The following is a 72,089-nucleotide window of genomic DNA, read 5'->3' as shown; positions in this document are numbered from 1 at the left end:
AAATAAATTCCAACAGAGGGGTTATCAATAAGTCTCCAAGCTTGTTTAGCAAGGAGAGCTTGATTGAATTGCTCAAAAGATTGGAAACCCATTCCACCCTCAGCTTTGGTTTTGCAAATCAACTTCCAGTTTTGCCAGTGAATGCGAGAACCATTTTCAGTTCTACCGCACCAAAAGTTTGACATCATCGATTCAAAATTTTGACAAACCGTGAGAAGTAAGCGGAAGCAGCTCATAGCATACATTGGGATCGATTGTACAATCGCTTTGAGGAGTATTTCTTTGCCCTCAGCCAAAAAAATCTTCTCATTCCAAGTGTTCATCAACCTCCAAACTTTCTCCTTTACATCGGTGAACATTTGTTGCTTGTCACGCCCCGAGTATGCTAGTAACCCAAGGTATTTTTCATGACACTCCATGATTGGCATCGAGAGCGTTTTGTGGAAGAAAACTTGGACAGCTGTAGTTGTGTTTGGAGAGAATGACATGATCAATTTGTCAGCGTTGAGAGCTTGGCCAGAAGCACGGTGATAAATGTCCAAAACACGCTTAATAGATAGGCATGAACTCTCATTGGCATAGCAGAAAAGCAAGCTGTCATCAGCAAAGAGTAAGTGTGATATTGGCCCAGCCCGTCGTGTGAGCTTATATCCATGGAGATTACCTAACATTTCCTCATGTTGCAAAAGCCGAGAGAAGCCTTCAAAACATAGCAAAAAAAGGTATGGAGATAACGGGCAGCCTTGTCTCAGACCTCGAGTAGGAGTGAGTGAACTAGTTGTTTCCCCATTTAGAAGGAATGTGAAATGGTTCGTTGTTAGGCAGGTCATAATAAGAGTAACCCATTGAGAGCAGAACCCCATTCTTTCCATAACTCCCTTAACAAAAACCCATTCAACGCGATCGAAACCTTTAGACATATCCAATTTCATAGCAGCAATACCTTTGCGACCAGTCATCCTGATTTTGATACCGTGGATTAGCTCAAATGCCACTAAGATATTATCCGTGATGAGACGATTAGGCAAAAAAGCACTTTGGTTCTCGGAGATGACAAGGGGTAGGACAGGTTTGAACTAAGCCACAAGAAATTTTTTGATTAGCTTGGAGATGACATTACAAAGTGCAATGGGACGATAATCTTTCACGAATATTGGTTTTTTCTTCTTTGGGATGAGTGTGATTATTGTTGAGTTTAGGGGTGAAGGATCGACTCCATGATTGAGAACGTTTAGTACAGCAGAACAAACAGAATCACCCACAATATCCCAATGTCTTTGGTAAAACATAGCTGACATACCGTCAATCCCGGGGCTTTTGTCAGATCCCATTGAAAACAAAGCATCATTAACTTCTGAAGGAGTGAAAGGCTTGATAAGATTAATATTCATGTCTGGAGTGATGGTGGCAGGTATACAACTTAAAGTGGCTTGTAGAGCATCCTCATCTACAATTTGGCTATGAAAAATATGTTCAAAATAGTCTTGTATAGCTTCAGCCATATCATGTTTTGATGTTACACGAGCCCCTGATTCAGTTTGGAGGAATTTAATCTTATTGTTGGCTTTCCTTGCAGAAGCTTTTGAGTGAAAACACTTTGTGTTTCAGTCTCCAAGTTGAAGCCAATCTACTCGGGATCTCTGTTGCCAATACATTTTGTTAATTCCATTTTTGGCATATTTAATTGACAAAAATATTTTATTATTTAATGTATATTTCGGCTGGAGTGTTTAATATGGTTTCCCTATTTCTGTATATCTAAACTTGGAAGGAAAGTTGTCTAGCTTTCCTATTTATGGAAATTGAGGTAAATATGGTAAGTTTTGATTACACATTTATTCTTTTCTAACTAGCTGTTAATCTGATCTTGTGTTGAGTTTCCCATTTTCTTAGATCAGGTTTCTTGAAGAGAAAATCGGAGCTAAACTTTCCTTTTCTATAAAAGGAAAGTTGTAGTTACTGCCCACGATTCTGTAGGTACAGAAACGGAAATTCTTGGACTGATTGAAGAATTATTTTAGGGAAGTTTCTAGTGGGTTGAGGTCTTGTTCAGACCGAATGTAAGCTGTCTATGAGATGTATATACATTATAAATACATCCTATAGCTGCTAGGTTTTGTAACTCTTTTATTCACTTTCATATCTTAAGAAAAGAGTGTCTTTGTTTTGTAGAGAATAGTTGTTCTACTCTTACTCTGTTTATTTGTTGTTTGTATTATCTTGAGTCTGTATTCAAGTCTACAACGAAGAAGAACATTAGTGCACCTTCGGGAGAAGGGTATTTACAAGCTTTCGGGAGATTGCTTTTGAAGTCTTGCATCAGGATGATAGAAGCACACAACCTTCGGGAGATGGTTGTATAGGCTTTTAAGAGATAGCCTTTAAGCCTTGAATCGGGAGGATTCAAGCACTCTTCAAGGTGATCGAAGGGAGTTCGAGCTCTTGGAGTTTTATCAAGATTCGGTTAGTAGGTGGAATACATCAAGCTTGCGGCATACAATAAGAGGGAGTCTATTTATGCATAAGTCAATTACTTTGTATTTTTGATACTGATCTAATGAATCTTATCTCTGGGCGTGGCCCCGTGGACTAGAAACAATCTAAAAGGATTGTTGAAACCACGTACAAAAATCTTGTGTGTTTTTACTTATATGCACTGTTTGTTTTTCTGGGTTTCTCTGGAGTTATAGAGTTGTATTCTGTAACTACAGAAAAACTGTTTTTCAGTACCAGTTACATTATTCCGCATTTAATTAATCACTTAATTAAATAATCAAACTGGGAATATTAAAATACGGAATTTCACATTTGTTCTTATTCTAAGAGATCATCAAGAACGGACTCCGATTGCTTTAGAGAGGCAGCAAATTCAGGTGAAGAAAAGTTGACATTATTGAGAGCAGTAACCGAAGCTTGGGCATCAGAAATCCTTTTTTTTTTCATATTCCCATACTTACGAATGTGCCGCTGTTGTAGTGATTTAGCACAACAATAAATTTTTTGGATGATATTTGTAATGGGATCATTGTTTGAGGCAATAGACCAGCAACTAGAGATGATATCCTTACTCTCTGGATCAGCCAACCACAATTTTTCAAAGCGAAACCGAGAACGCTTTTGTGTCGATGTAGCAGTAGAGTTTAAGAGTGTAACAGTAGCAGAGATGGCACGGTGATCTAATGAGAAAAAATCCAAGTGTGTTACAGCAGGACTTTTAGAAAAAGAATCCCATGAATGGTTAGTGAACACCCAATCTAATCTTTCCTTTATAGTTTTGATTGCATTTATGTTTTTGATCCATGTGAATCAATCCCCACTATATGGTAATTCTTTGAGCAAACAACGATCCAAGGTTGAACGGAAAGCAATCAATTGTGCCTCATTACGTAAAGGGCCACCCGACTTATCACTTTGAGATAAGACTTCATTGAAATCACCAACGAGAATCCATGGTAAAGAAGGTGCAATATCATGTAATCTGGTAAGAAGAGTCTAAGAAAGAGCTCTGCTAGAAGTTGCAGGAGCACCATAGAAGGCAGTTAGATGGAAAAGAGGGCCATCATCAACAGATAAACAACAATCAAAGTATGTAGACCCATAAATATTGAGTGAAACATTAATATTATCTTTCCAGAGCAACATTAATCCACCACTTAATCCCACCCGTGGAGATTCGAGACCATGGCTAAAATCTAAAGATTGTCTAAAACGAGCGATTGAATTACTACCAAGACGAGTTTCCATGAGAAAAAGAACCCGGGGTGACTGCTGACGAATAAGAAGCCTCAAGTGTTTGAACGCATTGGGATTCCCCAGCCCCCTAGCGTTCCAACTAATGATTTTCATGGCGAAGTGCAGGGTTGCAACACAACCTCCGCTGGATCATCAGAAGAATCATCACAATCCATCATAAGTGTGGAAACATTCTGATTAGAGCAATCTCCTTGAGACGAAGAAGGAGCAGCTAGGCCACCATTGTGGTTACAACTGTTGGTATTATATTTATCCAGGATCTTAGATCTACATACAAGTATGTTGATTTAACAACTTAATATTGAACTTCTAAAACGATGAACTAAACACATAAAAGTTAAGAATAACTTACAGTGATTGCAGCGGAATTAATTTCTCCTTCCACTCAGATCTCTAACCTTTGATTCCTGTCTGTAGCAGAGTATAATCAAGATCTGAGCCCGAAAGTTCTTCAGTTGGATGTGATCCTTCGCAGTCTTCCAAACTATAATGAGGTACTGAGTGATGTGTGTGGGCACTTCTCTCTCACTAGGAATTTCGAAATTTCTCTCTTGTTTTCTGTTCTTGATTTCGTGTGATACACAATGCAAAGCAAAGTTTTTCTCATCCTCATGAAGAGTAGAGAGGGGGCGGCTATAAATAGGAAAAGGGAAGAGCACAACTTTCCAAATAAACAGTTTCCTCTTTTACTGTGTAATTGAATAACTGCCTTATTTAGTGTGACTCACCACTTTCCTATTTAGGCTAGGCTTTGATTAGCAATTATATGGAAAATTAAATTGAAAATAATAATTGGGAAACATGCAATCATGTGGCCGGCCATGGTGTGTATGGGCCTCACATGGATTTTGCAGTTTCCTCAATTTTATTTCTATTTCTCCAAAAATGCCATTTTTCCAATTCTAATCATTTAAATGCCAAAACTAATTATTTAATAACTAAAATAGATTATTAAATAATATTGCCATTTAAAATAATTATTAATTTAGACATGCAAAGTCTCATAATTAATAATTAAACCTAGAAACCCTTTTATTTACAATTTCATCCCTAAACTGTGAGAATTCACAAATTAGACATAGTCTAACTTTTAGAATTATAATTGATTAATCATAAATCAATTATAGAGTCTTACAAACAGTATAGTCTCAACTAGAATGGGGACCATGGATCTATATTCTGAGCTTCCAATAAGTTGAACCAATTTACCAAGTAAATCCCTAACTTATTAATTCCTCGTTGAATCCACTCTTAGAACTCGGAACTGCACTCTCAGACTTATATAGAGCATATCATATGTTTCACGATATCAATATGCTATCTCATTTAACCATTGTTATAATCTTAATATGATTTAGAGATCCTCTATATAGATGATTTACATCGAGACGGGACCAATTTACCGTTTACACCCCTCAATGTATTTTGCCCATTTGAACACTCAGTTACCTGTAAATGATGTTTTAGTGATCTAATATATAGTCACTGAAACAAGAGCTCATCCATTTACTTCTATTTAACTAAGCTCAAAAGGAATCATCACTTTACTTCTATACACCAGTAGAAGCTATAGATTTCCATATTTATGTTTAGCACTCCCATTCAGTTATGCTATCATATTCCCAAAATATATGTATTATCCTGACTCAAAGGTAGGCTTTAAATAATAAATCAAAGAACAAGAATAGCACTCCTGAGATTGAGCCTAAGCATATCAGGATTTAGATTCTCTTAATCTAAGATCAACTTCTGACATTGACTTGGAAAGATACAACGGTAAGTTTACAATATCTTTAACCAAGTTCAATATCGGTCCAGTCCAATGCATACTCCATGCATTCGAAACCAGTATACTTTGCCAATGTTCTGGAAAGAACATAACACTTACTCCAAGTGCAAGTATACTTCATCGCTGATTATCACATCAGTGTAAATCCAAAACACTGATGAACAGAGACCAAATCTTTTGAATCATATAATCACAATCATTCCACTATATTGACGATACTGTAATTGTGAATAACTATATGTTCTGGATTTAACTGATTTTGTGCATATATCAAGTATATATACTAAACCATAAACATGTAACATACATGTAATCATAATTCACTTCTAAATTGATTACTAATTAGATTGTAATGAGTTTTATTTAGGGCATAAAACCCAACAAACTCCCACTTGCACTAACATAAAACAAGTTGTGCATTACAATCAATCTTTTGTCTTGATCCTCTGATCAAGTGTAGTATATTTGAATCCACCCATATATCTGGAACCCGGTTCATAAGACTCATGAAACCTCCCTAACTTATGCTTTACTCATCAAGGGATATTGAAATCCTTACTGCCCATTAAGTACATCTGAACAACCAGAAGACATATTTCTCAAATTTTAAAATTTGGAATTGAGATAATGCAGTGTAGAATTTTCTACAGTAAAATAACTTTCTGGTAATTTTGAATTTACAAAGTTATATCTTCTCTGATGAAGCTTGAATTATTATAGATGGGTTTTAACACTCTTCTATAATGATTCCTCCACCCCCAGAGTAACCACCATCTCACAATCTTTAAATGAGTCGGTGTGCATATCAGGATCACTAATGCATAGTTCCTTAATAACATATACGTCACTTTTGTAAATCTTTCTTGATTGTCCCTTAATGTTCCCCATTTGATTACATCTTAGATGGCTCCCACTCAATAGCAGATGTCTGGTTAGAAACTTTTAACCTTTTACTATTGTTTCTGAGAACATCTCATTGTGACTTATTATCTTAAGCTGAAACTGTAAGTTTCTTTAAGATTAGGTCAACAACATAGCAGTCTTGTTTTTGAAGTGTAAAATACTTGCTAGAGATTTAAGCAATCAAATCAAGATACCATAAAATGTTATGAGAAATAGACATCTTGAATCAAGTCTTTCGAATAGACTGTGCAAGAATTCTTCTATCTTACTCTCATAATTCTGATAAGTTATTTCTATCCATGTGAATGGTTAGACTTGTTTTTATCAGAGGTGTTCTTAAGTTCCTATCACAATTATCAACCAAACGAAGATGGGTAAAGAATTTTAATATTCTCCCACTCAACTAAGGTAATGTGAAACATTATCAAAGAACTTTAATGGTATCAATAACTATTACAACAGTAAATCTAAACTGGAACATATAATCAAGATCAAGGATTTATTCTGATAATAGCTAATTTATTATATTATTTCCATGTTTAAAATTATGTGTCACAAAGGGTACTTTTAGAATAAAGTCCACCCCTAAGTTTATAGAGATTATGGTCCACCCCTAAAGGTTGTAAATCCTTAAGTGTGATAGAGAGTCTGTGGAGTTGAATATAATCCAGAGTTCATTAGATATAAGAAATCGTTTGAACTGCATATTATTCTTAACTTTTCTCCACCCCTATCAGATCAAAAGATCTTTTTATTAAACAAATTCTCAAATAATTGTTTTTGGAACTAACAATTATTCATAAACATAGAAATAACTTCTAGTGTTTATGTAGTAATAACTCTGTAAGGAGTTTAAATACCTTTTGAATTTGTATCAATAATAAAAACACATACACATTCAAACATAATAAATATAACAATCGGTAATAGATAAGATAAAGTACTGAAGCTCAACTCATAAGTTGCAATATAATTGAAAAAGATATTTTATTATAAACCAAAAAAAATTGTTTGCAATATTTATGAGAACCAAAAAGGGAATTAAGATCCCAAAACTTGAAATCCAAATTGTTTGAAAAACTAAACAATTAATTCAAATGAAAGAGCTTCTTCTTTATTGTAGACAATCTCCATCCACCATCCAACTTTCTAATCAAAATCGCTAAGACAGCACCCGAGTTTAAGAAGCTTTAGCTATAAGAAGAATAATAAACAGGGTTAGTAGTCCAGAATTATTAATCCAAAAGGATAATAATTCACTAAAAACACATCAGTTTATAAAGAAAATACCTTGTTTCTTTGCGAGATACTTAGGACATTGGGATTTCCAATGGCCTTTCTCATTGCAGTAGAAACACTTTCCTTTTGGTGTATTGCCAGAAGCTCCAGCATTTTTGTTCCTAGCTGCATTCGCAGCTTGAGCTCGCTTCCTGGCATTTTTCCACTTCTTCTTATGATTGGATTTGGAAGTAGAAGCAACAAGTGCCTCAGGATTACTCGTCTTATTACCATTTCCAGAATACTGAGGTTTATTCCCTCTTTTCTTGGGACCTCCAATCAAATTTTCATATGTCTGAAGGTCATTGACTAAAGTATGAAAGTCTTGTTCCTTCTTATTCATGACATAATTTGATGTGTAGGGCAGAAAATTTGGAGTCAGGCTATTCAAGATGAGAATCACTTGAGTAGTCTGATCCATTTCAGCACCATGATTCTGGGCTTCCTGGAAATAACTAGCCATCTGGAGAAGGTGATCACGCACATTCTGATGGGGTTCCATCCGTGCGTTGATGAATTTCTTAGTCGCGTCAAAACGAGACTGGATAGATGCCATACCGAATAGCTCAGTTAACTGCGTCATGATTTCTGCAGCCGTGACAATGTTTGCAAACCTTGTTTTCAAGGTGTCAACCATGCTGGAAAGCATGAAGTAACGAGCTTTATTGTTAGCATTATGCCAACGCTCGAACTTCTCTTTCACAGTTTTGGTTGCATTGTCACTTGGCTGCTCAGGGGACGGCTCAGTCAACACAAACGAGGCACTTTCACCTATGAGAGCAATATGAATGTTCTCTCTCCACATTGGGAAGTTAGACCCATTTAGCTTATTTTCAGTTAAGAGTGACAACATGGGATTTGACATTGCAATTCAGGATACTACAAGATAACACATAGATATCAATTACGGTTTATCACAAAATCTTATTTAGAAATTATTAGCACATAGCAAGTAGGAATGACTACAGAAAATACAAAAAAAAAATTTCAATCCTAAATAATTTCCAAGGTTTTCAACAAACTGATATCAGTGTCCCATTTAGGCGAGAGTCAAAGCTATCATTCATCGAATAGAGTTGTCAGCTCATCTAAAATGGCAAACATTCTAGCAACCTTTTATTCGATCGAAAAGAGAATCCGACGTTGTCCCGTTTAGGCGAGAGTCAAGGTCATTCTTATTTCATGAGCTTCTACCATTGTTTCATATGTTTATAAGTCTTATACAGTACCCACCATTAGGGTGATCAATACCAATATAAAACATTTACAAACATACTTATCTTTCGAGATTAAACGGCGCTAACTTGCTAATGAACGTTCCTCCATTAGGGAGGATTACTCACTAAAACAATAGCTATGTAAAACCAACAATGGAGATCGAATATCTCAAAATAATAAAGCTCATTATTTAAATTGTATTTTCTTCTATTATTTATTTATTTTAAATCTATATATATTTATTAAATTTTAAATTTAGAATAGAATCTAAATAAAAAATTTAATTTAATATCTGTAAAAATTAAACTTAGATGGTTAAGAAAATAAAATGAATTATTTCCATCTTAGTGTTAATTTTCCAACAAATATTAAGAAAATTACTTAATTTAAGTTGTATTAATTTAAATTAATTTGCAACTCAAATTAAAATTTTCTAGAAATATATATCTTGTATTTCCAAAAATATTCAATTTTCGAAATACATTTAAAATAAATCAAACTTTACTTAGAAAAAATACTTCAAGCAAAAATATTATCTATCTAGATTTTCTTGACTAATTAATCCAATTTCTAATAATATATTTCAGTTCCTTTATTTTAGATCAATCATTAAATGAAAAGATCATTGATTTAAGTTGATTCAAAATGAATTAAAATAATTAATTTACAACTTCAATCTATCTTTCAAGATAAATTCAAAATCATCTTGCATAATTAAATGCAATTTTGAAAAAAATGATTAATAAAATAAATAGAATATATTTTGAAAATTATTCAAATTTAAGTTGTTATGGAAATACCCAACTTAAAATAATTTTCTAATTTAATTAAATATCATGAAAATAACAATATCTAAGTATCATTATGAAAATCAACTTAGATATTTAATTTTCAATTTAATTAAATGTATTAAATTCAGGAAATAAATAATTAAGTATAGAGAAGGCTTAATCATTAATTTCCAATTTAATACAAGGAAAAATATCCTTAATTGAATTGTACCAAAATTAATTATTAAACAATTAATTTCACAATCAATGATATTTTCCTATATTAGAAATAATAATTAGTATAGAAATTAATATCTAAAAAATATCTCAATTCTACTAAGTATCTTTTCAAGATTTGGAAAATATCTGATTTAAGTTATTATAGAAAGAATCTATAAATACAAACTTAAAATTTTCCAAACAAAATATAATTAAATATCAAAATTAGGTGTTAACTACCTATTTTAAAGATATTCCCTTTTTAAGTTTAAAACTAACTTAAAATAATATCTTTTAAGAATCTTCAATAACTAATTCCTAGAATTCTCACTTAATATTATTATCAAAATATATTCAAATTTAAGTTAAAAGGAAAAATTAGTAATTACTAATTCATAACTTAAATAAGAATATTTAATGAAATAATAAAAGTAAGTTTCAGAAAGAATCTAGTTAGTTAAAATTCTTTATTTAATTAAATACAAGAAAAATACAAATAGTTTATCTAGAAATGAAATTCATTAAACTATGTTTTTCTTAAATTAATATGTTGCTATTCAATTTTATTAGGTCAAACTAATATAATTAACCTAGCACAGTTATCCAAATCAAGCAAATGGGCCTTCACAATTGGGGTTGTTCATGTGAGGGGTGGGTCCAAGATGTCGCACCCACTTCTAAGGCTCCCAACTCTCACACAAGGCCCAAAAGAGAGGAATTTAACCTTAAAATGAATAACTGTTATTAATTGAATAGGCCCATTAACTAAATGAGCCTAAATAAAATCTATCAGGTTATGACATTTTATTTAGCAACAACAACCTATATGTATCTATAATAGAAATTAAACATATAGGCTCACACAGGCACACAGATTTGGATGGATCCTATCATGTTACTAGGACATACACAGATGAAAGAAGTTTGTAAAAATTACCTGTTACAAATTATCTACTTGATCTATCATCAATTGAACCATGGGTTAAAATCAGATCATTTGATCTGTCAACAAGTTAACCCTGGCAATTTAGATCAAGTAATAATAGGTTTTAGAAAAACTTACAAACAATCTAAAACACATACTCCTGCAACAAGGTTAGATCTGGATAGTTGGATGTAGGATTTATTTAATTTTAAATCTATATTTCGAAAAATAAAATTAAAATTAAACCTACCATTTTGAAAAATTAGGTTTTGGGTAACCTAAATGCATTTCAAAATTAAATTGCTAACTTTCCTTTTAAATTTCATGTTATTTAATAAATCAAATAATAAAATAGAAAATGGTAAATACATACCCTTTTCTTATTTTACAATTTAATTTAATTGAAAAATAACAAAATTTAAAAGTTAACAAAAATACCTTATTTCCTCTTTTAAAATTATCATGATTATTTTGATCTTATTTTAATTAAGGTCAAGTTACCAAAAAAAAAAAATTAATATCTGACCTTAAAAAAAATAAAATAATTAAATTTTAAAAGAAATAAGAAAAGAGGTAAGCAAAACTTGATTTTTCCTATTTTCAAAATCAAATTACACTAATATCTAAAATTAATTTTAAAAATTAAAATTAATTTATTTCTGATAATTAGATTTGAAATTTGAAAAACAAAAATCAACATACAAAACTACACAAAAAATCGGAAGTTGATTCCATGAAATAGCATGAAAAATCGAAGAAAACGAAGAAAATAGCAGGTGGTACAGACAGCATGCAAACGAGCGTGGAAGGGGAGACATAGCCCAGAAAACTGGGCGCAAGCATCCGTGCGCATGATTTCCGCGCGCGTAGGGAGGGTGCTCACCACCTAGATTTTTCCCGATTTTCAAAAATTCATAACTAATTCAAATTAAATCGAAATCGAGTTCTGTAAAAAAGTAAATTGCTTAGAATTTTCAAAACTATCCAATAAAAATAATTCCAGATAAAGACAATCAATTATTTTTCCCAGAATTCACAAACATAAATATGACACATCATGAAACCATCCAAATCACAAGCAAATCGTTTTAAGTCCAAATTTCTTGCAAGCAAATCAATTACCATGGCTCTGGTGCCAGTTGTTGGTATTATATTTATCCAGGATCTTAGATCTACTTACAAGTATGTTGATTTAACAACCTAATATTGAACTTCTAAAACGATGAACTAAACACATAAAAGTTAAGAATAACTTACAGTGATTGCAGCGGAATTAATGTCTCCTTCCACTCAGATCTCTAACCCTTGATTCCTGTCTGTAGCAGAGTATAATCAAGATCTGAGCCCGAAAGTTCTTCAGTTGGATGTGATCCTTCACTGTCTTCCAAACTATAATGAGGTACTGAGTGATGTGTGTGGGCACTTCTCTCTCACTAGGAATTTCGAAATTTCTCTCTTGTTTTCTCTTCTTTATTTCGTGTGATACACAATGCAAAGCAAAGTTTTTCTCATCCTCATGAAGAGCAAAGAGGGGGCGGCTATGAATAGGAAAAGGGAAGAGCACAACTTTCCAAATAAACAGTTTCCTCTTTTACTGTGTAATTGAATAACTGCCTTATTTAGTGTGACTCACCACTTTCCTATTTAGGCTAGGCTTTGATTAGCAATTATATGGCAAATTAAATTGAAAATAATAATTGGGAAACATGCAATCATGTGGCCGGCCATGGTGTGTATGGGCCTCACATGGATTTTGCAGTTTCCTCAATTTTATTTTTATTTCTCCAAACATGCCATTTTTCCAATTCTAATCATTTAAATGCCAAAACTAATTATTTAATAACTAAAATAGATTATTAAATAATATTGCCATTTAAAATAATTATTAATTTAGACATGCAAAGTCTCATAATTAATAATTAAACCTAGAAACCCTTTTATTTACAATTTCATCCCTAAACTGTGAGAATTCACAAATTAGACATAGTCTAACTTTTAGAATTATAATTGATTAATCATAAATCAATTATAGAGTCTTACAAACAGTATAGTCTCAACTAGAATGGGGACCATGGATCTATATTCTGAGCTTCCAATAAGTTGAACCAATTTACCAAGTAAATCCCTAACTTATTAATTCCTCGTTGAATCCACTCTTAGAACTCGGAACTGCACTCTCAGACTTATATAGAGCATATCATATGTTTCACGATATCAATATGCTATCTCATTTAACCATTGTTATAATCTTAATATGATTTAGAGATCCTCTATATAGATGATTTACATCGAGACGGGACCAATTTACCGTTTACACCCCTCAATGTATTTTGCCCATTTGAACACTTAGTTACCTGTAAATGATGTTTTAGTGATCTAATATATAGTCACTGAAACAAGAGCTCATCCATTTACTTCTATTTAACTAAGCTCAAAAGGAATCATCACTTTACTTCTATACACCAGTAGAAGCTATAGATTTCCATATTTATGTTTAGCACTCCCATTCAGTTATGCTATCATATTCCCAAAATATATGTGTTATCCTGACTCAAAGGTAGGCTTTAAATAATAAATCAAAGAACAAGAATAGCACTCTTGAGATTGAGCCTAAGCATATCAGGATTTAGATTCTCTTAATCTAAGATCAACTTCTGACATTGACTTGGAAAGATACAACGGTAAGTTTACAATATCTTTAACCAAGTTCAATATCGGTCCAGTCCAATATATACTCCATGCATTCGAAACCAGTATACTTTGCCAATGTTCTGGAAAGAACATAACACTTACTCCAAGTGCAAGTATACTTCATCGCTGATTATCACATCAGTGTAAATCCAAAACACTGATGAACAGAGACCAAATCTTTTGAATCATATAATCACAATCATTCCACTATATTGACGATACTGTAATTGTGAATAACTATATGTTCTGGATTTAACTGATTTTGTGCATATATCAAGTATATATACTAAACCATAAACATGTAACATACATGTAATCATAATTCACTTCTAAATTGATTACTAATTAGATTGTAATGAGTTTTATTTAGGGCATAAAACCCAACAAACTCCCACTTGCACTAACATAAAACAAGTTGTGCATTACAATCAATCTTTTGTCTTGATCCTCTGATCAAGTGTAGTATATTTGAATCCACCCATATATCTGGAACCAGGTTCATAAGACTCATGAAACCTCCCTAACTTATGCTTTACTCATCAAGGGATACTGAAATCCTTACTGCCCATTAAGTACATCTGAACAACCAGAAGACATATTTCTCAAATTTTAAAATTTGGAATTGAGATAATGCAGTGTAGAATTTTCTACAGTAAAATAACTTTCTGGTAATTTTGAATTTACAAAGTTATATCTTCTCTGATGAAGCTTGAATTATTATAGATGGGTTTTAACACTCTTCTATAATGATTCCTCCACCCCCAGAGTAACCACCATCTCACAATCTTTAAATGAGTCGGTGTGCATATCAGGATCACTAATGCATAGTTCCTTAATAACATATACGTCACTTTTGTAAATCTTTCTTGATTGTCCCTTAATGTTCCCCATTTGATTACATCTTAGATGGCTCCCACTCAATAGCAGATGTCTGGTTAGAAACTTTTAACCTTTTACTATTGTTTCTGAGAACATCTCATTGTGACTTATTATCTTAAGCTGAAACTGTAAGTTTCTTTAAGATTAGGTCAACAACATAGCAGTCTTGTTTTTGAAGTGTAAAATACTTGCTAGAGATTTAAGCAATCAAATCAAGATACCATAAAATGTTATGAGAAATAGACATCTTGAATCAAGTCTTTCGAATAGACTGTGCAAGAATTCTTCTATCTTACTCTCATAATTCTGATAAGTTATTTCTATCCATGTGAATGGTTAGACTTGTTTTTATCAGAGGTGTTCTTAAGTTCCTATCACAATTATCAACCAAACGAAGATGGGTAAAGAATTTTAATATTCTCCCACTCAACTAAGGTAATGTGAAACATTATCAAAGAACTTTAATGGTATCAATAACTATTACAACAGTAAATCTAAACTGGAACATATAATCAAGATCAAGGATTTATTCTGATAATAGCTAATTTATTATATTATTTCCATGTTTAAAATTATGTGTCACAAAGGGTACTTTTAGAATAAAGTCCACCCCTAAGTTTATAGAGATTATGGTCCACCCCTAAAGGTTGTAAATCCCTAAGTGTGATAGAGAGTCTGTGGAGTTGAATATAATCCAGAGTTCATTAGATATAAGAAATCGTTTGAACTGCATATTATTCTTAACTTTTCTCCACCCCTATCAGATCAAAAGATCTTTTTATTAAACAAATTCTCAAATAATTGTTTTTGGAACTAACAATTATTCATAAACATAGAAATAACTTCTAGTGTTTATGTAGTAATAACTCTGTAAGGAGTTTAAATACCTTTTGAATTTGTATCAATAATAAAAACACATACACATTCAAACATAATAAATATAACAATCGGTAATAGATAAGATAAAGTACTGAAGCTCAACTCATAAATTGCAATATAATTGAAAAAGATATTTTATTATAAACCAAAAAAAATTGTTTGCAATATTTATGAGAACCAAAAAGGGAATTAAGATCCCAAAACTTGAAATCCAAATTGTTTGAAAAACTAAACAATTAATTCAAATGAAAGAGCTTCTTCTTTATTGTAGACAATCTCCATCCACCATCCAACTTTCTAATCAAAATCGCTAAGACAGCACCCGAGTTTAAGAAGCTTTAGCTATAAGAAGAATAATAAACAGGGTTAGTAGTCCAGAATTATTAATCCAAAAGGATAATAATTCACTAAAAACACATCAGTTTATAAAGAAAATACCTTGTTTCTTTGCGAGATACTTAGGACATTGGGATTTCCAATGGCCTTTCTCATTGCAGTAGAAACACTTTCCTTTTGGTGTATTGCCAGAAGCTCCAGCATTTTTGTTCCTAGCTGCATTCGCAGCTTGAGCTCGCTTCCTGGCATTTTTCCACTTCTTCTTATGATTGGATTTGGAAGTAGAAGCAACAAGTGCCTCAGGATTACTCGTCTTATTACCATTTCCAGAATACTGAGGTTTATTCCCTCTTTTCTTGGGACCTCCAATCAAATTTTCATATGTCTGAAGGTCATTGACTAAAGTATGAAAGTCTTGTTCCTTCTTATTCATGACATAATTTGATGTGTAGGGCGTAAAATCTGAGTCGCTATTCAAGATGAGAATCACTTGAGTAGTCTGATCCATTTCAGCACCATGATTCTGGGCTTCCTGGAAATAACTAGCCATCTGGAGAAGGTGATCACGCACATTCTGATGGGGTTCCATCCGTGCGTTGATGAATTTCTTAGTCGCGTCAAAACGAGACTGGATAGATGCCATACCGAATAGCTCAGTTAACTGCGTCATGATTTCTGCAGCCGTGACAATGTTTGCAAACCTTGTTTTCAAGGTGTCAACCATGCTGGAAAGCATGAAGTAACGAGCTTTATTGTTAGCATTATGCCAACGCTCGAACTTCTCTTTCACAGTTTTGGTTGCATTGTCACTTGGCTGCTCAGGGGACGGCTCAGTCAACACAAACGAGGCACTTTCACCTATGAGAGCAATATGAATGTTCTCTCTCCACATTGGGAAGTTAGACCCATTTAGCTTATTTTCAGTTAAGAGTGACAACATGGGATTTGACATTGCAATTCAGGATACTACAAGATAACACATAGATATCAATTACGGTTTATCACAAAATCTTATTTAGAAATTATTAGCACATAGCAAGTAGGAATGACTACAGAAAATACAAAAAAAAAATTTCAATCCTAAATAATTTCCAAGGTTTTCAACAAACTGATATCAGTGTCCCATTTAGGCGAGAGTCAAAGCTATCATTCATCGAATAGAGTTGTCAGCTCATCTAAAATGGCAAACATTCTAGCAACCTTTTATTCGATCGAAAAGAGAATCCGACGTTGTCCCGTTTAGGCGAGAGTCAAGGTCATTCTTATTTCATGAGCTTCTACCATTGTTTCATATGTTTATAAGTCTTATACAGTACCCACCATTAGGGTGATCAATACCAATATAAAACATTTACAAACATACTTATCTTTCGAGATTAAACGGCGCTAACTTGCTAATGAACGTTCCTCCATTAGGGAGGATTACTCACTAAAACAATAGCTATGTAAAACCAACAATGGAGATCGAATATCTCAAAATAATAAAGCTCATTATTTAAATTGTATTTTCTTCTATTATTTATTTATTTTAAATCTATATATATTTATTAAATTTTAAATTTAGAATAGAATCTAAATAAAAAATTTAATTTAATATCTGTAAAAATTAAACTTAGATGGTTAAGAAAATAAAATGAATTATTTCCATCTTAGTGTTAATTTTCCAACAAATATTAAGAAAATTACTTAATTTAAGTTGTATTAATTTAAATTAATTTGCAACTCAAATTAAAATTTTCTAGAAATATATATCTTGTATTTCCAAAAATATTCAATTTTCGAAATACATTTAAAATAAATCAAACTTTACTTAGAAAAAATACTTCAAGCAAAAATATTATCTATCTAGATTTTCTTGACTAATTAATCCAATTTCTAATAATATATTTCAGTTCCTTTATTTTAGATCAATCATTAAATGAAAAGATCATTGATTTAAGTTGATTCAAAATGAATTAAAATAATTAATTTACAACTTCAATCTATCTTTCAAGATAAATTCAAAATCATCTTGCATAATTAAATGCAATTTTGAAAAAAATGATTAATAAAATAAATAGAATATATTTTGAAAATTATTCAAATTTAAGTTGTTATGGAAATACCCAACTTAAAATAATTTTCTAATTTAATTAAATATCATGAAAATAACAATATCTAAGTATCATTATGAAAATCAACTTAGATATTTAATTTTCAATTTAATTAAATGTATTAAATTCAGGAAATAAATAATTAAGTATAGAGAAGGCTTAATCATTAATTTCCAATTTAATACAAGGAAAAATATCCTTAATTGAATTGTACCAAAATTAATTATTAAACAATTAATTTCACAATCAATGATATTTTTCTATATTAGAAATAATAATTAGTATAGAAATTAATATCTAAAAAATATCTCAATTCTACTAAGTATCTTTTCAAGATTTGGAAAATATCTAATTTAAGTTATTATAGAAAGAATCTATAAATACAAACTTAAAATTTTCCAAACAAAATATAATTAAATATCAAAATTAGGTGTTAACTACCTATTTTAAAGATATTCCCTTTTTAAGTTTAAAACTAACTTAAAATAATATCTTTTAAGAATCTTCAATAACTAATTCCTAGAATTCCTCAGCTTAATATTATTATCAAAATATATTCAAATTTAAGTTAAAAGGAAAAATTAGTAATTACTAATTCATAACTTAAATAAGAATATTTAATGAAATAATAAAAGTAAGTTTCAGAAAGAATCTAGTTAGTTAAAATTCTTTATTTAATTAAATACAAGAAAAATACAAATAGTTTATCTAGAAATGAAATTCATTAAACTATGTTTTTCTTAAATTAATATGTTGCTATTCAATTTTATTAGGTCAAACTAATATAATTAACCTAGCACAGTTATCCAAATCAAGCAAATGGGCCTTCACAATTGGGGTTGTTCATGTGAGGGGGGGCTGGGTCCAGTATGTCGCACCCACTTCTAAGGCTCCCAACTCTCACACAAGGCCCAAAAGAGAGGAATTTAACCTTAAAATGAATAACTGTTATTAATTGAATAGGCCCATTAACTAAATGAGCCTAAATAAAATCTATCAGGTTATGACATTTTATTTAGCAACAACAACCTATATGTATCTATAATAGAAATTAAACATATAGGCTCACACAGGCACACAGATTTGGATGGATCCTATCATGTTACTAGGACATACACAGATGAAAGAAGTTTGTAAAAATTACCTGTTACAAATTATCTACTTGATCTATCATCAATTGAACCATGGGTTAAAATCAGATCATTTGATCTGTCAACAAGTTAACCCTGGCAATTTAGATCAAGTAATAATAGGTTTTAGAAAAACTTACAAACAATCTAAAACACATACTCCTGCAACAAGGTTAGATCTGGATAGTTGGATGTAGGATTTATTTAATTTTAAATCTATATTTCGAAAAATAAAATTAAAATTAAACCTACCATTTTGAAAAATTAGGTTTTGGGTAACCTAAATGCATTTCAAAATTAAATTGCTAACTTTCCTTTTAAATTTCATGTTATTTAATAAATCAAATAATAAAATAGAAAATGGTAAATACATACCCTTTTCTTATTTTACAATTTAATTTAATTGAAAAATAACAAAATTTAAAAGTTAACAAAAATACCTTATTTCCTCTTTTAAAATTATCATGATTATTTTGATCTTATTTTAATTAAGGTCAAGTTACCAAAAAAAAAAATTAATATCTGACCTTAAAAAAAATAAAATAATTAAATTTTAAAAGAAATAAGAAAAGAGGTAAGCAAAACTTGATTTTTCCTATTTTCAAAATCAAATTACACTAATATCTAAAATTAATTTTAAAAATTAAAATTAATTTATTTCTGATAATTAGATTTGAAATTTGAAAAACAAAAATCAACATACAAAACTACACAAAAAATCGGAAGTTGATTCCATGAAATAGCATGAAAAATCGAAGAAAACGAAGAAAATAGCAGGTGGTACAGACAGCATGCAAACGCGCGTGGAAGGGGAGACATAGCCCAGAAAACTGGGCGCAAGCATCCGTGCGCATGATTTCCGCGCGCGTAGGGAGGGTGCTCACCACCTAGATTTTTCCCGATTTTCAAAAATTCATAACTAATTCAAATTAAATCGAAATCGAGTTCTGTAAAAAAGTAAATTGCTTAGAATTTTCAAAACTATCCAATAAAAATAATTCCAGATAAAGACAATCAATTATTTTTCCCAGAATTCACAAACATAAATATGACACATCATGAAACCATCCAAATCACAAGCAAATCGTTTTAAGTCCAAATTTCTTGCAAGCAAATCAATTACCATGGCTCTGGTGCCAGTTGTTGGTATTATATTTATCCAGGATCTTAGATCTACTTACAAGTATGTTGATTTAACAACCTAATATTGAACTTCTAAAACGATGAACTAAACACATAAAAGTTAAGAATAACTTACAAAGGATTGCGGAATTAATGTCTCCTTCCACTCAGATCTCTAACCCTTGATTCCTGTCTGTAGCAGAGTATAATCAAGATCTGAGCCCGAAAGTTCTTCAGTTGGATGTGATCCTTCACTGTCTTCCAAACTATAATGAGGTACTGAGTGATGTGTGTGGGCACTTCTCTCTCACTAGGAATTTCGAAATTTCTCTCTTGTTTTCTCTTCTTTATTTCGTGTGATACACAATGCAAAGCAAAGTTTTTCTCATCCTCATGAAGAGCAAAGAGGGGGCGGCTATGAATAGGAAAAGGGAAGAGCACAACTTTCCAAATAAACAGTTTCCTCTTTTACTGTGTAATTGAATAACTGCCTTATTTAGTGTGACTCACCACTTTCCTATTTAGGCTAGGCTTTGATTAGCAATTATATGGCAAATTAAATTGAAAATAATAATTGGGAAACATGCAATCATGTGGCCGGCCATGGTGTGTATGGGCCTCACATGGATTTTGCAGTTTCCTCAATTTTATTTTTATTTCTCCAAACATGCCATTTTTCCAATTCTAATCATTTAAATGCCAAAACTAATTATTTAATAACTAAAATAGATTATTAAATAATATTGCCATTTAAAATAATTATTAATTTAGACATGCAAAGTCTCATAATTAATAATTAAACCTAGAAACCCTTTTATTTACAATTTCATCCCTAAACTGTGAGAATTCACAAATTAGACATAGTCTAACTTTTAGAATTATAATTGATTAATCATAAATCAATTATAGAGTCTTACAAACAGTATAGTCTCAACTAGAATGGGGACCATGGATCTATATTCTGAGCTTCCAATAAGTTGAACCAATTTACCAAGTAAATCCCTAACTTATTAATTCCTCGTTGAATCCACTCTTAGAACTCGGAACTGCACTCTCAGACTTATATAGAGCATATCATATGTTTCACGATATCAATATGCTATCTCATTTAACCATTGTTATAATCTTAATATGATTTAGAGATCCTCTATATAGATGATTTACATCGAGACGGGACCAATTTACCGTTTACACCCCTCAATGTATTTTGCCCATTTGAACACTTAGTTACCTGTAAATGATGTTTTAGTGATCTAATATATAGTCACTGAAACAAGAGCTCATCCATTTACTTCTATTTAACTAAGCTCAAAAGGAATCATCACTTTACTTCTATACACCAGTAGAAGCTATAGATTTCCATATTTATGTTTAGCACTCCCATTCAGTTATGCTATCATATTCCCAAAATATATGTATTATCCTGACTCAAAGGTAGGCTTTAAATAATAAATCAAAGAACAAGAATAGCACTCCTGAGATTGAGCCTAAGCATATCAGGATTTAGATTCTCTTAATCTAAGATCAACTTCTGACATTGACTTGGAAAGATACAACGGTAAGTTTACAATATCTTTAACCAAGTTCAATATCGGTCCAGTCCAATGCATACTCCATGCATTCGAAACCAGTATACTTTGCCAATGTTCTGGAAAGAACATAACACTTACTCCAAGTGCAAGTATACTTCTGTTGGAAATTATTTTACCAGGATCTTAGATCTACTCACAAGTATGTTTATTAACATCCTAAATATGAACTTTCTAAAACGATAAATTAAACACATATAAAGTTTAAGAAACCTTACATTGGGTGCAGCAGAATTATAATGACTCCTTTCGTTCAGATCTCTAACCCTTGATTCCTTTCTGTAGCAGAGTATTATCAAGATCTGAACCTGGATCTTCTTCTCTGAATCCTTGATGCTGAATCTCCTTTGCTGTTGATCTTTCTTCACAATCTTCCTCACTATGATTGATGTATTGCTTGATGTGTGTGGGCACTACTCTAATCACTAAGAGAGGTTCGAAATATTGAGAAAGAAAAGAGAGAGAGAGTGGCGGCTAGAGAAGAGAGTGGAGGCTCAGGTTTTTCTGATTCAGAAAGTGTAATTTTCCTGAAGCCTTCACTATCTATTTATAGCATTCCTCTAGGGTTTGATTTGAATTATATGGCATTAAAATAATGAAAAAATCATTTAAAAAAAGATAACATAAGTGGCCGGCCCTAGGCTAGGTGGACTGGGCCTTGATTTTTGCAATTTTGCAATTTTACCACTTTTGTATCTGATTTTCTCAAAAATGCCAATTTCCTAATTCAATCATTTAAATGCCAATTCTAACTATTTAATAACTATAAATAATTATTAAATAATATTGTCATTTATCATATTTATTAATTGCACCATACAAAGTATCATAATTAACAAATATGCCCCTGTTAACTCTTTCTTTACAATTTCGCCCTTACTTAGTGAAAATTTCACAAATAGACATAGTCTAATTTGTGAATTATAATTGATTAATCAAAACCAATTACATGAGTCTTACAAACAATATTATCTCAACTAGTGGGGGGACCATGGGTCTATATAACCGAGCTTCCAATAAGTAGATCAAGAATTTAGCACTAAAATTCACTAACTTATTAATTCTTCGTTGAATCCACGCATAGAACTTAGAATTGCACTCTCAGTATATAGAATGCTCTATATGTTCCACCATATAGACACATCATTAGTTATCCATTGTTATAATCCTAATTTGATCAATGATCCTCTATATGAATGATCTACACTGTAAAGGGATTAAATTACCGTTACACCCTACAATGTATTTATTCCTTAAAACACTTGACCCCGTATAAATGATATTTCAGCTTATGTGAAATGAGTACTCCACCATTTATGTTCGTTTGGTCAAGCTCGAAGGAGATCATCCTTTGCTTACTATTCGCCAGATAGAAGCTATAGATTCCATGTTTATGATAGCGCTCCTACTCAATTGCACTACCGTGTTCCCAAAATGTACGTATCACCCTGACCTAAAAGTAGGCTTAACTAACAAATCAAAGAACACGAATAGCCTTTCAAGATTGAGCCTAATCATATCAGGATTAAGATCATTTGATCTAGGATCAACTAGGCGATATTGACTTGAATAGATATTACGGTAAGTTTAATAAATCTAAGTCAAAGTTCAATATCGGTCCCTTCCGATGCATACTCCATGCATCCAACCTGAGCTTTACTTTAACCAATGTTCTGGAAAGAACATAGTATTTCTCCAAATACAAGTAAACTCTTGTTTTAGATTATCATATCAGTAAAAACCCTGTGTCTGATAAATCTAGGAAACTTTATTCACATAGTCATGTTTACTTTCCAATGTGATGACAGCACAATAAACATGATCAAGTATGTGAAAAGGGTTTAAGATGAATTTATAAATCAATTAGACAAGCAATTGATAAAGTGAGCCAAAACATACACAAATGAATGAAAAATACTTCTGTTTCTTTATTGATGTTGAATAAAATAGATTACATTGAAATGGAGTTTTATTTAGGGCATAAAACCTAACAAACTCCCACTTGCACTAATATAAAACTAATTAGTACATATCAATTAATCCTAAATTCTGACGGTGCTTTTCAAAGGCTGTCACGGCCAAGACTTTGGTAAATGGATCAGCTAGGTTGTCCTCTGTGTCAACTTTCTCAACTAGTACGTCCCCTCTTGCCACGTATTCTCTGATAATGTGATACTTCCTTTCAATGTGTTTGCTTCTCTTGTGGCTTCGAGGTTCTTTGCTGTTTGCTATTGCTCCATTGTTATCACAGGGTAGTACCAGAGGCTTTTCCATTCCAGGAACAACTCCTATGCTGGTGAAGAACTTTCTTAGCCAGACAAGTTCTTTTGCGGCTTTCGCCGTCGCTATGTATTCAGCTTCCATAGTTGAGTCCGATATTGCGGTTTGTTTAGCACTTCTCCAAACCACTCGCTCCACCCCCAAGAGTAAACACCATCCCGCATGTTGATTTCCTATCTTCAAGACTTGCTCGGAAATCGAATCGGTGTAGCCTATGGGATTTAAAGCACCACCCTTGTAGACTAACACAAGATTCCTTGTACTCTTTAAGTATTTCGTAATATACTTAATCGCATTCCAATGTTCTTGTCCCGGATTAGACCGATACCGCTCACGATTCCAACGGCATAACGTATGTCGTGTCTAGTGCATAACATTGCATACATTAGACTTCCAACTGCAGAGGCATAGGGAATTTTCGCCATGTCCTCTATCTCTTGAGGATCGGCCTGATCGTGTTCCTTAGATAGACGAATACCATATCTAGAAGGCATGTTTGCCCCATTGGTGTTGCTCATGGAGAATCTCTCTAAGACTTTGTCTATGTAGGTCGTTTGAGAGAGAGCAAGAGATCTGTTCTTCCGGTTTCTTATAATCTGAATCCAAGAACATAGGCTGCTTCACCCAAATCTTTCATATCGAATTGAGTGCTGAGCCATTCCTTAATGTGAGTCATTTTCTTGACATTGTTTCCAATGATCAAAATGTCATCAACATAAAGGACCAGGAATACTACTATTTGGTCTTCCTTGAGTTGGTAAACACAAGGTTCATCTTCATTCTGAAGAAAGCCGTAGGTTTTGATGACTTCATCAAACCTCTTGTTCCATGAGCGAGAAGCTTGCTTAAGTCCATAGATAGACCTGTTTAACTTGCAAACTTTCTTTTCTTGCCCACGAAGAACATAACCTTCTGGTTGCTCCATATAGATGGTTTCTTCAAGTACCCCATTAAGGAAGGCAGTCTTGACATCCATTTGCCAGATTTCATAATCGAAAGCAGAAATATGGAGAGAAGAATTCGGATGGATTTGAGCATGGCAACAGGACTAAAAGTTTCCTCATAGTCCACGCCTTCTCTTTGGGTATAACCCTTGGCTACAAGTCTAGCTTTGAAAGTTTCGACTTCGCCTCCAGCTCCTCTTTTCTTCTTGTAAACCCACTTGCATCCTATCGGATGATAGTCGTCAGGTGCGTCTACATATTCCCAGACTTTGTTCTTTTTCATGGAATCCATTTCTGAATCCATTCCGGCTGACCATCGTTTCCGTTGCGGACTAGCCATTGCCTGTTTATAGGTTAATGGATCGTCATCAATACCGTCACCTACGACCATATTGATTTCACCATCCAAGCCATAACGAGCAGGTTTTGTTGAAACTCTCCCACTACGACGAGGTATGGTTGTCTTCTGAACAGAAACTTTAGTAGTAGATTTCTCAGTTTGTTCAACTGAGGGAGTGGGATCGTCTTCTTCACGAGTGGAAGAGGACGGAACATTGGAAGGACTTATATCTGATAGCAATTCCTCTAGAACAACTTTACTTTTCGGTTTGTAGTCTTTAATATAGTTCTCTTCAAGGAAAGTAGCATTTGTAGAAACAAACACTTTATTATCCTTGTGACTATAAAATAGTCCACCCCTAGTCTCTTTAGAATTTCCAACAAACATGCATACTTCGGTACGTGATTCAAGTTTGCCTTCTTTCTTTCTTAAGACATGAGCAGGGCACCCCCAAATTCTGTAATGGCGCAAACTAGGTGTTCGACCATTCCAAAGTTCGACGGGTGTCTTAGGGACTGCTTTAGATGGAACAACATTTAAAATGTCATTTGCCATCTGTATAGCATATCCCCGTAAGGACGTAGACGAGTTGAATAACTCGGCATAGACCTAACCATTTCCAAAAGAGTGCGATTTCTTCTTCGCAACTCCATTTTGTTGTGGAGTAGCTGGGGCAATGTATTGGGATTCAATTCCAAGTTCAATTAAATGATCTTTGAACTGCATATCCATATATTCTCCACCCCTATCAGTTCGCAAGATCTTTAATGATTTACCTAATTGGTTTTGGGCGAAAGCTTGAAATTCTTGAAACTTTTCAAACGTTTCAGATTTCTTTTGCATTAGGTAAAGAAAACTATATCTAGAGAAATCGTCAATGAAAGTGACAAAATACTCATAACCACCTCGGGCTTTGACATTCAAAGGTCCGCAGACATCGGAATGCACTAACCCTAGAGGGATTTTGGCACGCTCTCCCTTTGCAGAGAAAGAACGTTTAGTCATTTTTCCTTCTAGGCAGGACTCGCATACTGGAAATTCACCTAGGACGATATTTTTCAATGGACCGTCTTTGGTGAGCCTATTGAGTCTATCAAAGCCTATATGACCTAAACGTAAATGCCATAGATAAGTTTGATCATCATTATCAATCTCTTTTCTTTTTAGGTTTCTAGGTCTAGCTACACTGAAAAGTTCACTATTTAGTGAGATTTGAGTACTCGGTCTTAAAACATAAAGCCCTTGTTCCATTATAGCAACACATATTTGAAATCCATTACGAGAAATTGAACAATTTGTACTCGAAAAATTCAATATATAAGATTGTGTTTGCAAACATGAGACACTAATCAAGTTTCTACTAAAGTTTGGAATAAATAAAACATTTTCTAAAATTAAAAATCTTTGTTGAAACTTGATGCGGGCTTTTCCTCTAGCTTTGACCGATACTAATTCGCCATTGCCAACTTTAAGCTGTAACTCTCCTGGAAGTAGATTTTCCCAAGTTTCAAGCAACTGCAGTGAAGAACATACATGGTTAGTAGACCCAGAATAAACAATCCAGATGGATTTGTCGTTCTCTAAAACACATGATTCAAAGACAAAAGCATTACCTTCGTTTGAATTGTTTAGAAGCCTGGGACATCGTTCTTCATGATGACCCTTTCCATTACAATTCGAACATAGAAGATTATGTCTGATAATTGTACTTGAAGAAGCAGTTTTGCTAGATCCTTCATACCTAGTCCTTTTCCTTCGATTATTGATTGCAAACCCAGGGGGACCCATTGCAATCAAGTTCCGTTCATGGGCTCGTAATTCGTTTCGAGCTTGTCCATGCTCGGAGGAGTTAGAATTGTTGATCATATAAGAGATAACAAATTCATTATACTCCGGAGGAAGACTATTAAGGATAAGTTGGACCCATTGTTCTCTTGATAAATCAATTCCCGCAGATTTGCCTTTTGGAATTTCAGATTCATCATCAACAGGTGCGAGTTAATGCAACTACCAGGATGCATTTTCACACTATAGAGTTCTTTTGCTAAGATAGTAACTAAGAGAGGATCGGGGGGTGGGTTATTCATAATGACACTACAACACATCAATAAAACAGAAGTAAGGTTTTGGCTCATAAATTCATACACAATTTAGAAAATAACAAGTAATTACATATGTTATAGAAATACTAAATCTAACATAGTTTATTTTCCAAGGTATTTCAACAAACTGATACAGTGTCCCGTTTAGGCGAGAGTCAAAGCATCATTCATTGAATAGAGTTGTCAGCTCATCTAAAATGATAAACATTCTAGCAACCTTTTATTTGATCAAGATTTGAATTCAGCGTTGTCCCGTTTAGGCGAGAGTCAAGGCAATTCTATCTTATGAGCTTCCACCATTGTTTCATAACTTGCAAGTCAAGTATGGTCGCCACCATTAGGGTGATCTATACCATACAAAACACTTACAAACTACTTATCATGCGAGGTTAAACGGTGCGAAATTGCTAATGAACGTTCCTCCATTAGGGAGGATTACTCACTAAAACAAACGCGGTGTAAAACCCACAATGGAGATCGAATGTCTCTTGATTAAAAGCTCATTATTTAAAAAAATAATATATGTATTTTGTATAATCATTTAAATTCGATATTATAATAACGAAAAATTACAAACTAAAGTTGGTTTAAATAAAATCAACTTTAATTAATTTTCAATTATTATTTAAATTTGAAAAAAAAAAATTCAAATAAATATCGAATAAGTTCCATAATATAGTAATGAAAAATTAAAAATCAAAATTGATTTAAATAAAAAATCAACTTTAATTAATTTTCAATTATTAATTAAATTCAAAAAAAAATTTGAATTTTAAATGGAACAAATTTGAAAATATCTTGTTTAAGTTGTTTTAGAAAGAATCTAAAAAATCAACTTAAATATCTTTCAAATCAGATTTAATTAAATTCAAAATTAAGTTGTAACCACTTAATTTTGTAGATATTTTAAGTTAATATTCAAAAAAAGATATTAACCTAAAAATATCTAAGATATTCCATTTTAAGTTAATATTTAAAAATATCAACTTAAAAAATATCTAAAGAATCTTATAACCAATTCCTAAAATTCCTCAACTTAATTTTAAAATTTTGAATTCAAAAGATATTCAAATTTAAGTTGGTTAGTTATGGATAACTAAATATCAACTTAAATAGGAATATTTAATGAAAAATTTAAAATAAGTTCCAGAAAGAATCTAGATGGTTATAATTCATATTTAATTAAATACAAGAAAATACATATAGTTTAGCTTAGAATATTAAATTCTTTAAACTATGATTTTCTAAATTAATTTCAAAATAAATGAAATTAATTATGTTGCTAATTCAATTTTAATTAGGTAAAACTAGTGTAATTAACCTAGTACAGTCATTCAAATCAGGCAAATGGGCCTTCACAATTGGGGTAGTTTGTGTGAGGGGGTGCTGGGTTCAGTATGTCGTACCCACTTCTATGGCTCCCAACTCTCACACAAGGCCCAAAAGAGAGGAATTTAACCTTAATAAGAACAACCGTTATTAATTGAATAGGCCCAAAAACTAAATGGGCCTAAATAAATCCTATAAAGAATTATGATAATTTATTTTAGCAACATTAACCTATATGCATCTATAATAAAATTAAACACATAGGCTCACACAGGCACACTTTGGATGGGTCCTATCATGTTGCTAGGTCATACACAGATGAAAGAAGATTGTAAATTATACCTGTTACAAATTATTATCTTGACCAAGGGAGCCATCAGATCATTAGATCTGGCAAAAGGTAACCATGGCTATTTGCAATCAAGTAATAATAGGTTTTGAAAACTTACACATAAGTTAAAACACATACTCCTGCAACAGGGTTAGCTGGATAGTTGGAAGTAGGATTTATTTAATTTTTTTTTATTTAAATAAATTTCGAATAAATAAATAATTAAATAAAAAAAATTAATATTTAAAAAAAAAATAATTTCGGAATTAAAAAAAATAAATTTCGAAAATTTAAAAAAATTTAAAATTAAACCTACTTTTTATCTTATATCTATTTAAAATTACATGATTATAAATATCTTATTTTAAATAAGGTCAAAATATCTAAAAAGATTTAAAAAAAAATCTTAAAAGATAAGATATTTTTTAAATATCTTAAAAGATAAGATATTTTAAAATATCTTAAAAGATTTTATAAATATCTTAAAAGATATTTTTAAAAATATCTTAAAAGATATTATAAATATCTTAAAAGATATTATAAATATCTCAAAAGATATTATAAATATCTAAAAAAAATCTGACCTTAAATTTAAAAAAAAATATAATCAAATTTAAAAATAAGATAGTTTTTTTTTAAGCAAAAAGATAATTACTAATTCTATTCGAATTCAAATTACACTAATATCTTGAATTAATTTAAAAAAAAATTAAATTAATTCAAAATGATAATTAGAATTGAATTAGGAATAGTATTAGTATATATACAAAACCATACAAAAATTTGGAAGTTAATTCCATGAAAAGGTATGAAAAATTGAAGAAAAGGGAAAAAAACCGAAACTGTACGGACAGTTATGCGATCGCAGAAAATATCAGCACAGCCCCGATTTTGTCAAATCTTCAAAAAATCATAACTAATTCAAATAAAATCCAAATTGAGTTCTGTAAAAGGCTAACTTGCTTAATTGTTTCCATAATATCCAATAAAAATAACTACAGAATCGAAATCACAATTATTTATCACGAAAATTTCACAAACATCAATCATTCATCAAATAACACTCAATACAACATGATACCATCCAAAGAACATACAAACAATCGTTTTAAAGTCCAAATTTCATGTAAGTAAATCAATTACCATGGCTCTGATACCAGTTGTTGGAAATTATTTTACCAGGATCTTAGATCTACTCACAAGTATGTTTATTAACATCCTAAATATGAACTTTCTAAAACGATAAATTAAACACATATAAAGTTTAAGAAACCTTACATTGGGTGCAGCGGAATTATAATGACTCCTTCCGTTCAGATCTCTAACCCTTGATTCCTTTCTGTAGCAGAGTATTATCAAGATCTGAACCTGGATCTTCTTCTCTGAATCCTTGATGTTGAATCTCCTTTGCTGTTGATCTTTCTTCACAATCTTCCTCACTATGATTGAGGTATTGCTTGATGTGTGTGGGCACTACTATAATCACTAAGAGAGGTTCGAAATATTGAGAAAGAAAAGAGAGAGAGAGTGGCGGCTAGAGAAGAGAGTGGAGGCTCAGGTTTTTCTGATTCAGAAAGTGTAATTTTCCTGAAGCCTTCACTATCTATTTATAGCATTCCTCTAGGGTTTGATTTGAATTATATGGCATTAAAATAATGAAAAAATCATTTAAAAAAAGATAACATAAGTGGCCGGCCCTAGGCTAGGTGGACTGGGCCTTGATTTTTGCAATTTTGCAATTTTACCACTTTTGTATCTGATTTTCTCAAAAATGCCAATTTCCTAATTCAATCATTTAAATGCCAATTCTAACTATTTAATAACTATAAATAATTATTAAATAATATTGTCATTTATCATATTTATTAATTGCACCATACAAAGTATCATAATTAACAAATATGCCCCTGTTAACTCTTTCTTTACAATTTCGCCCTTACTTAGTGAAAATTTCACAAATAGACATAGTCTAATTTGTGAATTATAATTGATTAATCAAAACCAATTACATGAGTCTTACAAACAATATTATCTCAACTAGTGGGGGGACCATGGGTCTATATAACTGAGCTTCCAATAAGTAGATCAAGAATTTAGCACTAAAATTCACTAACTTATTAATTCTTCGTTGAATCCACGCATAGAACTTAGAATTGCACTCTCAGTATATAGAATGCTCTATATGTTCCACCATATAGACACATCATTAGTTATCCATTGTTATAATCCTAATTTGATCAATGATCCTCTATATGAATGATCTACATAGTAAAGGGATTAAATTACCGTAACACCCTACCATGTATTTTATCCTTAAAACACTTGACCCCGTATAAATGATATTTCAGCTTATGTAAAATGAGATCTCCACCATTTATTTTCGTTTGGCCAAGCTCGAAGGAAATCATCCTTTGCTTACTATTTGCCAGATAGAAGCTATAGATTCCATGTTTATGCTAGCGCTCCCACTCAATTGCACTACCGTGTTCCCAAAATGTACGTATCACCCTGACCTAAAAGTAGGCTTAACTAACAAATCAAAGAACACGAATAGCCTTTCAAGATTGAGCCTAATCATAACAGGATTAAGATCATTTGATCTAGGATCAACTTGGCGATATTGACTTGAATAGATTTTACGGTAACTTTAATTAAATCTAATTCAAAGTTCAATATCGGTCCCTTCCGATGCATACTCCATGCATCCAACCTGAGCTTTACTTTAACCAATGTTCTGGAAAGAACATAGTATTTCTCCAAATACAAGTAAACTCTTGTTGTAGATTATCATATCAGTAAAAACCCTGTGTCTGATAAATCTAGGAAACTTTATTCACATAGTCATGTTTACTTTCCAATGTGATGACAGCACAATAAACATGATCAAGTATGTGAAAAGGGTTTAAGATGAATTTATAAATCAATTAGACAAGCAATTGATAAAGTGAGCCAAAACATACACAAATGAATGAAAAATACTTCTGTTTCTTTATTGATGTTGAATAAAATAGATTACATTGAAATGGAGTTTTATTTAGGGCATAAAACCTAACAACTTCATCGCTGATTATCACATCAGTGTAAATCCAAAACACTGATGAACAGGGACCAAATCTTTTGAATCATATAATCACAATCACATTCCACTGTATTGACGATACTGTAATTGTGAATAACTATATGTTCTGGATTTAACTGATTTTGTGCATATATCAAGTATATATACTAAACCATAAACATGTAACATACATGTAATCATAATTCACTTCTAAATTGATAACTAATTAGATTGTAATGAGTTTTATTTAGGGCATAAAACCCAACAACGACAACGTTTCAAAATTTTTCTCATTGAAATCTGATCACTTGGTCTCTTTGACAGCTTATTTGGGTTATAATTTTCCTTGTTGTCAGTTATGGAAAGGTTATGGGAGATGGTAGGTGAAGTAGAGGTTGTGATGAGGGGATTGTTAAGTGATGGCATATTACTGACATAGGGATTTGGTATTGGAAAAGATGATGAAGGGGGGTAAGTAGCTATGGGTATATGGTGTTGGAAAGCTTGGCCAATGTCGGGTGTGAAAATGTGAGACAAATGCAAGGTGTTGGAAGAGATAGGCTATTTTAATTTGGTATTGCTGTGAGATGAAGCAGGAGGAGTTTTTTGGTTGTTTGAAGTAACCAATTGGTTACAGGGTAAGCGTATAGTTGGGGAAGGCTGATGTGATGCAGGGGCCAAAACAGTGTGGTCAGTGGGGATTCGTTGGTGGTTGGTCTGGTGTAAACCAGTAGGCAGTGAAGAAGATGCATTGGGGAAATGGTTATGATGTTGAAATGTGAGTTGTGGGGTGGTAGCATGGTCAGCCGTGGGGAATATATACGTGGTGGAAGTAAGGGCAGATGGGCTATGATTAGAGGATTCACCAACAATAAGGGAACTGGGCTGGGGCAATGGTTGTGTAACCAGTTTTGGGATGGTTGCAGAGATAGAGGTACATGCTAGACGAGTTAAGAAAGGCCATGCATTCCCTTTAGCAAAATCTTGTCTATATCTATCATAACCATTTGAAGGCAGTTTTGCTCCTTTCATCCAAGGGCCATACAGGAAATCATCATCATTCCCATTATCCATTCTTTCCATAAAAGCAATACATTTTTCAAAAGGATGGCCAAGGCGCCCACACTCAAAACAGATTTCAGGCAAACGCTCATAGCGAAAGTCAATCCAAAATTCATCTTTAATTCTTGGTAGACTGATCATTTGTCCGCGGGGGAGCGGTTTTGCAACCAAAAGCTTCACTGGGATCCTCAAGAAAGGACCCCATCCTTCATCAAGAGAGTCTTCATGGACATCAACATACTCTCCAATTATATTCCCTAGTGTTCTAGCAAGAGATTTGGACTTGCTAAGAAACGACAATCGGTAAATTTGAACCCAAAAAGGAGTTGAGACTAGATCAGTGATAGAGACCTTTTGCAGAGCATCTGGTGAGTGTAAGATTATTAGATGGTGTTGGAAATGCCATGGTTCCTTGTTAAGGACTCTGAATTTGTCTCCTGCACAACCGAAAGTTATTTTAAACATATCATCTTGAAATTTAGTGATAATAGCTGGATAGCGACCCTTCCAGTGGCTCGACATTTGGTCGAAAAAGGTTGGTTTGTGGACATGGAAGACAGTAAGAACTTTTGCAATTAGAACATGGACAGAAGAAGACATAGCAGCAGAGGTGTCATCATCAGCGAGGACCAAAGTAGACCTTTCTTCATCAGTAAGAGAAAGGTTATGTTGCAGAGAATGGCTCAGGGGATCCATGGCAGAAGAGAGGTTGAATGAAAGCAGTTGCAGAGGAAAAGGGAAGAAGAGGACTGGGGAAAGAAAGGGGCGAACCCAGAAAAATTAGCAGTTACATGAAGATAACTGATTTGGATCAAAGGGAGAAAGGGGAAGTGGAAGTTAGAAGAAAAAAGTTTGTTAAAAGCACTTAATAGCTGCAGACCCAAGAAACTATAACATATTAGTTATTATTTTTTGTCATCTATTCTAATAGCTTTTCTGTTTATTTTAAAATTTAATAGTCAATCTATTAAATTTATTTTATTAGAATTACATTATAATACTTTAAAAATGTAATAAAATAAATAAATAAAATGAAAATTGATTATTTTTTATTATTTCATTCAAATATTTCCTTTAAATTTTCATAAAGATAAACCATATAGTTTTACTCAAAGAAAAAAAAAATGAAGAAGAAAAACCAGGCCTGAATAATGTCCCCAATGTTGATGATAAATGAATCGGGTGTTGGTTTGACACGAACCCACTCTCCATCACTCTTTTTCTGAACTTCGAGTCCTCCAACATCATCTTCAGCCAGAATCGTCAGTGCACCGCCATCCTTGTGGCGCCCAACTCCGAGAGCAAGGCCTGGATTAGGGCATGGTGGATAGTGATTAAGTCGCATGAAGCTAGTTTGGTCCTTGAAGAAGTCGTTGAACCTGTTTTCTTGTAATCCTAAGCTTATGGCAATTAGTTGCACCAACCTCATAGCCAGCTTTTCAACCTCTCTAGCATATTCTTCACATGCCTCCCTGAGGTTTTTTTTTTTTTTTTTGAAAATAATGCGAGGATAAATAAATAAAAACGAGTTAGACCTTCTAGTCGTAGCAAAAACTCACTTACTAATTGTAATTTTAATTCTATCAATCATCAATATATAATATAAAGGAAAGCACAAAACATCTTAAGTGGCATTCTAATCTTCTTCTATTCTCTATTCTCTATTTTTTTCAATTTCTATTTTTTTAATACTTATATTTTTAGTTTGAAGTAATTAATTCATTTCAAATTGATGTTTAGCCTTAATACTATTGGCCCTTCAATTATTATGTATTTTATTCTTAATTATATGTGTTATTTGAAAAGACCACCTATCATTAATTATGTAGATATTATTTTTTTTTTTATCAATTATATATTATTGATAATTTCACACTAATCTCTATGTAGATATTCTTTATTTTTTTTTCTTTTTTTTAACTTTTTTAATTATTTATTTTTAATTTTTAATTAATAAAAAAACAAAATAATAAATCAACACTCTTTCTATAAAATAAAAATAATTAATAATCAACATCAATCAATATAGCTATCTATATATAAAAGAAAACTTTGAAAAAGTGATGTGGCATCTTCTACTTCTAGAATTTTAATCTTTCAATTTTGTAGTTTTTTCACTATATTATTTATATTATTTACTTTTATCATACTCTATCTATCTATACATAAATATAATAAAGGATTATTTACATCAAGCAGCGCAATTTACATTTTAATTGCAAAATTGCTTCCTGGTATTTTATTGTTCAAAATACCGTTATTTTTAAAAATAATACCGTTGGTTTTGAAACATGATGGTATACATTAATTTAGGAACTAAAAGACAAACAACAAAAATATATCCACGCTTACATCAAAGAGTTCTATGAAGTCAGCAAAAGTCAAAAGAGATTGAATAAATGAAATACTTGTTTTCTATTCTTGACAATTAATTTTTTTTTCTTTTATTATTTTCCTCCATTTTTCCTAGAGACCATAACTATAGATTCATTGTAGATTATTTTCTTTTCTTTTCTTTTTTTTTTTCTTTTTCTTTTTATCTTTTTTATATGTAATATTAATAAAATATTTCTATCTCCTTTCTTTTATTTAAAAGATTTAATATAATTTTTTTGACTTAATCGATAATTATTTGAGTTCAAAAGTTTTACCATTACGACTTATTTTTTAAGATAATCATTTTAATATGTAAGAAGTATATATTTATTTTTACATTTGCCATAAAAATGACCAAAAATATATATAACTTTTTAGTTTCTTTTTATTTAATTAAATAAAAAAATAACTAAAAAATTATCAAATAGCTTAAATTTTACTAAAACTTAAAAATAAGTTACTAAAAAAATCTTTTTTTTTTTAATTTCTATATTTAAACATTACAAGATTAAATAAAAATAAATTTATTTTTATAAAACTATTTTAATACGTTTATAAAATAATTTGTAAATAAATTGAATAGCATCTGAAACACCATATGAGTTACATTAAAAAAAGTAACCTCAAGGTATCTTAAACAATAAAATAACATAATATAGCTTAAAAATATAAAAAAGAAATAAAAAGGTTTCTTTTAATATTAGTCATCCTTTTTTGGAGACAAAAAAAATATATGTTTCTCACATATTAAAATAGTTATTTTATTATTTATATATGTGTAAAATTTTGAAATATTTTTTTTTTAATAAAAAGTAACCAATTGATATCCTATTCACATCAAAAGCAACTAAATGGTTGTTTTTTTCAAAACTCCTAAAAAGCGAAAATTTCTGGAAACGAGATTTTTCCAGTTTTTTTCCATTTTCGGTAATTATTTTGAATTATGGTATGTATGCTGACGTGGCACAACGTTATTTGTGCAAATAACTTTCTTAAAGATATTTTTATAAATAAAATCACTTTTAGGTATAATATTGAAAAAACCCCTATAATAAAATGTAATTGAATTGAATATAAACTCCATAACCTCTCATATTAAAAACATTATTTATCATTATAATTAACATTAACATTAACATGATAGAATAGAATAAGTCACTTTTTATTTTATAATTTTTTACATTATTTATTTTAATTATATATCTATACATTATTAATAAAATGTAACTTAGCTTTAATCATTAATTTTAATCATAATCTATAAAATTAAAAATACACTATTCACTATTGTAATCAACTTTAACATTCTTGTAGAATATAGTAAGTTTCTTTTTTCATATTAATTGATATCTATCATGGAATTGATTTCTATAATGTTTAACATTAATTATAATTGTAATATTTTATATTTCTCTTCCTCATTATGTATATAAATATATTTTACGTTTTATTTATTGTTATTATTATTTTAGTATTATTTTTATTGTTAAGATTAATATATGCATGTAATTGTAAAATATTGTTAATATATATAATCAATAATATATCACTAATACAATACAACTAACTCTTAAAATTCTCCCTAAACAAAACTCACTTAGTAGTTAATAATGAAGTAAATTCAATAAATATATTTCATTTATTATATAAGTGTCTTTTGAATTCTATAGCCATGCTTCATTTATATTTAAATAACATTCTTATGCTATTAGCATATTGCAAAAAGAAACAAAATATCAATACTTCATATAAAATCACTATTATTGTCTGTAGTTTTATTTCTTTGTTTTTAAAATATTCTTTAATAATTTTTTTTTGTTGGAGCTACATTTCAGTTTGGAAGATTTTTTACTTCTCTCTATTTAGAGAAACACAACCAATTGTTGATCGTTGATAAATATAATGATGATCACAATTATTTCTACAATTTTTTTCTATGTGAGTGAAAAGTAATTTGTATTTGTTAATTTTGTACATTTTCATAATCGAACTTCTCACTTTGTGTCATGTTTCAAAAAATAGAAGTTAATTTTACTAACTCTCACTTTTCTCTATGCAGATATATTTGTTAAGTTTGTAGATGAAAGTTGTTATGAGTTCCTCCAAGAAAATTTATATGGTAATTTTGGTTAAATTAAAGTAAATCTCATCTCTCATGTATTTGTTTCTTCAAATTTTAATCTCTTTTTCTTCTTATTCTTCTTCTTCTTCTTTTTTTTTTTTTTTTTTTTTTTTTTTTTGTGAAAATGAAATTTTAAATTTTCAAATTGTTTTATTGCCATTTTTTCTTACAAATGTATTTAAATATATAGATATATATGTATACCATGAATTTGTAAGGTTTCTAATTTTATGCTATGATTTACTCATATATAAGTTATATACATAAAATCACTTCTATCTACTTAAATTTTTTCAACATTTAATTTTTAAATTACTATTTTTTTGCTTAGTGGAGGATTAAGCTTCTCACTACACCCATTGAGTTCTTTAGAGAGGATAAAAGTCCTCTCTAGAGAGCTCTACCCAAAAAAACATAGTTTATCCAATATTCATCACTTACATAAACAGTAAGGAAGTTTATGATATACTTTTCAATCAACTATTCGTATATATGCTCATTGTTGAAGAGAATTGTGAATTTTATTGTATTATTATTTCAATTCTTTTTTTAAAAAATTATTTTAAAGGAAACATTGTATTTCTCTCTTTATATAGCAGAATTTTTGAGATGTCATGTGACAGTTTTCTCCTAATTTTATTTTTCTCAAATTGTTAAAATTTTTAGCTTTTTTCTTTTGATAATTAGTAGGAATAATTTTATTTCAACACTTAACCAAAGCCACAATATAATGAATTAGGCAACAAATAAATTAAATTAAAATATAAACTATAATATTTATATAGAGAAAGAGAGATAAAATTGGTTCTACAAATAAAGGTGATAAATTTAAATTTTTACATTTACTTTATTTTATTAATTTTATTCAAAAGAAAAAATTAACTTTATTATTTATTAATCTAATACTATTTCTTCGTAATATAACTGAGAATCTTAGTAAACATCATTTATCTTTTCAACTTTAACTTGAAATTAATATAAGTGTACACGTATAAAATATATGTATTTTAATTTTAAAATGTGAGGTTAAAAAAAACACTCTTAAAAAAGCCCTAACTATATGTTAAGAATAAACCCTTAAAAATTTTTCTTTTTTTTTTTATCTCAGTCTCTTTTTTATTTTTATTTTTATTTCTAGAAAATAAAAATTGTAGCTAATAGTTTGGTGTGTGGCATTAGTGACTATTATTAATTAATATAATAAAATTTTTATTGACTCTAATAAATATGATATTATTTAACTTTAAATTACATATAGAGTATTATATCAATTTCAAATCAATATGTATTAAAATTTAACGCATATCGTTGTACTTCTATTTTGCAAGAGGACATTAGTATAAAAAATAAAAAATCTAGGCAGAATACATGATTTACAAAGTAAAATTAATTAGAAGCAAAAAGAGAAAAAAAAAATATATGAGGCAATAAATAGAAAATAATAAAATAAAATGATGCTTTCAATTATTAAAAGACCGCGCGAAGCGCGGATACGTTGTCTAGTTTATTCATAAAAAGAAATGAAAGGGAAAAAAATAACAGCGTGCTTTGCCACTTGTTTAAATTAAATAAAAATAGTTTGCAGATGTATCACGTCTTTGTTTACTATTAAAACAAAAGAGTATTGTTGTTAGTAAATAATTCAATAAAAATTTGAAAAGCACTAAAAATTACCTTAACACAGGAGGGTTGTCAGGCCATTGATTATGCCACGTGGTAACTCTTTGATCATCAGGATTTACCGAGGCCGGAACAAAGGTTGGATCCTCCAGCATAAAATCAAAGACCTCCTTCCAATCCCTAACATTCTTGGTAAGTTTGGTATCGTAGTATCCCAAAACCCTGACCTCGTCCCTCTTCACTCTCATCTTCTCTTCTTCTGGCCTCGCAAAGAACTCCCTAGCCGCTGACTCAATCTTCCGTCGAACCTCTGGTGGAACTCCATGGTTGATCACTTTGAAGAACCCCCACTTTCTGCATGCGCAGCCGATCTCCCTCGCGAGGTCATCGATGGGCCTGGCCGAAAGGTCAATCACTGATATTCCTTGGGCCTGTGCTCTGGTTTTTCAATGAATGTGGGGTCGAATTCCGTTCCCATTGCCAACCTGAGCTTGTTACCTTGTTTACACAAACTTAGATTTAGACAAATTAATATTACATACGATGGGCGTGAAATGTGGTATTTCTTATTTTGTTTAGATTTTAGATTTGTTGATAGGACAACTACAATGTAAAATATTATGTAAGTTTAATTCCTGTCTTTTATTCTTTCCATTTTGTTATTATCATCGACAGTAGAACTTCTATCTAATAATACACGAGACCAAATAAATTATATTCTAATTGGGAGATTAAAGTTACACTAGAAAAAAAAAATAAAAAACAAAAAATATTTAACAATAATACCAATAAATAATCATTAAAACTATATCATAATAGAAATATTTTAGAGTAAATATAATTTTATACATGTTTTATAATTTAAAATAAAATTATTAATTTTACGTAAATAAATTTACAAAATACATGTATATATTTTATTAAGATGTAATTATTCTTATATAGAGGTTACAATTTAGAGGTTATTCTTATTTATAACTGCCCCAAATCAAGACTTGATTTTTTTTTTTTTTTTTATAACAAATTAAATGTTATTCTTAAATAGAGTATTCTTAAATAGAGCTTCTACTGTATATAGACATATAAGGGTTAGGACAGCAAATAATAAATGAACCAAAATTCATTACAGTATTACATTAACGTAGGTGCACTCATTTTAAAACTTGTAGAAAACTATTCATCGCTAAATTCTCTTTTGCAATATAAAAATTTTATGTTTCCAATGTTCATCCTAATTTTCTTTTGACTTTTTTTCTACCAAACTTTATTTATTTTTTTTTTTTTGTTAAGATTTAGAAATATATCATTTCAATTTAAATAGGGAAACTTACAAAAATATTAAATTTTAGATAAATATATACAATTTTACTGCCACACAACAAAAATTACATTTATACTGTCTTAATTTTTTTTTCTTTTTATATTGTAGACACTGAATATAAAAAACAATGCCTCCATCTTCAACACCCATGCACAGAACCACCACAGCAAACATGAAAATACTCAGAAAACAACCATTAATTTCGACAAGATTGAGCAAAAATAGTGAAATCAACGCCAAATAAATAATCAAGGCCAAATAACTGTAAAACAACATTAAATCTACTCAAACAAAACAAAAAGACAAAAGGATTAAAAAAACTAACCATCTTCTGCACAGCCTCAACACTAGATGCAATAGTGGCTATATTTGCAAGCCCGATCTTGAAAAATTAGAATAAAAAAAGCTACTAAAATAAAACTAAAACAACACAAAAACAAATGTAAAATAATGAAGCAGATATAACCACTTAGAAAATATAAAAGAACCGCACACCTCAAAATTATTTGGCCACTAAGGTTGTTACATGTATTTATAAGAGAATCAAAATTTAAAGTCTACAAAAACAACCATAGAGAAGGAAGAAGAAATGTATTTATAATATCTATCTTCCACACCCACGGACAGAACCATCATAGAAACACGAGAACAATTATAAAACAACCATTAATTCTAGCTAGATGGAGCAAGAACAGTAAAATCAACGTCAAATAAATAAATCATGGAAAAACAACTGTAAAACAATACTAAATCAAATAAAAAGAACAGAAAAGAAAAAAAGGATTAAAAAAAAAAACTAATCATCTTCTGCACAACCTCAATACCAGATCTAATAGCAGAGGCTATATTTGCAAGCCCAGTTCTGGAAAATAAGAATGAAAAACCATACTCTTATCTTTCCCAAAAACGTGACTGAAAATTTAATTTAAAAACTAAAATAATGAAAAGAAGATGAAGAAAAAGAACTGAATAAGAAATAAAATTGGGCCAAAAAAAAAAGAAAGAAGAAGATGAACAGTGGAGAGGGAGAGCTTAGAAACAATGAAAAATAAATAATGTGTGTGTGGTTACCCATTAATTCAAGAGGAATATATATATATGTATGTATTTTTTAGGAAAATTTACATGTAGACACGTATTTGTGTATTTAATCCAATAATAACTTAGTTTTTTTAAATTTAATCCATTTCTGTTGCTTTTTGAACACGTTGAAGAGAGGGATGACGTCAGTGACAATTGGATGGGATGTGCGTCAGGAGGTGCAGAGCACATGATCACTGTTTTTTAAATTTTCTATAATTTTTTAATACCTCTTTTTGTAACCCTCCTTTTGCAAACCTCCTTTGTAAACATATTTTGTAAAGCTGCCTTATAAAACATGGTACCCATTGCATTTATTTATTTTTTTTTTCCTGTTATTTCTTAGTAATGGTGAACACACATTCATCACATTCTCTCTCTATATATCTTCTAAGGCGATAAATCCGGAGAGAAAAATGAAGGAAACAATATCTAAGGATAGTAGTAGTAGGGAATCAGATGTTTCAAGGAAGAGGAAGAAGAATGTAAATGGATTTAATTAAGAAGGGAGAAATGTAGATCGAGCTTCGAAAAGGATGAAGCAAGTGGTGGAGGAAGATGAAGCTGAGTATGTTAATAGTGATGAAGAGATTCTAGTTCTAAATAACATTAAGGTATTTATAAGTTTGTTTTCTTATAATTTTTTTGGTTTATTTTTGTTTGGATCAGTGTATTGATGGTTCGATTTTTTAGGATTTGCTATGTGTTTGAATTCTTGTAAGCGTTTAGGTTAAGGTAGTGTTATTTTTTTATAATTTTTTTGGTTCATTTTTGTTTGGATCGGTGTAGTGATGGTTCGATTGTTTAGGGTTTAGTATGTCTTTGAATTCTTGTAAGCGTTTGGTCTAAGATAGTGTTGTTTTTGTGATTATTTTAATTTATTTGCTGTTTTATTTTTTGATTTGTTAGTATTTATTAGTGTTTTATCGAATTTTAAGTATGATTATATATAGATTGCTTTTGTTTTTGTGTTTTTTGGTTTATGTTCGTTAGCTTTGGGGTTAGTTATGTATTTGATTTGTCCATTAAATATGTATACATAATATACGGTAAACTGTATTGTATATAATATTTTTGTTTACATACAGATTGTATAATTAACGTTTATTGTATATATTGATGTATAATTATATGTAGTTGCTGTAATGTATTATTATTAAAATATATTTATAATAGTTATTATTTGATTTGCGGTTCGCTAGTTTAAGTTTTTTTATTTTGGTTTGTACTATGTAATTGTTTCGCATTTTGTGTGTATATAGTATACAATAAGGTGTGTTGTCTATAAAGATTTATGTTTATATGTGTTGTATAAATTAGTATATATTGTGCATATTTTTGTAAATAGAATGTGTATATATTGTATAAATTAATGTATATTATGTTCTCTGATTTGGTATGTATACTTAGATTAGGTGTAGGAGTGTATGTTTGTAAATTTTATATGTAATAATTTAGAATATATGTATATTGCAAGTGTTATTTATTAGGTTAGTTTTTTGAGTGTTTGTTTGCATTATGAGACTGACTTGAATTTTGCGTATATATAGTATACAATAAGGTATATTGTTTATACCGATTTAATTTTTTGTATAAATCGTATTAGATAATGTATATTGTATAATTCAATTTACGATGTATACTTAGATAGATTGAGGTATTGTAATGTATTTGTTGAATATGTATACAAGATAGTTTATAATATTTTATATTGTTGTGTTATCTTTTTTTATGTTTTTACAGGCGTGGGAGAAATATTTTAATAAACCAGAGAATCGTGTTTAGGGTAAGTTGATTTTCTTCCCTAATAACAATATTTTTGTCAGAGTGGGAATACTAGTTTTGTGAAAGCTTTTGCTATTCTTCTGTCCATTTTGCTATCTCATGTGAACTTCTATGGTCAGAGGTCGAATATTGACAGAAACACAAAGTATTTTTAGGGAGTAAGTGAGACAGATTCGTTGGAAGTTGTGTTTGTGGATATACTGTCACAACAAGATCAGTGGTAACTATGTTGTTTACTTTATATATATATATATTTATTAATTATATAGTTTACGATATTATATGTGTGTTGTTTTTGTATTTTTTGTTGTGACTGTGGTGTATTCGTTATAAAGTATGTTGAATACTTTATACATGAAATTATCAACCATGTCCCCAAATGTTTGAATATGAATGTTGTTCGGAAGAAGATGTGTGTTGAGCTTTTTGTGCATGGTATGAGGAAGGAGTTTAATGGTTATGGATTTGGTTCAGAGTTTACTAGGAAGAAGATGTGTGTTGAGCTTTATACAAGCATTGCATGTGAGCAAGGCATTTAATCATATTCAAATTTCTAACATCTGTAAGTTTTGTTATCTAGGTTTACTATGTAATAGTCGGTACAATCATGTACTTTGTATACAAGCAGGTTTGACGTTTCTACCTGTAAAAATAAATATTTTAGTTGAAGTTATAAATGAGCAATGTTTTTGTTTAATTGTTTATGAAATTAGATTAACATGTATTATTTGTCAATATGCATTAATAAACCAATAAGTTGATAAAATGAAATATATGTATATATGTTTACAAGGTAGTTTATAAAACAATAAAATGTTAATATACTATATTATTATGTGGATATATATGCTATTTTAAGAATGCGTGCATTTTATATTTTATAAGGTTTATTATGATATGCATACAGTAATAAACTAGTAGGTTCATTTATAGATTATGTTGCACAAATAGTTATAAGGTAAAACAATAGGTTGTTACTTTATAGTTTAAGATGTCATAATGCTAAATGATTATGTGCATTATACTTTCGTTCAAGAATGCATGCATTTGTGCTTTTTATAAACTACCCTGTAAACATATATGCAGAGTTTTTTATAAGGTGTAACATTTTCTACATATAGTAATAAATTGTTAGAATATGTTTTATCAAGATCTAGATTTACTACCATGTATGTTATTTAACATCCTAATATGAATTTCTAAAACAATGAAAGTAAACACATAAAGTTTCAGAAAACCTTACATTGGGTGCAGCGGAATAATAATGGCTCATTCCACTCAGATCTCTAACCCTTGTATCCTGTCTGTCGCAGAGTATCACCAAGATCTGAGTCCGAATGTCCTTCTCTTGAATCTGGATTCTTCACAGCCTTACACACTATGATTGAGATACCACTTGATGTGTGTGGGCTCTCACTCTATCACTCAAGGTATAAAAATATGATGAAGAAAAGAGAGGGGCTGGTTCGAATTCTATAGAAGGAATAGATGACTCAATTTTTCCTGAAGGCAAGAAATTTCATCATCTTTTAGTGTGAGCCATCACTATCTATTTATAGGAAACAAAAAGGTTTAGGTTATGATTTATTAGGCATTAAAATAATGGAAACATTAAGTGGAAAATACTCATCAAGTGGCCGGCCATAGTTAGTGGGCCCCACTAGCGAATTTTCCACTTTTGACAAAATTAACCTTATTTCTCAAAAATGCCATTTTTCTAATTCTAACAATTTAAATGCCAAAACTAATTATTTAATAATTAAAATTAATTATCAAATAAAATTACCATTTAATATATTTATTAATTAGACATAATAAAGTCTTTCAATTAATAAATAAGACCTAGAATCTCTTTTCTTCACAATATAGCCCTTGCTTAGTGAAAATTCATAAACTAGATATAGTCTAATTTTAGAATTACAATTGATTAATTAAAATCAATTATCTGAGTCTTACAAGCAGTATGGTCTCAACTAGTATGGGGACCATGAGCCTATACAACCGAGCTTCCAATAAGCCGAACTAGAATTTACCAAGTAAATTCCCTAACTTATTAATTCCTTGTTGCATCCACTCATAGAACTTGGAATTGTACTCCCAGTCATATAGAACGCTCTATATGCTCCACGCTATAGATACACTATGAACATTTAACCATCATTCTAATCTCAATAATCAAAGATCCTCTATAGATGATTTACACCGAGTAGGGATAAATTTACCGTTTCACTCCCCAATGTATTTTATCCTTAAAATACTTAGCTTCCTGTAAATGATATTTCAGTGAACTAATCATTGAAACAAGAGCTCTTCCATTTACCTCTATTTAGCCAAGCTCAAAGGAAATCATCGTTTCACTCCTATGTCCTGATAGAAGCCATAGATTCCATATCTATGTTTAGCGCTCCCACTCAATCATACTACCATGTTCCCAAAATGTACGTATCACCCTGACCAGAAAGTATGCTTAACTAACAAATCAAAGAACATGAATATCACTCTTGAGATTGAACCTAAGCATGTCAGTATTAAGATCTTTTGACCTAAGATCAACTAGTGATATTGACTTAGAAAGATACAACGGTAAGATTATAATATCTTTACCAAGATCAATATCGGTCCCAGTCCAATGTATACTCCATACATTCGAAACTAGCATACTTTGCCAATGTTCTGGAAAGAACATAACACTTATGCAAAGTGTGAGTACACTTCATCGCTGATTATCACATCAGTGTAAATCCAATGCACTGATGAAATAGGGACTTTGTCTTTTGAAGCATATAATCACATTCCAATGCACATTCCACTGTGTTGACATCACTATAATTGTAAATGACTATATGTTCTGGACTTAACAGATTTTGTATATATTAAACCATAAACATGAAAACTACATGTAAACATAAATGACTTCTAATCTTTCATTGATAACAAATCAGATTAGATTGAAATGGGTTTTATTTAGGGCATAAAATCCCAACAAACTCCCACTTGCACTAACATAAAACAAGTAGTGCATTTCAACCAATCTATTGTCTTGATCTTGAGATCAAGTATAGTATATTTGACTCAACCCAAATTTCTGGAAGTGTACGTCTATGGAAAGCTACTGCTTTTTCCACCATTACTTCCTTTGTGTTCATAAAACATTATGCAACATTATTTGCTATATGCATATATTACTCATCAAAGGATACTGAATTCCTTACTGCTTATAAAGTGCATCTAAATTAACAAAAGACATATCTTCATTCTTTTCAAGAATGAAATAGAGATAACACAGTGTAGATTTTTCTTCAATTGAATAACTTTCTAGTAATTTCGAATTTACAAAGTTATACATCTTCACTGATGGAGCTTGAATTATTATAGATGGGTTTTTAAACTCTTTTAGAATAACTCATCCACCCCCAGAGTAACTACCATCTCAGATTCTTTATGAGTTGGTGTAGATATAAGGACTTCTAATATACATCCCTATTATCTAACATATAGGTCACTTTCATAAATCTTTCTTGACTTTCTCCTTATGTTCCTTGTTTGATTACATCTTAGATGGCTCCCACTCAACAGTATGAGCCTGGTTAAATTCATACATAGAAGTAAATTTAACCTCTTACTATTGTTTTCAAGGATATCTTGTTGTGACATATTATTTTAGTCTTAAACTTTAAGTTCCTTCTAGACTAAGTCATCAATATAGCAATCTAGTATTTACATTAATGTAAAATACTTGCTTAATATTAAGTAATCATTAGAGATACCATAAAACTTTTCATGAGGATTAGGAATTTTCGCCTAAGTCATTCGAATAGACTTATGCAAGAATGCTACTATCTTATTCTCAAAATTCTGATAAGTTATTTCTATCTATATGAATAGTTAGATTTACTTTCTCAGGTGTGTTCTAAAGTTCCTATCACAAGTGTCAACCAAATGAAAATGGGTTTAGAATTTTAAAATTCTCCCACTCAAATAAGGTACTGTGATACAATGTCAAAGAACTTTTATTGGTATCAACTTCTATTACAACTGTAAATATTAATTGGAACATAAATCAAGATCAAGATATAATTGGCTAATTTTTTTTTTATTACATCCATGTTTAAAAATATGTGTGCCTTAGAGTATTGTGGTGTATTGAGTATAGTCTAGAGTTCAAAATGAACTACATATTTCAATAGTATAGTCCACCCCTAAGTATATAGAGATCATGATCCACTCCTAAGGGATATTGAGCTCATGGTCCATCCCTCAGTGATATAGAGATCATGTGGAGTTATGAATATAATCCAGAGTTCAATAGATATAAAAGATCATTGAACTGCATATTCTTCTTAACTTTTTCCACCCCTATCAGATCAAAAGATCTTTTTATTAAACAAATTCTTAATAATTGTTTTAGAATTAACAATTATTCATAAACATAGAATTGAGATTCTAAAGCTAAATATTTACAGTTCTCGCGAGCTAGGAAAGTACTAAACGAGCATCGAGGCGTCTTGATAAAAGTACTTGAACCTAGAAAATAGATATATAATCTAACTATTCATAGGAGCAATCAAAAATATACAAAGTGATAAAATCATTAATAGTATATTCAATTTGCTTAAGGTGGATTATAACTGCCATTGCGAGGCAGAATTAACAATTTGGAAATAAATGGTTTGGTAGACTACTAACTACTTAAACAGGAAAAGGACGAGTAATGGAAAAACCCAAAAAGTAATTTTCATTTGATCAAAGTATAATTATTTACATTGTGAATAAAAATGCAAGCAAACGCAATTACATTAAGTTCGAATGAAAGAGTACAAGGCATTTAAGATATGAGAAAACCCAAGTTGGTTTACAAACTTATCTTTGCAAAAATGCCACTAGGGGCAAACCATTAAGACATTTTCCTAAACAAAGAATATGAGGTTATTCGTGGGAGATTTTCAAACTCGAGAAAGACCATCTACATGTAGCTCAGAGAAAGACGTCTGCACATAGCTTGGAGAAATACTGTCTACACATAGCTCGAGAAAGACCGTCTACACGTAGAAGGTCTCGAGCTCTGCATAGACCTCATTCTCCACATCATAAGATCCTATTTCCTGCAGCCAAGACCTCATTCCCAGCCTCAGGAAATTTCTCAATACCAGAGAGAGGTTGGCACAAAGGTCTTCTTGTGCAAGCTTGGGTCTTGGGGTGGTTGGGTTCTTTGGTAGAATCCAAGACCACGCCAACTAGGACTTCCTTGTTCCACGATTCCTTGTCAGCCTAAGGAGGACCTCTAAGATCGCTCTCAAAATCTAATCCTGTGGAGACAGAGATAAAAGATCATTGGAGCAACAAAAAAAATATTAATATGTATAATCCAGTTCAAACCACCATTCACAAGAGATAATATTTACCCTAAAAAATCACTTGCGAAGATCACCCGTAACGATCAATGGCGTTTCCTTGGTTTGGATTGATCAGAAGCTCCTTAGCCTTAGAATACTTCATTTCCAATTCAAATTGAGGTTTGATGTTCTTGGGAACGTATAGAGAAGAAAAGTGGTTAGTGCATCCTGGTGTTATGAATTTGGAGGGTTAAGTTTCTAAACTTAGATGGGACATCTTAGCAAGAGATGACACTCCAATCTCAAGATGAAACTCACAAAAAAAAAAATGGCAAGCTCAAGCCACCATTTTATACTCAAAGTCCATTAACAAGAAGGCTGAAGGTTGGCAAATCTAACGGTTGAGAGTGAGGCGGAAGATATAAAGACGGTTCATAATGACCCTCGAAACCGTACAACTGCCAAAATCAAAGGACACATTTTTCAAAAAAGGGATTATTGTTGGGTTTTATGCCCTGAACAAAACTCTATTTCAATGTAATCTCTATCATTTAAATATCAATAAAGAGACAGAAGTATTTTAATCACTTATTTAATGTGTCATTTGGTTCATGTTATTATTTATATGTTTATTTGATTTATAAATTAATCCAAATCCTTATCACATTTATGTTCTTGTTTATTGTGTCGTCAGCATAGTGGAAAGTAATCAAGATTGTGTGATTAAATATATATTCCTAGATTTATCAGTACACAGGGTTTAACTGATATGATAATCTACAACATAGTTTACTTGCACCTTGGATAAGTGCTATGTCCTTTCCAGGGAATTGGTTAAAGTAAAGCTTGGGTTGGATGCATGGAGTATGCATTGGAAGGGACCGATATTAAACTTTGAATAGATATGTTAAATTTACCGTAATATCTATTCAGTTCAATGTCACCTAGTTGATCCTAGATCAAATGATCTTAATCCTGACATGGTTAGGTTCAATCTCAAGAGTATTATACATGTTCTTTGATTTGTTAGTTAAGCCTACTTTTTGGTTAGGGTGATACGTACATTTTGGAAACATGGTAGTGCAATTGAGTGGGAGCGCTAAACATAGATATGGAATATATAGCTTCTATCAGGGCATGGAAATGAAATGATGATTTCCTTCGAGCTTGGCTAAACAGAGATAAATGGTTGAGTACTCATTTCAATGATTATGTTTAGTTCACTGAATTATCATTTATAGGTGGCTAAGTGTTTTAAGGATAAAATACATTGAAGGTGTAATGGTAAATTAATCCCTATACAATGTAAATCATCTATAAGGGATCATTGATTATTGGGATTATAACAATGGATAACTAATAGCGTATCTATATCGTGGAACATATGGAGCGTTCTATATAACTGAGAGTGCAATTCCAAGTTCTATGGTGGATGCAACAAGGAATTAATAAGTCAGTGAATTTACTTGGTAAATTCTAGAGCTGCTTATTGGAAGCTCAGATATATAGGCCCATAGTCCCCATACTAGTTGAGACAATACTACTTGTAAGACTCAGTTAATTAATTTTGATTAATCAATTATAATTCTAAAATTAGACTATGTCTAGCTTATGAATTTTCACTAAGCAAGGGCTTAATTGTGAAGAAAGAGTTTCTAGGGTTTATTTGTTAATTAAGAGACTTTGATAAATCTAATTAATAAATATATTAAATGACTATATTATTTAATAATTAATTTTTAGTTATTAAATAATTAGATTTGGCATTTAAGTTGTTAAATTAAAAAATTTGCATTTTTGAGAAAATAAGAAGGAAAATGAGAAAAATGGCGAAATTTCAAAGTGGGGCCCAATAACCATCCATGGCCGGCCACACTATTGAATTTACCATTTATTTCTATTATTTTAATGCTGATTAAATCTAACTTAACCCTAGGTGGTTTCCTATAAATAGGTAGTGATGGCTTAAGGGAAAAGATGATGCATCTCATTCCTTCAGTTAAAATTTGAGCCTCTTTTCCTATACCTAGTCGAAACCACTCTCTCTCTCTCTCTCTCTCTCTCTCTCTCTCTCTCTCTCTCTCTCTCTCTTTTCCTCTATTCTAAACCGTAGCCCATAGTGAAAGAGTGAGTGCCCACACACATCAAGTGGTACTTAATCGTAGTGTGTAAGGCTGTGAAGAATCCAGTTTCAAGAGAAGAAGATTCGGACTTAGATCTTGGTGATTGATGTCGCCCAATTAGTTACACTGCGATCGCGGTAGTAAACGGGCTATGTCGTATCCACAGGGAGGTAAATTACCACTAAAGATTAGTTTAGTAAATAGAAAATGATAGAAATGTGAATGAAGTAGAAATAATAAAATGATGAGGTGAGAAAGTTGATCAGATAAAGAGTTTGGTAAAGTAGAAATGTAGCTATACAAATCCTATTCTAATACCGATATTAATCCGAACGCAATTGCAATTCTACACCATTAATTACAACTGGAAGATATATATGTTAAAAACACAAATTAATTAATCTTGCATAAATTGAATCTTACTTCTAATTTCACAGCATATCATATTATATATCATAAATTGACAAAATACTACTATTGGCAGAATGCAGTAAACGACATAAAATATAATAAATATACCAAAATATTAATAGCCTAACTTACATAAGAAAAACATGACTGAACTTATATAAAAGATACTATTAAATTTGGAAGAAAAATTAGAAGATGAAGAACAATTTAAGAAATAAGATATGGAGATGAAGCACAAAAGAATCAATATCAATGATTAAAATAAGAAGTACAATAGCTACACTCTAACCTCACCAATATTACTATTTTAATACACTCATTTTTGTCACTAAAATAAGTATAAATAAAATAATAATAAGAGAGAAAAATAAAATGACAAAGTGTATTTTCTCTACTCTAAAAATCTGATGCCTTTTTCATTGTATTTAGCTCTTATTTATAGTGCACATTTGCTCTCTAAACTGGTAAAAATTCGTGTACTATGTAGTAGGGGAAGTGGCTTGAAAAGCTGAAAATATGAGAATGTGGGCCATGTTGCATCAAATTGTGGGAAGTGAAGACCAGCTCAAACACGTGGAGCTCCTCGAAGAAGTGGCTGGCGTAATTGGTGTGGGAGACATGATCAGTTCGTGTCCCTTTGATCATTCAACAAAGCTCCAATATTTGATATTTGAGCCTAATTTGTTAACTTATATTGTGGTTATGGGCCTTCTTTCTTGATCTCATTGATTTGTAATTTTATCATTTCATAAATTTTTTGAAAAAATAACACAAAAATGAATATAAATTAAATATTTCCAATTAAAATAAATTTACCATAAAAACTAAGGAATATCTAATTTATATTAATTATATATGTATAAATAAAGGCTTAAAATGTACCAATTTGAGCTTTAATCACAACCCCCAACTAGCTTATTGCTAGTCTCTAGCAGTTCAAGCGAACAAAAATAATATCAACAAAATATTGTCTAGGTCAAAATTTTAAAAATAGCACAAATATTCAAGAAAATATTAGTAACAAGTCAATAAAAACTATACAAAATTACCTTGAATAAATTTAGAGTTATGAGTGTGTGCACCAAACTTAAACCTTCTTACCGCAAACCATAACACATAAATGCTTTCGAAAAATGTACCAAGTGAAAGTTTCAACTCCATTAGCCTCACAGGTCATTGAAAATATTTATATATAGCTAAGGTATTCACTCATGGAGTTGGAAATTAAAAAGTGAGCACTCGAAATGGATAAATCAATTTAGGACAAATATTTGAATAAACATTGAAACGAAGATAGATTATGAACTATTTGGACCAACCACCATAAGAGTACCACAAACCAGCTTTTTGAGATTTTTGAACGAAAATAGACAATCATTTACATTTATTCTAGGAGCCAAAACAAATGAAATACAACAAACTTTCTCTTTTTTTTTTTTTCTTTTCTTTTCTTTTTTTTTTTAATAAGAGGCAACATGTTGGATATAATGATGGAAATGTTGCTCTTGTATCTTTTTTTTTTTCCTTTTTTTTTTTTCATTCAACAAGAAAATAATTACAAAAAGGCTCCCTAATAAAATTTGTCTATAGAAAAACTCATCCCTTAAAGCAACATCCAATCAAACCCTAGTACCATGTCCAGAATAATTATAACCATTTCTAAGAATCAATGAAAATTCAAAAGTTGTTTTCTCAAATCTCGCCACTAAAAAAAATATGAACACTTAAACTTGGCAAAATTTCTAAGCAAATATGTGTTAACAACCATCTTACCACAAAGTTTGGCATGTGCATTCTATAACTCTAGAAAAATTCTAAGAAATAAAAATAGTAAAAATTGGCTTGAAAATAACATTTTACAAGAATAAATGAGTAATTTTTAAAAAACTTGACCATGAAAATATTAATATGACAAAATTAAGAAACATGCTTGAATATGCTCACCACCCCCAACCAAAATCAGACAATGTCCTCATTGTTTAAAATTATATATATCAAATGCAAGAAATGAGAACAGTTAGAGAGTGAGCCAATGTAAGATGACATGATATTGATTCTCAGAAAAATAAAAATAAAGGAAAAAAAAATAAACTAATAAAATAAAATTTAAAACATACTGAAAACAAAAGAAAGCAAGGAAAGATAGAACCTGATTAGTCTGGGCAAGCTACAGACAAGTCCCCTCAGGTGGGCTTACCAACTCATTATTCTTGACTATCCAGTATCAAAAATGAATTTTCTTTTATCTTGTGTCTCAAAAATAGAAGCATTAGTTACATTTTCAGGAAGAAGAAAATGAGCTTTGTCTAAGTCGTAGAGGAAATATGATAAATGATTAAAGGAAAATAATTTTCTAATTTCCTCAATGACTTTGTCTATGACATCAGTATGATAGCATTTTTTTTCATCCAGAATTAGGGGAAGAATGGTAGAATGAGAAAGAGCTTCGTTCTGAATAGTGGTGGTAGCATCCTCCTCTATGAATAATGTGGGTATCACGTCAGTATGATAACCCTCACATGTACTCGGTAGAGTGGATTCTTTAAAATTTTCACCACTATAGGTAGAGGTGACACTTACCTCATCAAAATTGTGAAAGGTAGTATTGGAGATTAGTGCTTCATTCACCTGTTGTGGAGGAAAATCGTTAGCATGCAAACTTACCAGGTGACCAGATAACTTGCTCAATTCTTGCTTAATATCTTTCAGCTCAGCAAGTAAGTCTTTCATCATCTCGCAATTTATCACCATAGATGCTTGTAACTCAACAATAGTGTCACTCAGGGAACTGTTGTATAGATGTTGAAAGTTATGAGAAAACCAAGCATCTTCCTCTTCACAACTCCACTCATATAACGGATTATAGTCGTACTCAGGCTTCCAACTATAATCATCAGAATATTTGTGATTAAACCAAGGATCTTCCTCTTCACAACTCCACTCATATAAGGGATTATAGTTGTACTCAGGCTTCCAACTATAATAATCAAGACTATTCTGATAGTAAGAGTTGTAGGATTGTTCTTCCTCCTCATCATAGGGATATGCACTAGATGTTGTATGTTCACAAGGACGTGGTCGATGAGACTCATACCAAGCTTTCCACTTTTTGGAATTCTCACTCTTGTAAAAAGAATAGTATTGGAAAGCTTCCTCCCCATCACTAAATTCTGGTTCGATAAAATTACTAGTACCTTCAGTAGCACTAGAATTTTTATTGTTTAATGAAGCAAGATATATTGGATATAAATATTCAAATCGACGATGATCTTCTTCATTCATTTTTTTTAATTAGTATAAAGTTCAATTATGTAATAATTTAAGGGTATATACATGAGATATTCCCAGGCCGATTGGGAAGGTTGCCAAGGTACCGCTTCGTCCCACACTTTACTAGAACTCCCCGGGGTTGCTAGAAAGTGTAGAGGGTACTCTATCACAAACCTTTAAAGCCAATCTTTCTTAGACAGAATAACTCAGCGTTACCACTTTTACTATTTACACAATTGTTCTTGACACTAAAGATTTTTTTTTTTAAAGGATAAAAATCTACAACTAACCTAAAAAAAATAATAAGTGTCTAATCCTAAAAGTAAAAAGTGTAGAAAAAATAATAAAATAAAATGTTAAATGAAACTAGCAACCTAATAATTAAAATAAAATTATGATAAATAAAATAAAAATAAATAAAAAATTAAAAAAAATTGAATTTAGCTAATGAAGTAAATTAAATTAATTTTTTTAAAAAATAAATCTATATAATCTACATCAACAATAACAAATAAAATGTACAGACTTGACAAAATTTTTTTTTCTAACTAAAAGAAACAAAGAAATGAAAGAAATAAGATATATATATTTATAAAAACTGTTAACACTAAATTAAAAAAAAAAAATAAGTGTATAAATTTGATTTTTTTTTTTAAAAAAAACGTAAATTAGGGAAAGAAAAAAAAAACACTACACATACATATATTATACTAAATGAAAAATCATGAAAGATAATAAAGAGAGAAAAAAAAAATTAACTGTATATATTATACTAAATGAAAAATGATGAAAGATAATAAAGAGAGAAAAAAAAATTAACTGTTATACTAACCTCTTGTAGCGCAAAAACCTCCCCGGCAACGGCGCCAAAAATTGATGTCACCCAATTAGTTACACTGCAATCGCGGTAGTAAACGGGCTATGTCGTATCCACAGGGAGGTAAATTACCACTAAAGATTAGTTTAGTAAATAGAAAATGATAGAAATGTGAATGAAGTAGAAATAATAAAATGATGAGGTGAGAAAGTTGATCAGATAAAGAGTTTGGTAAAGTAGAAATGTAGCTATACAAATCCTATTCTAATACCGATATTAATCCAAACGCAGTTGCAATTCTACACCATTAATTACAACTGGAAGATATATATGTTAAAAACACAAATTAATTAATCTTGCATAAATTGAACCTTACTTCTAATTTCACAGCATATCATATTATATATCATAAATCGACAAAATACTACTATTGGCAGAATGCAGTAAACGACATAAAATATAATAAATATACCAAAATATTAATAGCCTAACTTACATAAGAAAAGCATGACTGAACTTATATAAAAGATACTATTAAATTTGGAAGAAAAATTAGAAGATGAAGAACAATTTAAGAAATAAGATATGGAGATGAAGCACAAAAGAATCAATATCAATGATTAAAATAAGAAGTACAATAGCTACACTCTAACCTCACCAATATTACTATTTTAATACACTCATTTTTGTCACTAAAATAAGTATAAATAAAATAATAATAAGAGAGAAAAATAAAATGACAAAGTGTATTTTCTCTACTCTAAAAATCTGATGCCTTTTTCATTGTATTTAGCTCTTATTTATAGTGCACATTTGCTCTCTAAACTGGTAAAAATTCGTGTACTATGTAGTAGGGGAAGTAGCTTGAAAAGCTGAAAATATGAGAATGTGGGCCATGTTGCATCAAATTGTTGGAAGTGAAGACCAGCTCAAACACGTGGAGCTCTTGGAGGAAGTGGCTGGCGTAATTGGTGTGGGAGACATGATCAGTTCGTGTCCTTTTTTTTTTGTTTTGAGAAAACACTATTATTATTATTGAATAGAATCCATAACAATAACAGAGTGGATTGGAGATGGAATTTCCCCCAACCAAGAACAATCATTATCCAATCGAAGGGCAAATCTCGCTAACTCGTGAGCCGCTTTATTAGCATCACGCTTGACATGAGACACGAGAACTCTAGGAAAAGAGGATAATAAAAGAGTTATATCATCAACAATATCATAAAATATAGAGACATTTCCTTTTGCTGAATGTTTATTGATGGCAGTGGCAACAATAAGGGAATCTGTTTCAAGATAGTCAATTTGCAGTCCATGTTGAAGTGCCCATTTCAGGCTATGAAAAATAGCCATTGCTTCCATTTCTTTAACCGAATAACAACCCAACAGGGACTTGGAGTAGGCACCCACAACATCACCAAAATAGTCCCTAACAACTGCCCCAATACCAATAACAGAACCTGCCACATTAAAACCAGCATCAATGTTAATTTTATAAGCACCTGGGGGGGGGGGGCGGGCACCATTTAGGATGAGCTGGAACAGTGCCAACACCAGTAGAAGGTATTGCAGCAGAGGAGTTTCCAACAGTTGCAGCAGTAGGGGAAAGGTTGCTTGAATTGGTAGCCGCCTGTGAAAGTTGTGCTCTATGAAATTGATGAATATACAGATCAGCAAAGGAGCAAATAACACCAGCAGGTTTTGGTTTCGATCCATGAATTTCCTTATTTCGTTCAGTCCAAATGCACCACATAAGACATAGAATTTTTTCAAACTCTGCATTCTGTTGTACCAGGGCTATAGATGAAAAAATCTCAAAGCCATTCATTCGATAGAGATTAGGATCAGGATTAAAAACATGGTATAAGGACCAAACTGGATGAGCTCGAGTACAATGAAACAATGCATGACCAGTGGACTCTCTCAAGCAATTGCAAAGAGACCAAGTAGCAGTAGGAGAGATTTTCCTATGCATCAGATTAACCGCAGTGGGAAACGCATCATTAATAACCCTCCAAGCAAAAATCTTAACTTTTTTGGGTATGTTAAGAGACCACATTCGATTCCACCAACTGTGATTAGAGTTAGAAGTGGAGGTATCATGAATTTTCTCTAATTGCGCAGCCAACTGATAACGAGACTTCACAGTATAAAAACCAGAATCAGAGTGATGCCAAATCAACCGATCCTCTCTTGGATTAGGACTAATCGAAATAGAGAGGATACGATCGATATCAATTTGTCCAAAATGCTGCCTTAATAAATTAAGATCCCAACGTCTATCAGGAGATATATAGTATTCAACTGTAAAGTCCAAATCTCCACTATAAGTATAAGGCCGAAAAGTTGTATTCCCAGACAGCCACGGATCTGAAACACATTTAACAGAGTTCCCTAAGCCTATTTTCCATCGCAACCCTTTTATCAAAAGCTCACGACCATCACAGATGCTTTGCCATGTGAGAGATGGCAAAGTTCCCTTTGAGGCTTTGAGAAAAGTCCCGTTCTTAAAATAACGAGCTTTCAACACACGAGCTAAAAGAGAGTGGGGATCATCCAATATTCTCCAAGCCTGTTTGGCTAAGAGAGCTTGATTGAAATGGAGAAAAGAACGGAATCCCATACCACCTTCAGCTTTAGATTGACAAAGCAAATTCCAATTTTTCCAATGAATCTTAGACTTATTAGTACTAGAACCCCACCAAAAATTAGCCATCATCGATTCAAGCTGGCGACAGAACTTCTTTGGAAGACTAAAACAACTCATAGCATATGTTGGGATCGATTGAACAACAACTTTTAATAATACCTCACGTCCACCAATGGAGAAAAGTTTGGCATGCCAGGCATTCATGAGCTTCCAGATACGGTCTTTAATATTGCTAAATAGCTCAGATTTATCTCGGCCAGCATAGGAAGGAAGTCCCAAATATTTTTCATGCAATTCACAGATAGGCATTCCAAGAACAGTATGAAATCTATTTTTCAGGAGATCACTAGCATTAGGAGAGAAAGACATAACCGTCTTGTCCGTATTGAGAAGCTGACCCGAGGCACGATGATATATATCCAGAACACGACTTATGGCTTGACATGAAGAATCATTCGCATGGCAAAATAGCAAGCTATCACCAGCAAATAATAAATGAGAAACAGAAGGTGCCCCTCGAGAAATAGACAGCCCCTTGAGATTACCATTATTTTCTTCAGATCGCAGCAAAGCAGAGAGTCCTTCAGAACAAATCAAAAATAAGTACGGAGAGAGAGGATCTCCTTGTCTCAACCGTCGTTGTGGAGTGACCAAGCCTTTGATAGCACCATTTATATTGAAGGAAAGAGTTGAAGAAGAAACACATCGCATAACGAGTTCAACCCAAATTTCATGAAAGCCCATTTTAAGCATCACAGCCTTCAGGAAATACCATTCAACGCGGTCAAAAGCTTTGCTCATATCTAATTTTAAAGCAGCATAACTCTGACGTCCTCTCTTCTTGTTTTTAAGACAGTGAACCAATTCAAAAGCAAGAAGAACATTATCAGTAATAAGTCTTCCAGGTAAAAAAGCACTCTGATTCTGAGAAATAGCCACTGGTAGCACCTTTTTAAATCTGGCCACAATAGCTTTGGACACCAACTTATATAAGACAGAGCATAAGCTAATTGGCCGATAGTCACTTAATCTTTGAGGTTGATCAACTTTCGGAATGAGAGTAATCAAAGCAGAGTTAATATCATGCATATCCGCCCCTTCATTTAAAATCTTCAAAACACTAGCCTTAACCATAGGACCAACAATATCCCAGTGTTGCTGAAAAAATATGGCAGACATTCCATCCATACCAGGCGACTTATCTGGAGCCATAGACTTAAGAGCTTCATCCACATCTGCACCCGTGAAAGTCTTCAATAAACTGTCATTCATGTCTTCAGTAATGGAAGTATCAATGGCTGCCATAATAACATTAAGAGCTTCCAAATCCACCCCCGAAGTAGCAAACAATTGGGAAAAAAATAAAGAGGCCTCATCAGCAAAAGCTTGGTCTGAAACAAGAATTCTTCCATCACTAGCTTGTAAAGATCGAATTTTATTATTATTGTATCTCGATTTGGCTCTAGAATGAAAAAATTTGGTGTTTGCATCCCCACTTTTCAACCAATCAACTCGAGCCCTTTGTTGCCAATATAATTCTTCCTTTTCAAGAAGATCATCTAGCACTTTCTCTGCATTTACCATTTGAGTATGCTGATCAGTAGAAAAAACCGAGAGATTATGCATCTCTGCTGCCTTTTTTTGAGCTTTATTAATGTCATGTTTCATCTGCCCATATTTATTGTTGTGCCAAGTCTGAAGAGCAGTAGAACAAGAATTAATATTCTGTAGTAGGGAAGGCAACGGGTCAGTCGTCAAACCAGATTTCCAATTGTTGACAATCAAGTTTCTGCATTCCTCATCCTTGAGCCAAAATTGCTCAAAACGAAATCGATTACGAGGTCTAAAATCTGGCTGATCCTGAGTTAACATGGAAATATTAAGAGCAATCGCTCTATGATCTGAACTATAATAGTCCAGATGATGAATGCGATTGTCAGAAAAAAATTCCTTCCATTTCCCATTGATAAAGCCACGGTCAAGTCTTTCTTTAACAAGTAAGCCATTGTAATTTTTGTTAGACCAAGTAAATTTATTACCCGTATAATCCAGAGGAGTTACACCACAGTCATCAATTGATTTCCTAAAGTCCTCCATTAATTGTTCTCGTCTCAATGGACCTCCTTCTTTATCATCATTAGAAAGAAGTTCATTAAAATCACCCATAATCAACCAAGGAACATCTTGAGAGGCAATAGCAAAAGAACGCAATAAGTTCCAAGTTTGTATTCTTTGATTTGTTTCAGGAGAACCATAAAAAGCAGTGAAGTGATACCGAGGCCAGCGATCATACGAAACAAAAACATCAAAATGATTCATTGAGAATGAGGTGAGAGATACATCAACATGATCTTTCCATAACAACAATAAACCCCCTCTTAAACCTTGCCTAGGAACTTCTAAACCATGACTAAATTTTAGAACAGTACAGACCCGATTGATAGAGTTACAAGCTAATTTGGACTCCATGATAAATAAAACATGCGGACACTGCTGTTTAACAAGCAGTTTAAGGTGCCTGAATGCAGAAGGATTGCCCAAACCCCTCGCATTCCAACTAATAATCTTCATGGCGCCTTGCGGGGCTGCTGGATTGCAACCACCGCTGAACAAAAAGAATTTTCCTCATGGGAATCCGATTGGTCATCAGAAACTTGCTAAGTACAGAATTCGTTTAAAGTAATGTTCCCCGAGTTGTTGTTACGACATCGGTTCAGGATACTTCAAAAATTTTCAGGATCTACATGCCTCTTAAAAGTCTTATTTGAGGAGCTCCCATCATTGAAACCATCTTCAATCATTATTGATTTCCCTTTGTCTTTAACAGATGTAATGGTAGAATCACAAAAAATGGAATTCGCACCAGCACCTACATTGATATCCGAAGGTGGATAAGTGGCATAAACATTCGGTTGAGGGATAGCATCAGAATGGTATTGGGCAGTAGTGTGAGTTTGGAATGGGGACTGGAATTATTGGTGGGAAAAGCCAAGGATAAACTTTGGAAAAATGAAGGGAAAGGTTGAGGAAGTTCAGGGAGAGGCTCGACTGTTGGGTTTGAGGATGAGGGTAACTTGTTATTTTCAGCAACAGTGAGAGGTATGGGGTGAGGGTCCCTGTTAATCAAACGGTGTTGGTTAATATTTGTGGGAGGGATTATAGCAGCAATAGATTTCTGAGCAACACGGGTGAGAAAAGGATAGACTTTAGCAGTGGAAAAATCAGATCGATAACGATCATAACCCGAATTTGGTAGTTTATCTCCCATCATAGAGGGTCCATAAGGTAAATCAGGATCAACACCAGCATCCACCAATTCCATAAAGCCAGAACACTTCTCAAAAGGGTGGCCAATTATACCACAGTGAAAACAAAAAATATGGAGATTCTCGTAACGGAACTCAATCCAATGTTCATCGCGAACCTTAGGCAGAGTGACTAACTTGCCACGCATAAGAGGGTGAGTGATATCAAGCATAACTCTGATACGAATAAAATGCCCCCAGCCTTCATAAAGAGAATCCTCAAAAACATCAATATATTCCCCAATCCATTCTCCCACCTTCATAGCTAACGCTCTAGATTTACTTAGAAATGGCAGCCTGTGAATTTGCACCCAGAATTGCACTTTAAACAGATCATCGGGAGTAACATTCTGAAGTTGCTTTGGTGAGTGAAGCAAGATAAGTTGGTTGAAATAGTGCCAAGGTTCACCATTAAGAATCCTCAGTTTATCTCCTGCACAGCCAATAGTTAGCAAAAATAAATTGGAATGCATTTTAGAGACAGTTACCGGGAAACGACATTTGTTGGTCCAGAACTCCCCCATCTTCTTAGTGAAATTTTTGGGATTAATTGAAGAAGAGAGGCATCGGGCCACCAGGAAAAACCGTGGCTCTGCAGAGTCCACCGCAAGATCCGCATCAGAGAAGGAATGAACTGATCGCTCTTTTTCAGACAACACCAGGCTCGACTCCATGTTATGCAGAATAGAGTCCATAAGGTTAGAGAAAACAGAGTATGTGTATAAGAAACGCAGGTATAGGGAAAACATACTACACAGTTGTTCATTTATAGACCCAGAAATGAGAGTGGAGGGGCAATAACTCCAGAAATCGTGGCACACTACACCATCGCGGCCGGACTGGGAAGATGAACTGGAGATCATGTTGAGAAAAGATCGAAAAGAACGAAGGCAAAAAAGGTAACTGCTACAGAGAAAAACTAAATCCCACTCGTGTCCCTTTGATCATTCAACAAAGCTCCAATATTGGATATTTGAGCCCAATTTGTTAACTTATATTGTGGTTATGGGCCTTCTTTCTTGATCTCATTGATTTGTAATTTTATCACTTCATAAAATTTTTGGAAAAATAACACAAAAATGAATATAAATTAAATATTTCCAATTAAAATAAATTTACCATAAAAACTAAGGAATATCTAATTTATATTAATTATATATGTATAAATAAAGGCTTAAAATGTACCAATTTGAGCTTTAATCAGTGATACTCTGCTACAGAAAGGATAGAAGGGTTAGAGATCTGAGTAGAAGGAGACATTATATTCCGCTGCAACCACTGTAAGGTTTCTAATACTTTATATGTGTTTATTTCATATCATTTTAGAAGTTCATATTTAGGATGTTTAATAATATACTTGTTAGTAAAGCTAGATCCTGGTAAAATAATTCCAACAATTATGACGCAAATGCCCTATGTAATTATTTAAAAGCACTTTTTATTAAAAAGAAATTTTTAAGGGGCAATTATTATACCTAAAATTCGACTACCATTTGAGTGGAGGACACATGTCAAGATAGAGGGAATATGGATCGATGAAATCACTTTTAATGGAACAACTCATTAATTGCGTAAGTAACAGAGTATACTTGCAACTCGCTGACTATAAGGTGTTATGCGAGGAAAAGATATACAAACTGTTATTTCGTGTATTAACGAGAAACCATGCATAAAGCAAGACATCAACTTCGTTACACCTGGGAAGACGAAAGCGACGCATATCGACTGAGAAAACACTTAGTGTATAATGTACAAACTAAGTATAACAGTTGGGTGGACTTGAGACCTAATAAGCGAGGCGCCTGTCTCTCTATAGGACAACGCATTCCTGGTACCTTCACCAATTAACTTCAAACATCTTCCTGTGAGACTTATAATCTTGATGAGTCAGAAGCTGACATTTAAATGACTACCGAGGAACTCTTTGGTAATAAGAACTGCAATTATCAGAATGAAGCATTAAGTCTTCAAACAAAGAAGCAGCAAGGTGTACATCATCGACCTTGGAAAGATAGGGGAGAAAGCTCTAGCTCGCTATCAAGGTCATTGGAACCAAATTCCTATCGAGATATCCCAGAATGCTACAGTTAAAGATGTGTTTAATTACACGATCATTTTGACCCAGTATAAGTTGGAAAATGACAGCTGTGCGATATTCAAATAATAACCACATTTACACTACGTGATATGTAATCAAACTCCATGATTTCAGGAGAAAAACGCTGTAAAGATTACAGTCAACTTTATAATTAACTGCCTACTATATGATTATAAATAGTGGCAAGTAAGATCTAAAAAGGGGCATAAAATCATACAAAGAAAAAGAGGCCCTAAAAAACTATCAGAAATCTAATAAGATTGACTCGTGGACTATGCAGAATTTTAACTGCGAAACCACATAAAAAATTCCTTGTGTTCATACTTTTTACTTTACTGCTTTTATTTTTCTGTGTGAAATTATCACTGTTAGGCTCAAATTTTGGTTAACGAAAATCTGCGTTAACAGTAACCATAAGGCTAGTTTGTGGAAAAATCAAATTTTCAAATTCTAAGGCTACTAATATCTAAAACTAATTTTAATTAATTAAAAAATTTTAAAAATTAATTTTATTATGATAATTAGATTTCTATTTGAAAAATCAGATTCTACACAAAATTCTACCCAAAATAGAATTTTGTTTCAGTGAAAAATGATTTTTGAATCAATAGATATCACAAAAACAAGATTGCACTGGGGGAGTATGCAATGCATAGTCCCCGTGCGCACACGAGGCTGCATGTGGGCGAGGGAAAGGTTGCAAGCAGCCTGTTTGGGGGGCAATCCTCAGTCAGAAGGGGAAAAGTTCGGACAGGGCCTTGTTTGAAGGCCTCTTGTGAGAGTGAGTCTCCCCATCCGCGCGCGCACGTGTTGCTTGGTTTCAAATATTTTCATCCAAATTCAAAACATCATAACTAATTCATAAAAAATCCTAATTGAGTTCTGTAAAAGCCTAAATTTTTTAATTTTTCATCTAAATATTTTCAGAGCAAAACAAAAAATATTTATCAACGTACATTGCGTTTTCCATACAATCATCAGTTATGCAAAAAAACCAACATGAACACATCCAAATTAACACAAACATGGGTTTAAATCTATATTTCATGAAAGTAAATCATTACCATGGCTCTGAGGCCAATTGTTGGAGATTATCTTAGGGTAATTATATGCTATTTATCGATAGGAAAAATTCTAGTTTTGACTTTAAGTCCCCAAAAGTGTTTATAGTAACACTTACCTATTTTACATAAATGTGACATAGGGCCTCCGTTCAGCAAGCGATATTTCACTCAGGTTGACTGGTAAACGTGAATTTAGAAATGAAGTAAGATTAGTGTAAATATATATATATATGTGTGTGCATATAGTATACATGTTAGATTGTATAAGTTATATGCTACTAACACTAGTATGGTTGAGGTACGAAGTGTATATGTTACAATATACTATTGAGGGGTATGACATAGCATTGCTGTTATACGTGTTTCTAAGCATGTGACATGTGGCATATAAAGGAAAAAATTAACCTTATAATCTCACTAATTAAAATCCCTAATTATTATTATGTCACAAAGAAGCCTCACAGAATCAGGAATAAGTCAAGACTATGAGACAAGCAAAAGTCTACCTCACCTTATCCTAGTCTCCTAATAGGGAAGACATACTATCTCTCCAGATACCGGGAATGTCCAAGTGCAAAAGCCTACCCAACTGATACCTGAATAGGTAGTCAAAGAGCTTATCACGGACACTTATCACCTAAGAGTGTCACAGATGTCTACCTTTGGTGTAATCTAGTTTGCCCAATGACAGTTACACTTTTTCTAACACAAAATTAGATCTTGTCCCCTGCGTCCAGGCATGGTAGTGTGCGCACCTCATCCACTTTTTAGCCAGAAGGTTATTTTAGACCTCTACTTTTAATGGTTAAACCTTTTGACGACACGTGTCTCCAACGTACAATGGTTCCCAATTGTCCAATTACATCACGCACGAGCCTAATTATTTCCAACAGGCCCAATAGACAGCTCTCTTTTACATGTAGTTTAACCAATTAGTGGGCTTTTAGCAGAAACCCTAGACTTGTCATGGGCATGTCCATAACCAATCATAGCCTATAAATATCCTTCTATATCTATACAAAGGGGGATCACAACCAAAATAGATGAAGCTAAACATAGAGTTAGGATTCCCTACAAAATATTGTAAACACATAAAAAATGCCCTTAGATGCTATTACACTAACTCGTAGACTAAGGTTGATGAACACCTAAACTACGTAAAAAATCTCTATCTTGTTTATTTATGCATTTTATTATTTCTTTAGCTCCTAAATATTTAGTTTTTAAAAATTTCGGTAAATAGTTACCAACAATGGTACTGGAAGAGTGTAGAGTGTATGTGGTATAGAAATTAGTTGTACTCACAGTGGGAATAAACCCTACCAACACTAGTATAAGAAAGATAATTTGTGCATGTGGTACAGAGGATGTACTATTGTCAACAACGTTCAAGACTCGTTATATGCATTGGAGGCGGGTCAAACTTGTAACTCGGTGTATGGGCGCTTGAGTTATGAGACAAATTATATGTTTTCTACTTTTCTTATTGAATCTATCGACTCACATATATAGTTTCATGTGTAGGTAAAAGTAAAGAAAAGGCTAAGCAACTTTGAGTCTGGAGCTCGTTGGTGATTGTACATATCCAGATGGTTAGGACTAGAGGGTTCAAATCTTCAAGACTAGTCAATGGGTGACACTTTTTTTTTTTCTTATAATGTATTTTGAAAAGTTTAAAAGTAAATGCAGGATCCCTGAAATTTTAATAAATATGTTCAATAAAGTAAAGTTTATTTTATTATAAAATTTTAAATAAATCACATTTTTATTAAAACCCTTTGATTAGCAAAGGTCAGAAAAGTAATTTGAAAAACATTGTAACGCAAGGATGTCGTGGTGTGGTGGGATAGAGTATCTCTCACTTGAGATGTTTTAGTGATTACCCGAGATGAGTTTCAAGATTTATTTAATGCCAAATATTTTAACGATGCAGTCTGTAGTACAAAGACAAGGGAGTTTACACAATTTTTTCAAGAAGAATCAATGTCAGTTACAAAATATACAACTAATTTTGACAAGCTTTCCAAACTTGCCTGTTGACCCAAACTCTTAAAGTCTCCTTATTTTGAGGATTAACAAATATTTGATTATTATTTGTGACTAATTATTTGATAATTTTGTAGCATAATCAAAGACAATTAAGCTTTTTCTTAAGGCAAAATTAACTTAAAGGGAAAAATGATAATTCTACCAAAATTCTCAAAAGTGACCCAAAGTGGATTCCAAGACTCAAGAAACTCAAGGCAAGACTTCATGAAGGTTTATTTACATTTTTTAGTCTTGTACATTGATTTTTAAGTCTATACTTAAAAAAGTTTTAAGTACGAATTCGGCCCACTAACTTGTGTGACAAGTTATTTTACAAAATGATATCTAAAATTTTTAAATTGACTATTAAGATCACATATCATTTAACTAAGATAGCTAAATTTCTGAAATTGGACAAATGAGTAAAAAGTCATGCAGGTTTTAGTTCAAAAAATATAAATTTTGCCAATGTAAGCCATCTGGAATTCCGATTGGAATCCAAAATTCTTGTTGTAACCAATCCTGAATTCTGATTCCCATTCAGTATTCTTGATCACTGCAGAATTCCCTTTAAAATGCGTGTTAACGGTTATAATTGGCTACAGTTCACCCCTAACACTATATAAACTCTATTTTTACTAAAAAAAGTCAAGTTGGTTGAGCATTTATTTCATATACCTAACCTATTCAAGTGATTTTAATGAGCTCCTAAGTTTAAAATCTAATAAACACTTTTCACACACTTTGAGCTAAAACTTGTGTTTAATTCTTCAAGTGTGCTTGCTAATCACTCTAGGCTTTCTATTGTTTCATCATACATCTAGAGTGAGTATGCTTGTAATTTCAAGCGTATTACCAAATTGTGATTGATGTGAGGTTGGCATTGGTATTGTAAACAACCTAGTTAGAGTGAGATTTTCACTACAACAATCTCAAAAAGAGGTTGATTGTAACGGCTTGTCACACAGGGGCACCACGTGTGTGCGCTTTTACAAATTAATTTATAGTTAATCTATTAATTTAGGAAAAGTGTGGTGTAATCAAAACTTTCAGATTAAACTAAAAATATAACTTTTATACAAATACAACTAACTACAGGGATCCCCTGTCCATAAACTTTTACAACTAGATTCAAAATCGGTTTACAAAGAAATAGAAATTAAGCACTGTAAGACTGAAGAAGAGTAGGTAGATATTTTCACAAATGCGCTACGAAGAGGAAAGTTTAAGCTACTACGAGACATGATCGGAGTTACCGAAATGTGTACCAAGGAGGAGTATTAGAATTTGCTACATATTTGTACACAATTTAGTACAAAAATTTCTATACACTTGTAGAGAAAATTATCTAAGAACTTAAGCGCTCGTTTAAAACATCGTATTGTATTATATTGTATTGCATTGTGTTGGATTATGTTGTATTGTATTGCATTAGTATTATTTAATACAATACTATATTTGATATTAACTTGTATTTATAGATTGTGTAAAGTCATAATATATTTTCAATACACTCGATCCCAACACGAACTACAGGTTTGGGTCTAGGTCCGTGTCGGAGTTTGGGGCTCGGGTCTGGGTCTGAGTCCGAATCTGGGGTCCAGTTCCAGGTCTGGGTTTGGGTTTCGGATCTCGAGTCCAGGTCCGGGTCCCGATTTGGGTTCGGGTCTAGGTCTCGGGTCCCGAGTCTGGGTTCGGGTCTAGGTCTCGGGTCCCGAGTCTGGGTTCGGGTCCGGGTCCAGGTTTGGGTCCAGGTTCGAGTCTGGGGTCTAGGTTTGGGTCCGGGTTCGGGGTCCGGGTCTATGTTTAGGTCCAGGTTCGAGTCTGTGTTCAGGTCCGGGTTTGGGTCCTGGGTCCAGGTTCGGGCGCCGGGTCCGGGTCCGAGTCTCGGGTTTGGGTCTAGGTCTAGGTCCAAGGTTTGGGTTCAAGTTCAGGTTCGGGTCCCGGGTCCGGGTTCGGGGTTCGGGTATGTGTCCAGGTTCGAGTCTGGGTCTGAGTTCGGGTCCGAGTCTTGGGTCCGAGTCTGGGTCCAGGTTTGGGCCCTAGATTCAGGTTCGAGTCCCCAGTTGGGGTCCCAGTCTAGGGTGTGGTCCAGGTCTGGGTCCCGGGTTTAGGTTCGAGCTCGGGTTTGGGTCTTGGGTCCGGGTTCGGTTCAGAGATTGGTGTTGACAGTGAATCCTTTGTAAATATTGTAATACAAGTTAATACGGACCATTTGTTATGTAATAAATAATACAACATGCATTGTATTAAAAATTTTGGTCGTAATAATTAATACCATACATTGCTTTATCCAAACATAGTGTTATTTATTATTTAATACAGTAAGACCCTTATGGATTAGATTAAGTGTAGATTATACTAGTTATGTTGAACTCTAGAAACATTTAGATTTGTTTGTGAAATTTCGTATTTTACAACTCTATAACTCCAGAGAAACCCAGAAAAACAAACAGTGCATAAAAGTAGAAACACACAAGATTTTTTAACGTCGTTTCAACAATCCTTTCAAATTGTTACTAGTCCACGAGGCCACGCCCACAGCGAAGATTCATTAGATCGGTATCAAAAAATACAAAGTAATTGACTTATGCATAAATAGACTCCCTCTTATTGTATGCCGCAAGCTTGATGTATTCCACCTACTAACCGAATCTTGATAAAACTCCAAGAGCTCGAACTCCCTTCGATCACCTTGAAGAGTGCTTGAATCCTCCCGATTCAAGGCTTAAAGGCTATCTCCCGAAATCCTATACAACCATCTCCCGAAGGTTGTGTGCTTGTATCATCCCGATGCAAGACTTCAAAAGCAATCTCCCGAAAGCTTGTAAAACCCTTCTCCCGAAGGTGGGCTTGTATCCTCCTGATGCAAGACTTCAAAAGCAATCTCCCGAAAGCTTGTAAATACCATCTCCCGAAGGTGTACTGATGTTCTTCTTCGTTGTAGACTTGAATACAGACTAAAGACAATACAAACAACAAATAAACAGAGTAAGAGTCGAACAACTCTTCTCTACATAACAAAGACACTCTTTCCTTAAGATATGAAAGTGAATGAAAGAGATGCAAAACCTAGCTGCTATAAGATGTATTTATAATGAATATACATCTTATTGACAGCTTACATTCGGTCTGAACAAGACCTCAGCCCACTAGAAACTTCCCTAAAATAATTCTTCAATCAGTCCAGGAATTTCCGTTTGTGTACCTACAGAATTGTGGGCAGTAACTACAATTTTCCTTTTATAGAAAAGGAAAGTTTAGCTCCGGTTTTCTCTTCAAGAAATCTGATCTGAGAAAATGGGAAACTCAACACAGGATCAGATTATACAGCTGGTTAGATAAAAAAGAAATGGGTAACCAAACTTACCATTTTTACCTTTTTTCCAAAAATAGGAAAGCTAGACAACTTTACTTCCAAGTTTGAATACACAAAATAGGAAACCATAATAAGCACATACCAGCCGAAATTAATAGGAAATAATAAAATATTTTTGTCAATTAAATATGCCAAAAATGGAATTAACAATCTACCCCTTTGGCACTTTGATTGACAAAACATTTTATTATGAGAAAACCTGCATCAAGTGTTAGAAACCAAAGCAACTAGCTTCTTAAAGATTAAAGAGTATAGAAAATACTCCCCCTACATGAAAGCACTCTAACACATAAGACATAGAACTTTTTTTGGACGGAAAAGTTTAAAAAACCGAAAACACAACAACTTTTTAAACAGAAAAGTGCACAAACAACAAACAAGCAACTCCCCCTAAAACCAAGGGTCCAGAGTTCTAATATAGAATCCAAACAATGAATCCAAAAAAAAAAAAATAATACTACTCCCCCTTTTTGTCTATCAAGGAGCCAAAGATAACAAAGGACAAAATCATAAGTTCAAGCATACATTACTAAAAAGCAAGAGATAAAAGATTGAACCACTTATTCATCATCATTGGGTCGGAAGTATTTCATGATGCTGTCCATCTTCCTAAGAAGCAAGGCCTGACTTGTCTCCATTCCTCCCAAACGCAAATTGAATTCTGCCATTTCTGTAGGAGCAGAAGTTGAAGCAGATGCAACAGCAAGATCATTTGTAATACCAGGGGAAGCAGACCGAGCCTTTCTTTGAGCAGCTTTTCCTTGAGGAGGCTTCTCAGGAATTTTGAAAGTGGTTCCAATAGCAGGCATCTCAATTGATTCATTCTCAAGAATCAATTCCTCTTGATCAGATAAAATCTTATAGATTAAATGAGGAAAAATAAGATTGGGCCTAGGTTTCTTGCTCTTTCGAAGAGAAACAATTTGCTCCCAAATCATGTTAGCCAAATCAATTTTAGCACCAATTGAAGCTTTATACAAAAAGAAAGCAAGTTCATTTGAAACATTTATCGGATTGGAGCAAGGAAGCCAATTGGATAGGGCAAACCTCATGAGAGCAGCATGTTGATAGGTGAGTTTAGACATATGCATGGTGTCGGAGAGTTCAACATCATTATCAGCAGTGAGATAACCAAACACCTTTTGACGATCAAACTCCACATCAGTTTGCTCAATTCCCATAGGCAGATTGAGAGCTTCAGCCACATCCTTCACAGTTGAGGAATACCAGTGTCCTCTGACAAATACTTTGCCAAACATAAAAGAGTCCTCATCGAGAAACTCATCAGTGATGTTAGCATAAAATTCCTTCACGATTCTATCCACATAGCCATCAAAACCGATGAAAGTATCTACCCATTGTCTTTCTTTCAACATGTTATACACTCCAAAAGGCTTATGAGCAATAACATTAAAAATTTTCTCCACAGTAAAATTCCTATTCTCATAGAATTTCATATCTCTAGCATGATCATTATAACAAAAATGATGAGAGTGGGGCTTGAAGTTATCAAGAGAAATACCAGAGGGCTTCTTTCTTTTCTGAGGAAGAACAGGATTTGGAGAGACAATGGGCCTTTTTCCTTTGTCCTTCTTTGGAACTGTAGCGGGGACAGGAACAGGTTCTGTAGAGACAGGATCATCCTCTGGTTCTTCACTCTAGGATGCAGAATCATCAACAGCAGGTTGATCTTTGGGCACAAATTCTTCACTTGAATCAGACAAGCCCTCTGAATCATGATCCTCCTCACTTTCTTCTGGTTCAGAATCCGAGGATGACACAGAAGGGGGATTCTCCTTGAGATTTTTGGCCTTTGAAGATGAAGAAACCACCTTTTTCCCTTTGGATACAATTTTAGGTTGAACCACTTTAGGCTTTTGAGGAGTGGAAACCTTGGACCTTGTTCGAGAACTCACCGTGGGCAAAGTCACCATAGCTTTGTCGACATTAGGAGCACCATTCGCAGAAGAGGACTTCGACAATGTGTGATCGGATGAATGAGATTCATCATGATCACCAAACCCAGGTGTTGAAGAAGCAATAGGAGAGGCAATGACCAGTGGAGAGGCGAGATTTATTACTGATTTTCGAGCTTGGGTCTTCGACTTTCTGGCAGTTGTCGTCGGAGCAGAGGACGAACCAGGAGCTCCGGTCGCTGGTGCAGGCGGCGTAGGAGGGGAGATCGGAGTTGCAGAGTCAGAGCCACGAGAGGGCTTCTTGGACGGTTGGGCATTCTTAGTTTTGGCCATTTCTCTTTGAAACCCTAGAACACAAACACTCTCAC

General features: G+C 32.4%; 1 protein-coding gene and 1 pseudogene across 1 annotated transcript; both read right to left on the bottom strand.

Annotated features, from left to right (window-relative positions):
• Positions 1-33,885: 33,885 nt before the first annotated feature.
• LOC115698100 (protein DOWNY MILDEW RESISTANCE 6-like) lies at positions 33,886-39,616 on the bottom strand (annotated as a pseudogene).
• A 16,694-nt stretch (positions 39,617-56,310) lies between these two features.
• Positions 56,311-61,910, bottom strand: LOC133039749 (uncharacterized). Its single transcript, XM_061118687.1, has 4 exons — positions 60,932-61,910; positions 60,680-60,800; positions 56,836-60,536; positions 56,311-56,741 (listed from the first exon to the last, which is right to left on the bottom strand). Exons 1-4 carry the CDS (start codon positions 61,908-61,910, stop codon positions 56,311-56,313), a joined length of 5,232 nt encoding a protein of 1,743 aa, XP_060974670.1.
• Between the last annotated feature and the right edge of the window lie 10,179 nt (positions 61,911-72,089).

The sequence above is a fragment of the Cannabis sativa genome, chromosome 7 (genome assembly GCF_029168945.1).
Source record: "Cannabis sativa cultivar Pink pepper isolate KNU-18-1 chromosome 7, ASM2916894v1, whole genome shotgun sequence".
Classification (NCBI taxonomy): Eukaryota; Viridiplantae; Streptophyta; class Magnoliopsida; order Rosales; family Cannabaceae; genus Cannabis; species Cannabis sativa.
Note: the sequence above shows the minus strand (reverse complement) of the source record. Positions and strands in the feature narration are given on the sequence as shown.

Coding starts and splice junctions, on each gene's coding strand:
- LOC133039749 (XM_061118687.1), bottom strand. CDS start 61,910: ATGGAGTCGAGCCTGGTGTTGTCTGAAAAAGAGCGATCAGTTCATTCC. Junction 60,801..60,931: donor TTTCCCTTCATTTTTCCAAA/GTTTATCCTTGG, acceptor ATATCAATGTAG/GTGCTGGTGCGAATTCCATT. Junction 60,537..60,679: donor TCAAATAAGACTTTTAAGAG/GCATGTAGATCC, acceptor CTTTTTGTTCAG/CGGTGGTTGCAATCCAGCAG.